This window comes from Pelophylax lessonae, assembly GCF_965119305.1.
Source record: "Pelophylax lessonae genome assembly, chromosome: 1".
Lineage (NCBI taxonomy): Eukaryota > Metazoa > Chordata > Amphibia > Anura > Ranidae > Pelophylax > Pelophylax lessonae.
The window spans coordinates 8512060-8584148 of NC_138768.1; the positions used below are offsets into that span (position 1 = coordinate 8512060).

The window sequence follows — 72089 nt, forward strand, 5'->3', positions numbered from 1 at the left end:
ATAACGTGTCACAGATCCCCCTATTTGAGTGTGATTTTTGTGAACAAGAAACCAGGAGGCTTGGTTTGGGAGCTGACAATCTAATGTCATTTCAAAACTGTAAAGATGACTGAAGTCAGTGGCAGTACTAGAAGATTACTGTGGTAGCATAAGGTATCCTACCTGTCAGAGGTGTTCACAGGGCGATGTCTATGCATGTATAACTGCAGTCCAGATCGCATTCCTCCAGCAAGGGCACAGAATGCATGCGGCCCGCCAGGGTCCGGTACCGCCGGCCAGGCTGATTACCATCCAGGGTGAAGTTTGGGGGGCCGATGCACTCCCGCAGGCCGCTAGGCCGAATACAGCATCCCGCAGGCCGCTGCTAAGCCGCCGCTATCCTAACAGGCCGCCGCCATTGTCTTGCAGAGCACACGAGGCCGCCATATTGGCGTAGCCTCGTGTCTCCAGCATGGGGTCGGCCATGTTTGAGGTGACCAAACACCTCGTGGAGCCAGGGGGAGGCGCCGGAAGGCGTGTTTAGGGGCGGAGCCGCCTCCTTTACCCAGGAAAAAGGGTCAAAGACTTCCTGTCTGTAACAGGACAGCACTGAGCAAGCTGATGAAAACTTCCGTGCATCAGGGATGAGTCTTGGGGTCTCTCTCTCTCTCTGTGGGGTCCAAAAAGGCAGGTAACACTGAGGGGCGCTGTTGCGACTGGGGGGATACAAAAAAAAAAAAAAGTTTTTTACTTTGTCATTTTTTGTCGCTGGTAAATGTCTTGTATAATCATTGACCCTGCCACATAGGTATCCCCACCTGATCCCCTCAAGGTGGCCGCAGGACCCTCCAGTACCCCACTTGTTTTTAATGCATTATCGGCAGTTTTTGGAGTCTTTGGTATCCTGGGTGGAGGTGGCCTGTCAGGGACGGGGGTCAAGAAGCGACCCCCGCCTACCCCTATTTTTTATCTGATACTTCAGATACGGATTCGGAGCTGGTCAATGCAGCTGCAGGTCCCTCTTATGGGGCTGTTGTCTCACGTAATGTCTCCTTGTGTCCGTCCGGGAAACCTTTAGTTTTGAGGTTACACCGGCAGAGGTAGCTGAGAATGAAATTCCTTTTTGGTACTTGTTAGCCTACCAAAAGGGCGAAGGATTTTCCTTTACCCAAATGGGGTCGTTTTGAAACTAACCCCTGTTATTTCCTAACGCATGGCTAGGCGCTATCTGTTTGAGGAATCCCTCTTTAAAGGATAGAAGGTACCACCTGCTGTCTTGCCACAGACTGTTAGGATAAAGAGGACCTCGTAACCAACGAGGACCTTCCCTCTCTTCTAATAAAGAGTTTGTTCGTTCCGCGAGGGCGGGCGATAAGGCGAAACCCTCCAAAGCCCCTTCAGAGGGTTTTTCAAGGGGCGCTGGTCGGCTAAACAAAAAGTCCGGCTCAGCCAAGCCTGAAGAATACAGCCTGATGCGCCCCTACCCATCTCTGGGGTGGGGGGATGTCTTCACCGGTTTCCGGATCCATGGCTTGCCAGAACCCCGGACTAAGGGGTTCGCGAGGTCATACGGTCAGTATACAGGATCGAGTTTTGATCACTTCCACCGGTACGATTCTTCCCTTCTAACATTGAAAGGTTTCAGGGGTTTTATTCGAACCTGTTCACAATGCCCAGGAAAGAGGGCAAGGTGCGTCCAATTCTGGACTTGGAATGTTGGATACATCCTGGGCAAGAAAGTTTCTCCTTGCGGAAAAACTCCAGAAGGTTCAGTCAACGATTCGGATGTTGCTGTCCGTCAATTGGCTGGGACTGATGGTGGTCTTCTTAGAGACAGTACCGTATACCCAGTCTCATACCCAAATTCTCCTGAAGGAGATTTTTTTTTTAATGGAATCAGAATTCCGATTTCCTGGACAATCGGATCCGGTTGAGCGAGCGGACCAGGAAGTTTCCGATGTTCAACCAGGGGAAGTCATTCCTTCCGATAGCATCCAGGTTACCAATAGGGTATCGGAACTAAGAGCGATCAGATTTTGTCTGATTTACTGGACCGAGCAGCTCTAGAGCAGCCCGATTCGGATCCAATCGCACTATGCCATGGTCGTGACTTATGTCAAGAAAGGGGCATTTAGAGTGTCCTGGTGGCCATCGAAACGGCTAGCATCTTTTCATTGGACGGAACGGGTTGTTCCGGATCTCCCCGCAGTGTTCACTCCGGGGGTGGGAAATCGGCAGGCAGATTATTTCAGCCATCAGATTCTGGATCAAGGGGTATGGCCTCTTCATCCAGAGGTTTTTTCACTAGCTGTCCCTTCATTGGGGCACCCCGGATGTGGATCTGTTGGCACCTTGGCTCAACAGGAAGGTGTGGAGGTTTGCAGCTCGCACCCGCGATCCTCTAGCGGACGCAGCAGAAACGCTGATCGCCCCGTGGGGGCAGTATCAGCTACGGCATGCCTTCCATCCTCTCAAGTTACTGCAGGAACTTCTTCGCAGGATAGAGGTGGAGGGAATTCTAGTTATTCTGGAAATTCCGGACTGACTTCGTCGAGCCTGGTACGCCGACTTGGTGAGGCTAGTCGAGGACGCTCCTTGGAGACTTCCTCTCAGGGAGGATTTGCAGTCTCAGGGACCGATCTTCCATCTTGTTTTACTATCGCTGGCTTAATGGCCTGGCCATTGAGACCCAGGTACTGAAGGACAAGGGAGTGTTAGCTTCAGTTATTCCTACCTCTAGTTAAAGCAAGGAAAGCGACTTCCAGCACATGGAAGTCTTATATTGTGTGGTGTGAATCTCTTGGATTTCCCCCACATACCTATTCGGTGACCCGAATCTTGGTCTGTCTGCAACAAGGATTTGAGCAGAAACTGTCCTTGAGCACATCAAGGGTCAGGTTTCAGCGTTAGCAATCTTCTTTCAGAAACTTTTGGCTAATCATTCCTTGGTGCGGAATTTCATCCAGGGGGTGCGACATCTGGCTCCACCAGTGCATGCACTCTTACCGCCTGGGATCTTAATTTAGTGTGGTCGGTTCTTCAGAAACTTCTCTTTGAAGATATTAGGGAGATTCCCTTGCTTACATTATCCCAGAAGGTGGCCTTCTTGGTGGCCATTACTTCTGCACGCAGGGTGTCAGAACTGGCCGCATTATCTTGTCGTTCCCCATATCTGGTGGTTCATAGGGATAAGGTGGTTCTTCTTCCGAATCCATCCTTCCTTTCCTAAAGTGGTTTTCAGAGTTTTCATCTGAATAAAGATATTGTGTTACCTTCCCCGTGTCCTAAGACTAGCCATCCTTGGGATTACACTCCTTGGATGGGGTTCAGACAATCAGGGTACACTTGACTACTACGAACTTGGTTCGTAAGACAAACTCATTTTTTGTGATCACGGATAGCCCTAGAAGGGGGTTGCCTGTGTCTGCCGCGACCATATCTAGATGGACCAGTCAGACGGTGGTACAGGCTTATTCTATTAAAGGTCGGAATCCTCCGTTCCCTGTTAAGGCGCACTCTACTCGGGCGCCTAGTGTTTCCTGGGTCTTCCGCCATCAGGCGTCAGCGATCCAGGTTTTCAAGGCGATGACTTGATCGTCGGTTCATACCTTTACATCTTTTTATAAAGTTGATGTGATGGCATCATCAGATGCCTCTTTTGGCCGCAAGGTTCTGCAGGCCGCAATCTGAGGAGACTGTTGGTCTATCTCAAGGGTTTGTTGGGTTTTTCACTTAGGTCTCATCTTTTGCTCGATGAGTCCTTGATGCTTCTGGTTGGCTCCGGTTGGGCCTTCTGGTTTTTTATTTCTGTTAGCCCACCCCTCATTTGTGGTACTGCTTTGGGACGTCCCGAGTTGTTATTAATCAACGAGGACTACGTCTGTCAATGAGCGATAGAGAAAAATGGATTTTTGTAAAAACTTACCGTAAAATCCTTTTCTCTTAAGCTCATTGACAGACGTAGTAGCCGCCCCTCTGTTTTGGAGTTGGGTTGGGTTAAATTCTCTAAACACTGCTTTGTGACATAACTGATTTGCTGTAGCAGGAAGTGAGAGGATATACCCTCTGGGACTGCCCCTAGGGTGTGGCCAGAACATTTTCTTTCCTGTCTAGTCCTACTCCTGTAGAGGGCAGCATAACCCGAGTTGTTATTAATCAACGAGGACTACGTCTGTCAATGAGCTTAAGAGAAAAGGATTTTACGGTAAGATTTTACAAAAATCAATTTTTTTACATTTTTTGGGGGGGAATTTCATATAAAAAAATGTGAAAAATATTGTTATTTTTGCAAAATTTACGCTCTTTTTTTGTTTATAGCGCATGATCAAAAAATCGCACAGGTGATCAAATACCACCAAAAGAAAGCTCTGTTTGTGGGAAAAAAAGGACGTCAGATTCGTTTAGGTACAGCGTCGCACGACCGCGCAATCGTCCGTTAAAGTCACGCAGTAAAAAATCGCAAAAAAAACCCTGGTCTTTTAGCAGCCAAATCCTCCGGGGCTTAAGTGGTTAAAAAGAAAAAAAAAAAACACCCCTCCCCCCCAAAAAAAAAAAAAAAAACATACAGTTCTACCATCAAGGAAAATATGCTCCTTATTATACAGTATAACATTGTGTATATTCCCTGACCTTGACTGCTTTAAGTCAGACCAAATGACAGCTAAGATATAACTGCCTGTTTTTATGCTGAATAATGTTGCTATTATGTGATGCTCCATATTTGTAATTTTATATGGTTATACATTGAATAATACATATAGTTTTGCTGTCCTTGGTTGGGCAATAAAGAGTAAGGGAGGAGGGTTTTTGGGGTTGATGAAGGTGTTTGCTTGTACATTAAATAACCAAAAATCTTCCAAAAAAAGATTTGACCAACAATCGTGTATCTAAAGACAAAAATGTTCTTAGTGGTTTTGGACAAAGTGGATTAGTACCCCTCTTAGTTTTTGTTGCTGTCTGGAGCCCTGGTAGAGAAATGTACTTTATCTGTTTATCTTGGTGATCTCTTTTACCGGGAATGGAGGGGAAATCTTCCAATAGGGACATCTAATGTGGAGGCAATTTTCTAAGAAGAGATTTCCCTTACTGTGGGAACAGGAGGTGAAGGGACAGTAAGGCCCCTTTCCCACTGTAGAGTCCGTCGGCGGACTCCGTTTTTCTCAGCGGGGGATCGATCCGGCTGATCCCCCATTGAGCAGGCGGATGGCAGCTCTGTCTCTGCGCAGTGTGCGGAGACAGAGCTCTCAGGTACCCGTCTGTTCGTTCTCATCCGATCCGATCCGCTGGACGGATGGAAAATAGGGTTTCCCTCCATCCAGATTTGATGGATCGGATCGGATGTCAGCGGACATGTCTCCGCTGACATCCGATGCCCCATAGAGATGAATGGGGCATCCGTTTAGATCCGCCAAAAAAAAGGACAGGCGGATCTGAATGGTCCGCCTGTGCGAAAGGGGCCTAAAGCCCCGTACACACGCTACGAATTTCCGCCGACCGCTCGTCCGTCTTTTGTGGCATGCTAGTCTGATGTGGAAAGTGAAGAGGTTATTTTCATACAAATTTTCCCATAGGACGGAATTCTACTCCAGAAGTGATGTCATGTGTTGGATTGGTTTGTATGTGTTCTTTTGTCTGAGCATGCCTAGTCTTGCTCATAAGATTTTTTCCCCGTCAAAATCTGTACTAATGAGCCGAAAATCAGACGTGTGTTGATAGAGGACAAAAATTTTATAGCCTGCACATCAGGATTTTGTCAGCCGAAAAGTCGGAGTCGGAGCACCAAACTAACAATACGAAAATCCACAGATCGGTCGTCGGACGAAATTTCCCTTCCGAATTTCTTATCGTGTGTACGGGCCTTAAGTGAAGAGAAATCTTACCCAATTGGACGAATAAAGGCAGGGTGTTTTTACCATTCCCTACTCTATCCAAAAACAAAAAATACATTGGGATTTAGATATACTTTAATTTAGAATGCTAAGAGTCACATAACAATGGGAAATGTGTACAGTATTGATATTGCAACTCTGACTGTGGTTTGTGTCATATGTACTTACTGTATGCATAAGGAGTATCATTTATTGTTGTAAGGTATTAAATACTTGTATATTGCTGTATATGAAATACGAGGTGTAAAAAAATAAAAACACGCAGTTAATATGAAATAAATTTAAAGTGAAGGAGAGATAGTAAGACTTGTATGGTGACAGTTTGTATTGGAAAGCAGATGGTGATCGGTAAATTCAGCGTCTGTTTCCTGGGGGAATCCGGCAGAAACTTTCATCCAATAAAATCTCTGGCTTGTTGTGACTTAGTTGTTGTTTTGTTGTATTGTGAATGGAGCGTTCCCACCACTGTAATCATGTGTGGGTCTTGTGGTGTCTCTAGTGAGCGCTCAGCTCAGGTGTCAGTAGTCCCGGGAGAACGGCACACAGAAGCTTTACAATGACTCTAAAAATGAAGAATGATGTCACCGGATTTACTATTCTCTGCAATCTGCTGCAATGTGTGAGATATTGTCATCATATGGTAACCCCGCCTCTAGAATATCACCTATCAGGGGAATCCAACACAACACCCACATTCAAGATTTTACTGTATAAGACACAAGAAATACAACATTCTAAATGTGACTTCAGTGATCGGGGGAAGAATTTTCCCAGGAGATTGTATAGAAACTTTCATCCAACGGAACATGTCTGAGTTCTTCTCTAATGCTGATGTTTGTAAATGTCTTAGTAAAGGACTGCTTTCCAGTATTAACAATGCTGGAAAAATAGATACAAAAAAAAAAAAAATATATATATATATATATATATAAATAAATATAATAATAATAACAATATTATTAATTATAATAATAATAATCATCATCATAATGCCGCATGTATACAACTATAGAGCAACAGCTCCAGGATGGATACCACTGCGACAGATGTGAGCTGGTTGCCCTTTTGGAAGCTCACATTAGAGATCTGGAGGAGCAAATTTCAACACTGGGCAGAACGGACAACCTTGAAAGGGGTCCTCTGCTTACTGAGCAGGTGGGTAGTAGGGTTAATGGGGATATGTCAGGATTATCATTTAGGAAGATGGGTTAATGTAGTTCGAGAGAGTGGTAGGGGCTCACAGAAAAAGAAGGCTGGGCCTGGGTTTGAGCACTCTAACAGATTTGTCAAGTTGGGTGAAGATGTTGAGGTTGAAAGTTTAGAGGTGGCAACCCTAGATGTCACTGCTACCCCTAACAGCTTGGAGAGCAGCCCATCTAAGAGGGGTGGTGAAGGTAGTGCAGGTAGGCTTAGACATTTGGTGGTAATAGGGGATTCTATAATCAGAAGGACTGATAAAATAATTTGATGCCAGGATCATCTCTAACCAAATGATTTTCTGTCTCCCTGGTGCCAGGGTTCGGCATGTGGTGGACTGGGTTGATAAATTACTGGGAGGGGCTGGGCATGACCCAGCTGTCTTGGTCCATATTGGAACCAATGACAGAATATATGGAAGGTGGAGACTCCAATAAGAACAAATTTAAAGAACTAGGCTGCAGGTTGAAGGGAAGGACCTTCAATGTGATATCCTCTGAAATATTGTCTGTGCCATGCGCAACATAGGAAAGACCTGGTATAAGAAGGAGGGATTTGGGTTCTTAGAGCACTGGGCTGACTTTTTTTGGGGTACAGCCTATATGCTAAAGAGGGTTTGCACCTAAAAGGAAGGGGGTCTGCTGTGCTGGGGGAGAGGTTTATGGGAAGGCTGGAGGAGTATTGAAGCTAGGATTGAGGGGGGAGGGTGAATTGGTTTATAATGGGGCAGACAGGTCAGACAGGGGTCAGCCACTATTGTTGGGTGGAATAGGGAAAGATAGGGAGAGGGCTTTGACAGGTGATATGAAGGTTCTCATGTTAAAAACAACCATTGGAAATCTATAAAGTACTAGGGATGGGCGAACAGTTCGGCCCGAGCATGAGTTAGGGCCGAACATTGGCTGTTTGCCCGTTCGATGAACACTGAATTTATCAGGGCGTTTGACCATTTGTTGGGCCTGCCAAATGACCACAATGCACTGCGTGGCTTCACAGGGCACTGGAAGCCCTGAATGGCTGAGCAATGAAAGCTTTGTCGAATCAGGGCACATAGCACTGTCAGATAGGGATCGACCGATTATCATCAAGGTTGATATATCGAGGGCCAATATGCACTTTCCCCCGATATATCAGAATCAGCCCCCGGAAGTTACCGATACAGTATTGCCGATATTTTCGTGACATCATTCTGCCTTCTTAGGTTGCCTCCCTCACCTTGGACAGCCTCGTCTGGAGTCGGGACTAGTCTCGTGGGAGTGTATCACTGCCATACACCCACCCACCGCAGCCCAGTGCCAGCCAGCCAACCACACCACAGGCCCTGTACCAGCCAGTCAGCCACAGGCACTGTACCAGCGAGCCAGTCAGCCAGCCAGCCACCCACAGGCCCTGTACCAGCCAACGAGCCACCCACAGGCCCTGTACCAGCCAGCCACAGGCACTGTACCAGCCAGCCAGCCACCCACAGGCCCTTTACCAGCTAGCCAACCACAGCCCCTGTGCCAGTCACCCACCCAAGGGTGCCAGACAGCCACCCACCACAGGGTGCCAGCCAGCCAGCCACACACAGGCCATGTACCAGCCAGCCAGCCACCCACAGGCCCTGTACCAGCTAGCCACAGGCACTGTACCAGCCAGCTGCCCGCAGGCCCTGTACCAACCAGCCACCCACAGCCCCTGTGCCAGCCACCCACCCACCACAGGGTGCTAGCCAGCCACCTACCACAGGGTGCCAGATAACCAGCCACCCATCCACCCACCCACCACAGGGTACCAGACAACCAGCCACCCACCACAGGGTGCCAGCAAGCAAGCCACCCACCACAGGGTGCCAGGCAGCCAGTCATCCACCACAGGGTGCCAGCCAGCCACCCACCACAGGGTGCCAGCCAGCTAGCCATCCACCACAGGGTGCCAGCAAGCCAGCCACCCACCACAGGGTGCCAGACAGCCATACACCCACCACAGGGTGCCAGACAGCCAGCCACCCAGCACAGGATGCCAGATAACCAGATAACCAGCCACCCAAATGGGTGCCACACAACCAGCCTCCCACCACAGGGTGCCAGCAAGCAAGCCACCCACTACAGGGTGCCAGGCAGCCAGTCACTCACCCCAGGGTGCCAGCCAGCTAGCCATCCACCACAGGGTGCCAGCCAGCCACCCACCCACCACAGGGTGCCAGCAAGCCAGCCATTAAACATTAAACAAAAATGAACATGTTCAGTACCAGATTTGTGTTGAAAATTGTCTTTATTTTTCAAAACTTTAAATGTAAAAAATATCGGCCCAGATCGGCCGATACCGATATGCGATGGTCAAAATATCGGTATTGGTATCGGCAACGAAAAAACGATATCAGTCGATCCTTACTGTCAGAACCATGATTGGACACTGTCATGATGACTCTATCCAATCATGGCTCATGGCACTAAGTCCCACCCCCCAATATGAAAGTATTATTTCAGTAGAGGCAATTTGCAATGTGATATTGGTGTGGAGAGAGATAGAACAGGGCTCTGTTCAGTGCTACTAGAGAGTTAATGTGCTATAGTGTGCTATTCTGATCCTTTTGTCAGTTCAGTATAAATCTAATGATAGTGCAGTCAGTGTGAGTGTAGTGACCATTCATTTTTACATTAGTGTCAGTTTATTTTGTTAGGGCAGGCTCACTGCAGTATAGTTCAGTGCAATACTGCACATTTAAAGCAATATATTTCAACGCAATATATTTCAGTGAATAACGTGCCGTTTAATGCAGTACCTTTCAGTGCATTAGTTCACGTTAGACGCAGTATATTTCACTGTATTACTGCACCTTTAATGCAGTATACTTTAGTGTGTTATTGCATGTTTAACGCAAAATATTTCTGTGCATTACTGCATGTTTAACGCAGTATATGTCTGTGTGTTACTGCACATTTAACGCAGTATATTACAGTGCGTTAGTGCACATTTAATGCAGTATATTTCAGTGTGTTGCTGCACGTTTAATGCAGTATATTTCTGTGCATTGCGTGCCATTTACCACAGTATATTTCAGTGCGTTCACTAGCTCCAATCCCAGAAGCCGACTCTTCAGTAGAAACGCGTCGGGGGGAGCCAGCCGTGCTGCTACAGGTCCTGGATCGCACTGCAGGCGACCACGACTTCTTCTGAGCATTTTGCTGTACACCTCAAAGGATGCTTGTAAGTGTTTTTACCATTTTTTATTCAATAAACCATGGGTAACGCACTATCAGTCCCTTCCTCTTCTTTATTGTGGCCCTCCTGCTGGCAATTCTACCTGTGGAAGCCTCCAGACCCATAAAAAGATACCGGGAAGCTCCGTCCATCCATCCATCCCTCTGGATATTTTATCAAGTGTGGCCGTATGACTGGATTCCTTGGTACCACAGTACATGCTCCATTCTCTCTCTATTGTGGTTAGAGTCCATTCACATCACTGGGTGTCATTTTAAGTTTGCAGTTTTTGCACCAAGTCACGTTTTACTGGATTATTGTTTTGGTAAGAGGCTAATTCACCTATCACCAATCAAGTTGGTCCGTTTTACATGCATCACCTTGGGAACACCCCCCTTCAGATGGAATTGACTCCTTATTGTTTTTTGGATTTTTTCACATATGCGGCATTGCGCATGCGCCGTTCCGAAGATTACCCGGGCTCGGGAAAGCCCATAGATGCTTTTTCATATTCAGCCATACAGCGCTTGCGCAGTTCCAGTGACGTAATGGTGCCGGGTGGCGCCATTTTTAAATGTATTTTCAGTCCTCTCAGTGATGGTGCACGCCGGCCAGCCGAGCAATAGGACTGTACCCCTCTAGCCTCTGCAGCCTCTGGTCAGTGATCACCTGTCCATTCTGTCCTCTACCATCCATTGCACAGCCTCTGACCACCTGTCATGTTTTGCTCTCCTCTCCCATCCAATGCACAGCCTCTGACCACCTGCCCTGTGTTGCTCTCCTGTTCTATCCAATATGCAGCCTCTGACCACATGTCCTGTGTTGCTATCCTGTACCAAACCCGCAAAGCGCCTGACATCTCCTAAATCATGCCTGCACAGTGCCTGACATCTCCTGTACCATGCTCGCACAGCACCTGACATCTCCTGTACCATGTCTGCACAGCCTCTGACATCTCCTGTACCATGTCCGCACAGCCTCTGACATCTCCTGTACCATGTCTGCACAGCCTCTGAAATCTCCTGTACCATGTCCCCACAGCCTCTGACATCTCCTGTACCCTGTCTGCACAGCCTCTGACATCACCTGTACCATGTCTGCACAACCTCTGACATCTCCGGTACCATGTCTGCACAGCCTCTGACATCTCCGGTACCATGTCCGCACAGCCTCTGACATCTCCTGTACCATGTCCGCACAGCCTCTGACATCTCCTGTACCATGTCTGCACAGCCTCTGACATCACCTGTACCATGTCCGCACAGCCCCTGACATCTCCTGTACCATATCCGCACAGCCTCTGACATCTCCTGCACCATGTCCCCACAGCCTCTGACATCACCTGTACCATGTCCGCACAACCTCTGACATATCCTGTACCATGTCCGCACAGCCTCTGACATCACCTGTACCATGTCTGCACAGCCTCTGACATCTCCTGTACCATGTCCGCACAGCCTCTGACATCTCCTGTACCATGTCTGCACAGCCTCTGACATCACCTGTACCATGTCCGCACAGCCCCTGACATCTCCTGTACCATGTCTGCACAGCCTCTGACATCTCCTGTACCATGTCCGCACAGCCTCTGACATCTCCTGTACCATGTCCGCACAGCCCCTGACATCTCCTGTACCATGTCCCCACAGCCTCTGACATCTCCTGTACCATGTCTGCACAGCCTCTGACATCACCTGTACCATGTCCGCAAAGCGCCTGACATCTCCTAAATCATGCCTGCACAGTGCCTGACATCTCCTGTACCATGCTCGCACAGCACCTGACATCTCCTGTACCATGTCTGCACAGCCTCTGACATCACCTGTACCATGTCCACAAAGCGCCTGACATCTCCTAAATCATGCCTGCACAGTGCCTGACATCTCCTGTACCATGCTCGCACAGCACCTGACATCTCCTGTACCATGTCTGCACAGCCTCTGACATCTCCTGTACCATGTCCGCACAGCCTCTGACATCTCCTGTACCATGTCTGCACAGCCTCTGAAATCTCCTGTACCATGTCCCCACAGCCTCTGACATCTCCTGTACCCTGTCCCCACAGCCTCTGACATCACCTGTACCATGTCTGCACAGCCTCTGACATCACCTGTACCATGTCCGCACAGCCCCTGACATCTCCTGTACCATGTCTGCACAGCCTCTGACATCTCCTGTACCATGTCCGCACAGCCTCTGACATCTCCTGTACCATGTCCGCACAGCCCCTGACATCTCCTGTACCATGTCCCCACAGCCTCTGACATCTCCTGTACCATGTCTGCACAGCCTCTGACATCACCTGTACCATGTCCACACAGCCCCTGACATCTCCTGTACCATGTCCGCACAGCCTCTGACATCTCCTGTACCATGTCTGCACAGCCTCTGACATCTCCTGTACCATGTCCGCACAGCCTCTGACATCTCCTGTACCATGTCTGCACAGCCTCTGAAATCTCCTGTACCATGTCCCCACAGCCTCTGACATCTCCTGTACCCTGTCCCCACAGCCTCTGACATCACCTGTACCATGTCTGCACAGCCTCTGACATCACCTGTACCATGTCCGCACAGCCCCTGACATCTCCTGTACCATGTCTGCACAGCCTCTGACATCTCCTGTACCATGTCCGCACAGCCTCTGACATCTCCTGTACCATGTCCGCACAGCCCCTGACATCTCCTGTACCATGTCCCCACAGCCTCTGACATCTCCTGTACCATGTCTGCACAGCCTCTGACATCACCTGTACCATGTCCACACAGCCCCTGACATCTCCTGTACCATGTCCGCACAGCCTCTGACATCTCCTGTACCATGTCTGCACAGCCTCTGAAATCTCCTGTACCATGTCCCCACAGCCTCTGACATCTCCTGTACCATATCCGCACAGCCTCTGAAATCTCCTGTACCATGTCTGCACAGCCTCTGACATCTCCGGTACCATGTCCGCACAGCCTCTGACATTTCCTGTACCATGTCCGCACAGCCTCTGAAATCTCCTGTACCATATCCGCACAGCCTCTGACATCTCCTGCACCATGTCCCCACAGCCTCTGACATCACCTGTACCATGTCCGCACAACCTCTGACATATCCTGTACCATGTCCGCACAGCCTCTGACATCACCTGTACCATGTCTGAAAAGCCTCTGACATCACCTGTACCATGTCCGCACAGCCTCTGACATCTCCTGTACCATGTCTGCACAGCCTCTGACATCACCTGTACCATGTCCGCACAGCCTCTGACATCACCTGTACCATGTCCCCACAGCCTCTGACATCTCCTGTACCATGTCCGCACAGCCTCTGACATCTCCTGTACCATGTCCGCACAGCCTCTGACATCTCCTGTACCATGTCCGCACAGCCTCTGACATCACCTGTACCATGTCCGCACAGCCTCTGACATCACCTGTACCATGTCCGCACAGCCTCTGACATCTCCTGTATCATGTCTGCACAGCCTCTGACATATCCTGTACCATGTCCGCAAAGCCTCTGACATCTCCTGTACCATGTCCGCACAGCCCCTGACATCTCCTGTATCATGTCTGCACAGCCTCTGACATATCCTGTACCATGTCCGCAAAGCCTCTGACATCTCCTGTACCATGTCCACACATCCTCTGACATGCGTGTGGTTATGAGTAAGCGACCTACAGTGTCGTGAAACGCGTTAACCTGGCACGTCTGTCTGTACACTGTCTGTCCATTTTATCTATGAAGAATAAAGGATATCTTTTGATTTCAACACATTCCTCGAGTGCGGTCTCACATTTTGGATTTCTACACACATCCTCTGACACATCCTGTACCATGTCCGCACAGCCTCTGAAATCTCCTGTACCATGCCCCCACAGCCTCTGACATCACCTGTACCATGTCTGCACAGCCTCTGACATCACCTGTACCTTGTCCGCACAGCCTCTGACATCTCCTGTACCATGTCCACACATCCTCTGACATCTCCTGTACCATGTCCGCACAGCCTCTGACATCTCCTGTACCATGTCCACACATCCTCTGACATGCGTGTGGTTATGAGTAAGCGACCTACAGTGTCGTGAAACGCGTTAACCTGGCACGTCTGTCTGTACACTGTCTGTCCATTTTATCTATGAAGAATAAAGGATATCTTTTGATTTCAACACATTCTTCGAGTGCGGTCTCACATTTTGGATTTCTACACACATCCTCTGACACATCCTGTACCATGTCCGCACAGCCTCTGAAATCTCCTGTACCATGCCCCCACAGCCTCTGACATCACCTGTACCATGTCTGCACAGCCTCTGACATCACCTGTACCTTGTCCGCACAGCCTCTGACATCTCCTGTACCATGTCCACACATCCTCTGACATCTCCTGTACCATGTCCCCATGGTACAGGCGTTTATAGGGCTTTTTTGAGGACATGTTTAGAGTCACGCATGACATCTGAACTTCTGTATAGGGGTATATATACACACACATTTTATGTATATATACACATACACATATATAGGTGTGAAAGTAGCAGAACACTATGCTTGCACTAATGAAATAATTAATAGGCATATGGCTCCGCTCCTATCACACCTATATGTGTGTATGTGTATAATACATATAAGTGTGTGTGTATATATACCCCTACACAGAAGTTCTGATGTTATGCCTGCCTCCAATAACCCCCAAAAAAATGCTTGCTACAAAACCGGCAAGGTGTGAAAATAGCGGAGCCATATCCCTGTTCTATATTAATTGTAATACAAACTATCTTTTTTTTTTCTGGTTCTGGACATGATACAGAGCTGAAACTTTACGAGTACACCTTTTAGACCCCCCAGACACTAAATCCAAAGAAATCTCATTTTTTGCAATAATTTTTTCAATAATTGGCTCTCTATCAAAAATGACAATTTTTAAGAACTTTTTTTTGTGTGATTAATAGTCTCTGGGGCATGACCCAGAACCCTAGGCACTTTTTAGGGGCATTTATGGGTTTTAGGGCTTCAAAATGGGGTTTTTTGATTACCGAAGTTCGGGTCCCATTGATTTCAATGGGGTTCTGAAATCCGGGCCGAACTTTCGGGAAGTTCGGGTGTTCTGGTCGAGCCGAACTTTTGAAAAGTTTGATCATCCCTAGTTTATTTGCTGTCAGTTCAAACCATGTGAGCTAATTTTTGCAGCCTATACAGGACGACACTTACTTCTGTATACTGTGTGAATGCCTAATGTACCTTCAGCCACAGAATACTACATTCTTAGCTGTCAGGTAAACCCATGTGGGCTAATTTTTGGGGTCTGGAATGGCCGACACTTACTTCTGTATCCTTTGAATGCCTAATTTTTCAGACTGGAAATGAAAAACAATGGGTCTGTAAAGGTTCCCCCAAATTGTGGGATGGATGTGGACCCATTTTACAGATGTGTGAATGGACCCTATATGTATTTGAAATGTATTTACCGGCTGCTGTCAGTTCTGGCTGATTTATGAAAAAAAAAATATTTTTTTTTTGCTATAAAAAAAAAAAAACATTTAGGGCAGCTTTTCCAATTGCAATACTTCTGTTATGACATTGTCCATGTGCTGGGACTATTTGAAAGTCAATGGGGCCCGCCACGAACTCGCGGTTCACGGACTTTTGAGAAAATTTGCGAACCGCCCCGGCCAATGTTCATCCATCACTACTCTTCATCAGGACATTGGAAGCAGTTTTTACTATCTGCATAGAAAAAAAATACAGTCAGGATTTTCTCCGGCATTTCCTAAATCACTTAGAGTCTTTATTGGATAGATATTCTCACCAGAAATCCCAAGCTCTCATGCACATCCCTAGATCAACATGGGGCTCAGGTGAGTATCAGGGGGGCAAGGAGGAAGGTGGTTTAGAGCACACAGAAGTTGTTTTTTACCTTCATGAACAGAATGCTTCAGCCTTTACAACCCCTCAAGTGTCTCTTCTCCGGGGAGAATATGTTTAATGTTTGTAGCCATTCCTCCAATTTCCCTGCCCTTCTCTAGACTCTCTTCAGCTCCAGCACATCCTTCCTGAGGACTGGTGCCTTTGTTTTGAATATATTGGGGCCTGCTTGATGGGACCATTAGGCCTCTTGTTTTGAATATATTGGGGCCTGCTTGATGAGACCATTAGGCCCTTTGTTTTGAATATATTGGGGCCTGCTTGATGAGACCATTAGGCCCTTTGTTTTAAATATATTGGGGCCTGCTTGATGAGACCATTAGGCCTTTGTTTTGAATATATTGGGGCCTGCTTGATGAGACCATTAGGCCTTTGTTTTGAATATATTGGGGCCTGCTTGATGAGACCATTAGGCCCCTTGTTTTGAATATATTGGGGCCTGCTTGATGAGACCATTAGGCCCTTTGTTTTGAATATATTGGGGCCTGCTTGATGAGACCATTAGGCCCTTTGTTTTAAATATATTGGGGCCTGCTTGATGAGACCATTAGGCCTTTGTTTTGAATATATTGGGGCCTGCTTGATGAGACCATTAGGCCCCTTGTTTTGAATATATTTGGGCCTGCTTGATGAGACCATTAGGCCCCTTGTTTTGAATATATTTGGGCCTGCTTGATGAGACCATTAGGCCCCTTGTTTTGAATATATTTGGGCCTGCTTGATGAGACCATTAGACCCTTTGTTTTGAATATATTGTGGCCTGCTTGATGAGACCATTAGGCCCCTTGTTTTAAATATATTGGGACCTGCTTGATGAGACCATTAGGCCTTTGTTTTGAATATATTGGGGCCTGCTTGATGAGACCATTAGGCCCTTTGTTTTGAATATATTGGGGCCTGCTTGATGAGACCATTAGGCCTTTGTTTTGAATATATTGGGGCCTGCTTGATGAGACCATTAGGCCTTTGTTTTGAATATATTTGGGCCTGCTTGATGAGACCATTCGGTCCTTTGTTTTGAATATATTGGGGCCTCAATTCAGCGCATGGCTGTACCCAGATAATATATCATACAAAAAGGCTCTCTTTCTAGGTGAGTTCTTTTGAGCCCACATCGGTATAGGAGCCTCTCTCTTCCATCAGAATCTACATAATTCACTGCTTTGGAAATCCGAATAAGTGGATAGCCAGATGTGAGAGTGGCCATTAGTTGGTTGTTCCCTATCTGAGGTCTCTCCTGTGGTCCCGGGGCCCACCCAGGGAGAGTTATGTGCATGTGGGACTGGCACCGGAGATGAGTACTATGTGATCATCACAGCCCTGATGAAGCATTCTACGAAACACGTTGGCATTGGAAGACTTCACATTCATAGTGCTCCACTATTGGTTTTATATCCGCATGTTAAACTCTATGGGGTTTTTTTTAAAAAATAGAGATGTTCCAATATTTAGTTTACATTTTTTTTTTAATCTGACGAAAAAAAAACCTTTACATTTTACCTAACTTTGTACGCTCCTCTCACTGGCCTGCACAGTCCGAAACCTTTTGCTTTTTTTCTCCTACCTGTATACAATACGGATGATGGCCATTATGTTATAGATATTTCTTTAAAGGAGCTATTTATACCAACCTCTTCATCATTTATAAATCAATTAAACAGAATTGGTTCCAGGACAGATCCTTGGGGTACCCCACTTACCACTCCAGACCAGTCTGAGTTCACGTTATTTATCACCACCCTTTAGATATGCCCATGTAACCAGGTTTCTATCCATGAACAAGTCCTATGGTCCATGCCTGCAGACCTCAGTTTGTAGATTTGGGCCAGTTTCCCACTAGCTGTGGCCGCAGCTCGCATCAGGGGGTCCGGTGTGTCCCTGTTCTCCATTTCAGGTGCGAATTAGGCCTGAATTTGTGCCTGAATTTGGACCTGAAATGGAGCCAAAGACACACAGAGCCCTTTTCTAGTGTGACCACGGCCATTCCGGAGTTGGCATTAAGAGACAGTCACAGTCTCCTGTCATGCACATTGGATGCAAGGAAACCCACATAAGTGTGAAGCCAGTCGTAGCCAAAGCATTTGTGGGGAACTACATTGAATGCTAATACAAAATCCAGCTATACCACATCCACAGGCCTACCTTTATCTATTCCTCATAGAATGTTAACAGATTGGTCTGGCAGGAACGACCCCTTGTGAACCCATGCTGATTACTGATAATGATACTGTTTCCATCAGCAAATTTATAGATATAGTCCCTTAACATCCCCTACAATAGTAGAGTCACCATGTCCATATTGTATTCTTCTCAACATGTATCCAACAAACTGTATTTTATTTCCAGTTCACTAATGAAGAAACCCATTTATAAAATGCTTTTTAGCGATTGAACGTCATTATCAATGGCCTCTTGATTAAACAGAGCTCACTAAATACATGCTAAGAGGATAAAATGAAGACATAGCATTGATTTACTAAAGCCAAATAGGCTGGTAACTTTGCTAAGAACGTTGACCTATACAAAGGGAATTTGCCCCCAGAGAAAAGTGAATGTGGTAAATGAATTTTGCTTTCACATAATTGGATGATGGAAGTCAGTAGAGCATCACCTCATTCACTGAGCTCAGGGGCGAATTCCCTTTGCTAAGCAAACAACCTATTTGCCTTTAGTAAATGAAAACCCATAGCGTCTAATCACCTTGCTGTAATTTTACATTGACTGCAATAAATTGGTTTGCTGATAAACAGCAAAACCCAATATTTCAATTACATTGACAAATTCATTTAGGTAAAAGTTAAAATATAAGTAGAAAAAATAATAATTTTATGCCCTTTGGTGTATTGCTTGGTTTACGATTTGACCAGCTAAATATCAGAAATTTTAATTCCCATTGAAGTTCTAGGCAAATCAAGTATGCTTAGTCCATCTAAGTTTCAATATCATGCTATTCCAGTCCACATATCTTCACTTTATATATTTATTAAACCAGTATACTAAGATTTCACTTTGTTCAACATATGTTTTTTGAAATTTCTCTCAGGTTTAATGATAATCATATAACATTTAGGGACAAATATGCAGCCTAACAATCCAGCACTGGAGGCCAATATGGCGAATACCTCCACGGCCACCATGTATTTCCCTCTGGTGCTCAGATAGGCTGGGATCATGGCAATCCAGACACTGCAGAACACCAGCATGCTGAAGGTGATGTACTTGGCCTCATTAAAATTGTCCGGTAATGTCCTCACCATGAAAGCCAGAACAAAACTCACAGCTGCCAGAAACCCCATATAACCCAACATAGAGTAGAACCCAATAACTGACCCTTCATTACACTGAATGAGGATCTTTCCAGGATAGGAGTGCATGTCATACTCTTGGTAGGGAGGAGACACTGACAGCCAAATAATACAGATCAGAACTTGGACAGAGGAACAGGTCAGAACTACAACATTAGCTGCTTTAACTCCCACCCACTTCCTCCATACACTGCCGGGTTTGGCGGCTTTGAAGGCAAAGTAGACCATGATAGTCTTGGCCAGAACAGAAGAGACAGCGATGGAGAAGAAGATTCCAAATGAAATTTGTCTTAACTTGCAGGTTATATCCATAGGGCGTCCGAGGAACAAGAAGACACAGAGGAAGCTCAGCAAGATGGAAGTCAAGAGAATAAAGCTCAAGGCCCGGTTGTTGGCTTTTACAATGGGTGTGTCCCGAAATAAAATAAATAATGTCAGTATATAGATAGTTACAGCTGAACATAATATAGAGATAAAATAAAAAGCTTGGCAGACTATGTCCATCTCATAGGAAAGATATTCATATGTTTTAGGAATGCATTTCACTTTGCTCTCATCCGGCCACTGGTCTTGAGGACATTTGAGGCAAACGTCACTGTCTGTGGGAGAAAAACTGTGAATTAGAAACTTTCCCAATTATGAAAATGACTAAAAACATCAATAACATAACACATATCAGGCACGAGTCCTTAACACCTTCCATCCCAGTCTATAGTAAAATGATGGCCCGGTGGGAGCACTGTTGTTCTGGCCACATGACGTCCTCCCGAGAACACAACTCTCACGCAGCCCTGGAGCCATTCAGCAGCGCGACTTGTCACCAGCTTTGTCCATGCCAGTGTCATGTGATGTTATAGCTGCAAAGGGTGGGCCAACCCAATATTGAACCCTACAGACTAAGACTGGGATGCCATTAAAGTTCATGTGTGTGTAAAGGCAGGCGTCCCAATACTTTTGGTAATATAGTGTGTTGTTCATAATTTAATTGCTCTGACCCTCCTTATTTATTACTCTTTTTACATATTGTGACAGGAAGTCAGGTAAATCTGGGGATGTAGTCACAGAGAGGAGACACATTCCCACCTGGTTTGGAAAGTTCACCAATTACTATAGGGTGTCGGCTGCCAAAGGCAGCAGGAAGGTGTAAAGAAGTTGAAAGGCCTTCAGCTGTTCGGAATGAGGAAATGAAGGCCTCTATAATTTGTCCAGAGGAAGTCTATGGATTGCTGCCTCCTGTCGCCGTGTGGGCTGGGAGAGGAGGACAGACAGACGTGTGCCTCCCGACGCCGTGTGGGCATGGGAGAAGGACTGCTGCCTCCAAAAGCTGTCTCCTGAAGCCATGTGGGCTGGGAGAAGGAGGACAGTCAGATGAGTGCCTCCCGACAAGCTGTGTGGGCATGGGAGAAGACCCCCTGAAGTGATGTGTGCTAAGGAGGGTAACCAAGTGTGAAGACGTCTCAAAGGTAAAAGACATCAGATATCCAGAGGGCTGGGTGCATGTATCGCAATTGCTTCTGTGGTCGGGCTGGCATGGTTATTGAAGTATTATAGAAGTTGCAGAAGATACACTTCCATGGCTGGGATGACTATGGAAAGACTATGCTTGTGTGAAGAGATTATAAATGGACTATTGAGTGTCCGCTGTAGGACAAGAAAGTCTGCCCAACAGTAGGTTGGAGACAGACTCTTAGGTAGGTTCCAGAGTGAGAAGGTAGCCGCCCACAGAGGCAAGGATTTATTTTCTGTTTTATTTTATTTTGGATGTTTTTGCTGCATGCAGTCTGGTGAAGAAAACACAATTAATAAACCAAACTGTTGTTTGCAAGCACTTGTCGGCCTTTTCTCTGGGAAAACGCACCCCCAAAGGGGTCATCCATGCCTACCACTGAGCTAATCCCTCACAATATATACAGTTTTCTTGTGAGTAGCAAACCTTTTCCATCCCCTTGTTTTTTGGTATATTCCATCTGTATCGGTCATCACCTGTGTCCAGATTCCAAATTCTGCTCCATAGCCTAAACTGACACCTCAAACCCTATAGGTATGTTATCAATTAATATATCTTATTTTTTTTGCCTGCTTTATTTCATAGGGACAGGGGATTACAAACTTATATGTATGATGGGATTTTTTTGCCTCCCTCTGGATCAACTGTGGGTTTAGGATTGTGTATATGGGATTGTATGGTTGGGTTTTCTTCACTGGTTTTTGTTTTTTATAGGTTGAGCCAATTGGACTTGTGTCTTTTTTCAACCTGCTTAACTATGTAACTATATGTATGTACAGTATATGAGATGTATTGATCCATTATGTCGATTTATTGTTGATACCAGGCATCTTGTCAGATGGAGAGACTTTGAAGCCCTGAGGAAGCATCTGTGACTGCGCAACGCGTAGGGTATTCTTCTACCCGTCTGACCATTGCCTCATCGATTTTGTGTATCACATGGTGGAATTAGATTTCCCAGTGTGTGTGTTTTAATCTTATTGTTTCGTAATAAAGAGATAAACCCTTTAGATTATATGTTATTTGTTGAATCAGATATACTAAGAGGCTATCCTTGAACAACCGCCTTTTTTCTATTTGCCCTATTTTGACTACATTATATTGGGTTGATGGCCTCTGAGTATTAAGCTGGATTGTAGTAACGAGAGTGCAAAGAAAATGGACTTTGGTGGCACAGCACGACCTCACAGGAGACTAAAAAACTGTATTTTATTACAACTTCATTAACCACTTGCCGACCAGTCACTGGGACTATACTGCGGCAAAGTGGCTCGATTCCGTCCAGCGACGTAGACCTACATCGCTGGACTCCTCCCCTTGTAGGCGGCGCTCGCGCGCCGCCGGAAGCTCGCTCCCGCTGTTTTCGGTCACAGCGGGAGTCGGGCCAGGGGAGGAGTGGTGGTGATCACCGCTGCTCTTCCCCGATCGTCGGGGAATCGATCCTGGAGATCCGCCCACTTGTGTAAACAAAGCGGGCGGATCTCCTAAGTGACAAACAGTGACAGATTGCAGGGTTCAGCATAGCTGAACATGCGATCTGTCCCTGTGTCACTCAGTCACCTCCCCCCACACACGTTAGTAAGCACCAGGCATACATTAACCCCTCCCTCTCCAATAAAATTAACCCCTTCCCTGCCAGTCTCATTTTTACAGTAACAGTGCATATTTATAGCACTGATTACTGCAGTAATGTCACTGGTACCGCCAAAAGTGTCAAAAATGTCAGTCAAGGGTCCGATCTGTCCGCCGCAATGTTGCAGTCCCGCAAAAAAAAAATCGCAGATCGCCGCCATTACTCGTTAAAAAAAAAAACACCAAAAATGACAGAAATCTTTCCCTTAGTTATTAAACGCAATAACTTTTGCGCAAACCAATCAAAATACGCTTATTGTGATTTTTTTTACCAAACATAGGTAGCAGAAAACAAATTGGCCAACAATTTTAAAAAATTTTGTTTTTTACATTTTTTGGGGGGAATTTCATATAAAAAAATTTGAAAAATATTGTTATTTTTCAAAATTTATGCGCTTTTTTTGTTTATAGCGCAAAAAGTAAAAATCGCACAGGTGATAAAATACCAACAAAAGAAAGCTCTGTTTGTGGGAAAAAAGGGACGTAAATTTCGTTTGGTTACGGCGTCACACGACCGCGCAATTGTCAGTTAAAGTCGCACAGCGCCGAATCGCAAAAAGTGGCCTGGACGTAAGACAGCAAAATCCTCCGGTGGTAAAGTGGTTAAAATATAACAATTCCAATAAAAGAAAAATAAATTTCAAAACATTTTTTCATATATATATATATGAAAAAAGTGTGTTTGTTTTATAAGGTTGTAAGTAAAGGGTACCACATCCCTAATCTGTATAGAATCTATGCTGGGAAAGGTATCCCAAAAGGGGAAACCCACAGCTAGAACCTGAGGTGCATAGGTAGGTGCTGGGGTAAGAAAGTAAGAGAAGGACAAAGGGGGGGGTTTTGGAAGAGGGAAAAGGGGAGATGAAGAGAAAAGGTCCTTCTCTTACTTTCTTACCCCAGCACCTACCTGTGCACCTCAGGTTCTAGCTGTGGGTTTCCCCTTTTGGGATACCTTTCCCAGCATAGATTCTATATATATATATATATATATATATATATATATATATATATATATATATATATATATATATATATATATCCAACCCTTCTGTGGACCCTCAGCCTCAATGTTGAATAACCCACCCATAAAAAACAACAATAATAGGACCTAACCAACAAAGATTGATGCATGTGGGTGAAGGTGGGCAGCCGCTGCAGTGGCGTCTGCTGGATGCTGTAGGGGCACATTTCGGGAGTTGAGACTTCACCTTCCATGGCAGGACTACACGTACCTTTCAGGGGAACCTGAGCCCTCATTGTGCACATTTTTACTTGCAGCTAATCTACTGCCAAGAACAAGCAGGATAAAAGTTGGCGCATAACACATACCTATATAGCATCAAGGGGTTTTGAGTTCATGCATAGTCATTAAATGGTGTAGGTTATAGCAGGGGAGGATGACACCCAGGGCCAGCTCAGCTGCAGAGAGAAGTCAACTCTGTAATATAGGAATAAAAGCATAAAGCGGAGCGCCTCTAGGTGTAATCAGTTCAATTAAAGGAAATCAGGCAGGTGCAAGAAAACTGCTCACATTTAGAACAATAAAATAGCTCATCTGTATAGTGGGCTGCAGGAACACTGGGGTCCATGTCCAGGTGTTATGGCTCCAAGGTGGTCATGCAGAAGATGGTGCAGGAGGGTGAAGCGTGGATAACCAAAGGTCCGTGTGGCTGAATGGCCGGGGGCTTTAGGGTACTTCTCCATTCCTCCATTGCTGCAAGTGCCACTGCACTTGAGAAAAGAGTGTGCACGCTCTGGGAGGCTCCTGTGCATGCTCTGAAACACGTCATACAATTGGCTGCTGGACCTGTTGACGTCACGCAAGGCTTCTCTGCTTGTCAGCGTCGGAGGAATGGAGGAACCGAGAAGTACCCTGAAGCCGCCGGCCATTCAGCCACACGGACCTTCCGTGCTGTAGGATGCTGTAGGGGCACGTTTCGGGAGTACTTGAGACTTCACCTTCCATGGCAGGACTACACATACCAGACCATCTGTATAGTAGTCTGCAGGAACACTGGGGTCCACGTCCAGGTGTTATTGCTCCAAGGTGGTCATGCAGGAGATGGTGCAGGAGGGGGAAGCGTGGAGAACCAAAGGTCTGTGTGGCTGAATGGCCGATGGCTTCAGGGTACTTCTCAGTTCCTCCATTCCTCCGATGCTGACAAGCAGAGAAGCCTTGCGTGACGTCAACAAGTCCAGCAGCCAATTTCACTACGCGTTTCAGAGCATGCAAAGGAGCCTCCCAGGGCGTGCGCGCTCTTTCCTCAAGTGCAGTGGCACTTGCAGCAATGGAGAAATGGAGGCATACCCTGAAGCCGCCGGCCATTCAGCCACACGGACCTTTGATTCTCCACGCTTCCCCCTCCTGCACCATCTCCTGCATGACCGCCTTGGAGCAATAACACCTGGACGTGGACCCCAGTGTTCCAGCAGACCAAAATACAGATGAGCTTTTTTTATTGTTCTAAATGTGAGTAGTTTTCTTGCACCTGCCTGATTCCTTTTAATTAAACTGATTACACTTAGGGGCGCTCTGCTTTCTGTTTTTAATCTACCGCCAAGGATTGTGCTAGCCTAAGATCAAATATCAGCTACAATACTTTAAGATTGGTGTGGTCTATTGATCGATCCATACCCCTATGTAAGGATATTACTAATCAAAATAAACTACAAGATAGAACCATGATGTGTTTAATGCTACCATAGGTGTGCCCCCATCCCCACAAGCAATGGGTGGAATGTTCTGAGCCCTCTTCACTGCATGTTACCACTTAACAGTTTCTCTATACCAGGGTTTCTCAACCAGGGTTTTGTGTAACCAGGGGAGGACTGGGCCAGGCGGTAGGGGGGCAATTGCCCCCTGGGCCGCTCTGATGTCCTGTAAAAAGGCTGCACCGCTCCTGCCACCGACATGCCTAAAGGATTCCTGGTGAAGAGAAGTGAAAAGACTCTGCCACTGACCTACTGAGGATGAAGACAAGGACAGAGCTCAATCCTTCCTCCCCAGCATGGATGGTCTAAACTGTGTCTGAGGCCAGTTCCATGCCCCACTTGAGACTCTCCTCTCCTGGCCAGCCCTAACCGAGCTGTCCCAGCTCCCTCCAACCACCCCTGCTGGCCAGGTTGGGAACCCGGATTTAGCCGATGATTAGAGTACCTGGAGGAGGGCTTCAGCCTGGAATGGGGGTCAGGAGGAGGACTGGAAGAGGAAGAGTGGGGGGGGGGCTGAGTCACTGCACCATGGGCCTCTGCTTTGTACTTGAAAGTAGCCAGTCTGTCCCTGTGTGGAACCCTAGGGTTCCTCCTGAGGTTGCTAGGGGTTCCTTGAGTAATGGGCAATTTCTCCCTCTCAGATAAGTTTCCAATGACACCATTGTTCCTTTTAGCTATCTGTAAATGGGTAATTGTTCCCAATGATGACAAGAGTAAGGAGCATTCTTCCCACTGACTGTCACACTAATGTGTCATGAGTTGTAGATTTTTAATTTTTAGTAGGGGTTCCCCGAGACCAGAAATTTATTTCAAGGTTTCCTCTGTGTTGAAAAGGTTGAGAAAGGTTGCTCTATACGATAACAAGCTCCTGAAGAAGCGCGGTCGGCGCGAAACACGTTGAGCTAAGTTACATACCAACCATTGGACGTGACACCCTGTTGCTGGCTGCCCACCTACAGCCACAAGCAGTATTCTTTGTTGGTTAGGTCCTATTATTGTTGTATTCTATGGGTGGGCTATCCAACATTGAGGTTGAGGGTCCATAGAAGGGTTATTTATTTATATATATATATATATATATATATATATATATATATATATATATATATATATATATATGAAAAAAATTTTTGATATTATTTATTTTTTATTGGAATTGTTATATTTTAATTAAATTGTAAAAAAAAAAAAAAGTAACATTTTTAAACAAATTTAGCCTCCTGTGAGGTCGTGTTGTGCCACCAATGTCCATTTTCTTTCCACTCTCGTTTTTACATACTATAGGATGAGGCATGGTTTAATATACTAGTGTCCACAGCGCCACTCTGTGGTGACACTGAACAATGTATTAGCTCCTATTGACTCAATGCCATAGCAGATCACATGATAATTATATACAATGGATGGCTTCCTTTCATACCATCCATTGTATACAATCGTGTTGCTAGCTGTGATTGGTCACAGTGATCACATGGTACAGACAGGCCATCACAGCCCATCTGTACCATGTGATTAGCTTTGCCCAATCACAGCTAATAACAACAAAAGACACTAAATTAACTAGTTTAATTCAGTAAAAATGCTTGCCGATACCAATGAAATTCATTAGTAAATGCTCTAACATAACAAAATGTGGAAAAAGTGAAGCGCTGTGAATACTTTCCGGATGCGTTGTTTAAACTATAGTTTGTGGACTCTACAACTTTCCTACAGACTGAATTCATTTACACTGATTTGGGTTATTTTCACTAAAGAAATGTAGCAGAATGCATTTGTCCTAAAATTTATGAAGAAACTTTTTTTATTTTTAAAATAACAGAAAACGAAGAAAAACACTTTTTTTTTTTTTTTTTTTAAATGTCCCATTGTTTTTTCCAGTGATTAATAAATACCACAAAAAAGAAAGCTCAATTTGTGAGAAAAAAAAAAAAAAATTATAACAAGTTCTCATGGGTACAGTGTTGCATGACCGGGCAATTGTCATTCAAATTGTGAGAGCGCTGAAAGCTGAAAATTGGCCTGGGCAGAAAGGGGGTGAAAGTGCTCGGTACTGAAGGGGTTAAATACCAATGGATTACTATTTATTACCTATTACATTGGAGATTTCCCCATCAGGACAAGGAATACAGCGATAGCAGCAGGCATGGATTCCTCCACTTGGACCTTTTCTATATCCCGGAGGACAGAGATCATTGCACCGAGCCTGGGGGGTCTGAAAGAAAGATATTTTTAGGCAAGATTTTCCGTTTTGGGTACTCATGTAAAGAAACAACTATGTGGCTAGATTTATACACAGCAAGCAGAAACATTTTTTTGTATTTTGACAGACAAATATATTTTACCCAGCAAACGTTTTGTTGACATAAAATACTTTTATTTTATAATTAGTATAAAAATTTAATGAAATTATTATTATAATACGTACTATAATAATTTTATAATTTTATAATGATTTAACAATATTTAGTACAGTAAATGCAAAAGTTTTTAACATTTTTTTTTTTAAGATAGTGGGGATAATCTCTTTAGAAAAAGATTCATAAATTACAAATTAATGAGGATTCTAGATTCCCCCTACTGTGCCAATGTTGGAGATTAGTCCACTTTCAGGAGTCATCCAATGTCATTGTTGCATGTTTTGTACTCATGTAAAGAAACAACTAAGAGGCTCGATTTATACACAGCAATCAGAACATTTTTTTGTATTTTGACAGAAAAAATAATTTACCTAGTAAACATTGTGTTGACATAAAATAAATAATAATAATAATAATAATAATTATTATTATTATTATTATAAATGCTGGAAAATAATGGTGGCCACACAAAACATTAACACTTTGGGCCCAATTTGGACATTGTCACTTAGGGGTGTACTCACTTTTGTTGCCAGCGATTTAGACATTAACCTCCTTGGCAGTATGATTATGTCAGGAATTCTGTGCCAAAAGCGGTACAATTTCTTGCATGGAAATTTGGCGTTATGTATTATAGGCCTACAATTCTTAGTAATTACTGACTTAAACCTGACCAAAACAAGAGTCTAGTAGACATCCCAGATGTTATAAATTTGAAACACAAACGCATGAATTATAATCTAATCAATAATATAATTTTATTATATAATATATAATATAATATATATATATATATATATATATATATATATATATATATATATATATATATATATATATATATATATATATATATATTGTGACAGGAAGTCAGGTAAATCTGGGAATGTAGTCACAGAGAGGAGACAGATTCCCACCTGCTTTGGAAAGTTCACTAATTACTATAGGGTGTCGGCTGCAAAGGTAGCCAGAACTGTCTAAGGAAGTTGAAAGGCCTTCAGCTGTTCAGAATGAGGAAATGAAGACCTCTATAATTTGTCCAAAGGAAGTCCTATTGATTGCTGCCTCCTGTCTCTGTGTGAGCTGGGAAGAGGAGGGCAGACATACGTGTGCCTCCCGACGCAGTGTGAGCATGGGAGAAGGACTGCTGCCTCGTGTGGGCTGGGAGAGGGGGACAGTCAGATGAGTGCCTCCCGACAAGCTGGTGAGCATGGGAGAAGACCCCCTGAAGTGATGTGCGCTAAGGAGGGTAACCAAGTGTGAAGACGTCTCAAAGGTGAGGACATGGACTGTTTTGCTATGTGGAAAGAAAACAAAGGGACATGTTCCATGTGAAGAGTGTGAAGAGTAAAGGGACCTGTTATAAATGAACATGTGCTGTGTGAAGAGATAAAACATGGACTGTTGCAGGGGCGTAACTACAGGGGTTGCAGGGGTTGCAATCGCTACCGGGCCCCATGCTCCAGGGGGCCCGGTAGCAAACCAGTGGGTGAACTTAAAGGATCGCAAAGGTCACACTTGCGACCGGGCCCTGGCTTTGCACCACTGTGGGGAGGCCCCAAGATTGCAGGAAGGGGGCCCACTGCAGAACTTGTGAAAGGATCCTGCTGCGGGACCGTAATAAAAGGCCATGCAACGAGTGTAAAGAGCCCCAGGATTAGTGGGAAGAGCCCTGGGCTTGAAGGGAAGGGCCCCGGCCAGGGGTCTGGGGGGCCCTTCATGGTTTCTTGCATCAGGGCCCTGAAGGTTCTAGTTACGCCTCTGGACTGTTGAGTATCCGCTGTAGGATAAGAAAGTCTGCCCAACAGTAGGTTGGAGACAGACTCTTAGGTAGGTTCCAGCGTGAGAAGGTAGCCGCCCACAGAGGCAAGGATTTATTTTGTCTATTATTTTATTTTGGCTGTTTTGACGCTTGCAATTGTGTGAAGTAAATTGTTTGCAACCTCTGCTCGGCTATCTCTCTGTGAAAACGCACCCCCAAAGGGGTCATCTACGCCTACCACTGAGCTAATCCCTCACAATATATATATATATATATATATATATATATATATATATATATATATATATATATATATATGTAAATGTTATGTGTTTGTGTTTTGTGCAACGTTCAACTTTTGAATTTCCCTCCCTAGTTCCGCTCCCATGCAGCATTGCTGCTGCAGGGAATGGAACTAGGAAGTCATCAGACCGACAGAGGACGGACGAGCGGCGGGGATCTCAGATGGCTGGTGATCACAGCAATGGGAGGTCATCGCTGGATCGCCAGGAGAAGGTAAGAGACACAGCTGCAGGCTCTGCACATCCACCCCGAGCGTGACTCTGGGATACCGATCCTAGCATAGAAAATCCACCCCGAGTCACTCTCGGGGTTAACGCTAGGCAGCTTAATGGCTGTGTGTTGAGTTATTTTGAGGGGACAGCAAATTTACACTGTTATACAAGCTGTACACTCACTACTTTACATTGTAGCAAAGTGTCATTTTTTCAGTGTTGTCACATGAAAAGATAGAATAAAATATTTACAGAAATGTGAGGGGTGTACTTACTTCTGTGAAATACTGTATATGCTGATATTGCACTTTCTTTGCTCTGCTTTAGTTCAACATCTATTCCAGGACTGGGGTCTGTAAGGCCCCTTTCACACTAGTGCGACTTGTCCCGCGATTTTGGACCGCAAAATCGCATGACAAGTAGTTTTCCATTATTTTCAATGAGCCCCATTCATATCAGTGCGTTTTGAAGTCGCACCGACTTCAAAGTAGTACCTGCACTACTTTGCCACAATTTGATTGCATTTTGAGCCATAGCCATTGCTTTCAAAATTGCGTCAAAATCGCGGCAAAGTCGCGTCAAAATCGCGCCGTAAAATCGCGTTGCATAAGTGTGAAAGGGGCCTAACTGTTGGTAATAGTCAAAAATTGATGCACGTTTTGTACTTATATAAAGAAACATTAATTTGGGTCGATTTATACACAGTAATCAGCTGTTTGTTTGTTTCAAATTGTTTCCTTGTGCTTCTGGATTCTGTGTGAAATACGACCTTTTTTTTTTTTTCTGTCGTTATTTATTTTTATCTGGAATGTGGATCCAAATTGCATCAAAGAGAACAAAAAAAATAACAGAAGGTTCTTACTTTTCCATGCTTCCAGTGGAGCTCTACTTTAATATCTTCTGGGTTGTTGACTTTTCCTAGACTTTGGCTGGTTGTAAAAGATTGGACCTTGACGTTAAATTGTTGCGGCGTTGTGTAATCATAGATCATGATTGCCAACAGCATCTCAGAGGGTAATTCTCCTCTTTCATCAAAGAAGATCTCCTCCCCGGTGGGGCTGGTGTAGTGAACTGTCCGCATGTATCTGTGCAGCTTTCAAAGGTTTAAAAAAAAAATGTTATAATATATTTCTTCCCAATTCACCATCTCACTGTATAGAAGAGCCCTGGGGCCATCAGAAATAACATTTCCAAATTTTTTTTTTTTTTTTTACAGAATTCAGAGTTTCAACGTCAGAATTCTGAGAATACAAATTTAAACCATGCTAAAATTTATTAAACACAATTCTGAGATTAAAAGTCAGAATTCTGGCAAAAGGGCCGAGATATATCCCGGGTAACTATAGGCCGGTCAGCCTAACATCATTAGTCAGCAAGATTTTGGAGGGGATGTTAAGGGACCACATACAAGACTTTAGTAATGAAAACGGTATTATTAGTAGTAATCAGCATGGATTTGTGAAAAATCATTCTTGCCAAACCAATCTATTAACCTTCTACGATGAAGTGAGCTGCCACCTAGATAAAGGTAAGCCTGTGGATGTGGTGTATCTGGACTTTGCAAAGGCCTTTGACACCGTTCCCCACAAACGCTTACTGTACAAACTAAGGAAGGTAGGTATGGACCATAAGGTGAGTACCTGGATAGAGAACTGGCTCCAGGGGAGAGTTCAGAGGGTGATGATTAATGGGGAGAACTCGGATTGGGTGGGTGTGGAAAGCGGGGTCCCCCAGGGTTCTGTCCTGGGACCAATCCTGTTTAATTTATTCATAAATGATCTAGAGGAGGGGATATCTAGTACAATCTCAGTATTTGCAGATGATACTAAACTAAGCTTGCCAATATCTTCTATGCAGGATGTGGAAACCTTACAAGCAGACCTGAAAAAAATAACGGGGTGGGCAACTACATGGCAGATGAGGTTTAATGTTGAAAAATGTAAAGTAATGCACTTGGGTGCCAGAAACCAGAAAGCAAGCTACTCACCTCTGGGTGAGCCTAGGATGGAAAAGGACCTGGGGGTACTGGTAGACAACAGGCTTGGCAGTGGCATGCAATGCCAAGCCGCTGCAAGCAAAGCCAACAGAATACTGGGATGTATAAAAAAGGGGATTCACTCCAGAAATAAAGAGATTATTCTCCCGCTCTACAAGACTCTGGTCTGGCCACATCTGGAGTATGCTGTCCAGTTCTGGGCACCGGTCCTCAGGAAGGATGTGCTGGAACTGGAGAGAGTCCAGAGAAGGGCAACAAAAATAATTATGGGAATGGAGGACATCAGCTATGAGGAAAGACTACAAGCACTGAACTTATTCTCTCTGGAGAAGAGACGATTGAGGGGGGATATGATATCAATGTACAAATACTGTACTGGCGACCCTAGCATAGGGAACAAACTATTCAGAGAAAGGGAATACAATAAGACACGTGGCCACTCACTAAAACTAGAGGAAAGGCGGTTTAACCTTGAAATACGTAAAGGGTTCTTCACTGTCAGAGCAGTAAGGATGTGGAATTCTCTTCCACAAGCAGTGGTATCAGCAGGGAGCATTGATAGTTTCAAAAAACTATTAGATGGGCACCTTAAAGACCACAACATACAGAGGTATACAATGTACAACATACAGGGGTATACAATGTACAACATACAGGGGTATACAATGTACAACATACAGGGGATATACAATGTACAACATACAGGGGTATACAATGTACAACATACAGGGGTATACAATGTACAACATACAGGGGTATACAATGTACAACATACAGGGGTATACAATGTACAACATACAGGGGTATACAATGTACAACATACAGGCAGAGATGTATAGTAACTAAGTAGAACTACTGTACTTAAGTACGGAAAGGCGGTATCTGTACTTTCCTAGAGTAGAATTTTTTTCTCCTACTTCCACTTTTACTTCACTACATTTTTTCGATGATTTCAATACTTCTACTCCTATAATTTTTTTTTTGTGCTGCATAGTTACTTGTTACAATTATAAACATTACCACTGCCAGAACAGTAGATGGCAGGTTTCATGAAGCTCAAAAAAATGTGTATAATGTCATGTGTACTTTTGACTTTGACTTCTTTCTTTAATAACTTTAATAAACTTTGACTTCTTTCTTTAAAAACTACATAACACAGTACTTGTACTTTTACTCAAGTATGGGTTTCAAGTACTTTATACAACTCTGCATACAGGGGTATACAATGTACAACATACAGGGGTATACAATGTACAACATACAGGGATATACAATGTACAACATACAGGGATATACAATGTACAACATAAAGGGGTATACAATGTACACCATACAAGGGGTATACAATGTACAACATACAGGGGTATACAATGTACAACATACAGGGGTATACAATTTACAACATACAGGGGTATACAATGTACAACATACAGGGGTATACAATGTACAACATACAGGGGGTATACAATGTACGGTTAACAGCAAACTCACACACACATCATAGGTTGAACTGGATGGACTGAGGTCTTTTTTCAACCTCACAAACTATGTAACTATGAGTGACATGTTTGGTATCTATTTACTTGGCGTAACATCATCTTTTATATCTTACCAAAAAATTGGGTTATCTAATGTGTTTTCTTGCATTCAAATTCATTAAAGTAAATTTTTACCAAAATTTAAAAAATTGTTGCGCAAAATACCGCATGACTTAAAAAATTGCAACAACTGCCATTTTATTCCCTAAGGTCTCTGGTAAAAATTTGGGGTTCTGAGTAATTTTTTAGCAAAAAAAAAAAATGATGATTTTTCTATGTAGTAGAGAAATGCCAGAATTGGCTTGGGCTGGAAGTGGTTAATCTGATCATGAAGCCAAACTGGTCAGGAATGCATCCCCACCTCTAGAACCCTATCAGTCTGACATGCCCTCCACAATGGAGGGGGGGGGGGGGGTGTGACCTTGTCAGGGTGGACCTCTGAGACCGCCCAGACCATTGCTTGCCTTTTTGTCGAATGGCAGGGTGTGTGGATGATAGCAGTTTGCTGGGAGCCGTACATCATACAGTATCTCACAAAAGTAAGTACACCCTCACATTCTATCTTTTCATGTGACAACACTGAAGAAATGACACTTTGCTACAATGTAAAGTAGTACAGCTTGTATAACAGTGTAAATTTGCTGTCCCCTCAAAATAACTCAACACACATTAATGTCTAAACCACTGGCAACAAAAGTGAGTACACCCCCAAGTAAAATTGTCCAAATTGGACCCAATGATGTAATTATATTGCAAATGTATGAGCTGCTGCTGAAATGGAGGGGATTGACCCTTAAAGAATGAACTGAATGTGTGTCATCACTGCCCAAACTAATTGCTATGCTAAATAAAGTGCCAGATATTGTGTGCAAAGTAGCTGTGCAAAATTACAATATAAACCAAGTAAAATGATAATGCAATTTGCAATCATAAGCTGCTGCAGAAAAAAGGTGAAATTCCTTTAAAATCAAATCAGTGCTGCTATAAATCTATGATTCCAAGAGACAAAATTAATTCATGATATCAATAATTAAAAATTTCATTTTTTTTCAATTATTGATATCATGAATTACCGTATATACTCGAGTATAAGCCGACTTTTTCAGCATGTTTTTTTATGCTGTTAAAGCCTCCCTCGACTTATACTCGAGTCACGATCTCACTTACCTTTTAAAAATGGTGCCGCCCGGTGCCAACACGTTATCGCGCATGCGCCGTCTGCCCGGGAATAGCCGAATGTGTACGGGCTTTCCCGAGCATCGGCGGCGCATGCGCAGTGACGTGTTGGCGCCTGGGAGGAGCCATTTTTAAATGTAAGGCACCTCAATGACAGGTAAGTAAGACTGATCCGCAGCCCCTGCATTTCCTCATGCAGTGCTGCGGGCATGGTACAGGAAATGCTCTGTACCATGCCCGCAGCACTGCATCTCCTGTACCATGCCTGTACCATCACCTGTGCCATGCCGCCCTGTACCAGCCCCTGTGCCATGCCTGTACCATCACCTGTGCCATGCTGCCCTGTACCATCTCCTGTGCCATGCCGCCCTGTACCATCTCCTGTGCCATGCCTGTACCATCTGTGCCATGCCTGTACCATCTGTGCCATGCCTGTACCATCTCCTGTGGCATGCCTTTACCATCTGTGCCATGCATGTACTATCACCTGTGCCATGCCTGTACCATTTTCTGTGCCATGCCTGTACCATTTTCTGTGCCATGCCTGTACCATCTCCTGCACCAGACCTGAACCATCTCCTGTACCATGCCTGTACCATCTCCTGTACCATCTCTTGTGCCATGCCTGTACCATCTCTTGTGCCATGCCTGTACCATCTCCTGTGCCATGCCTGTACCATCTCCTGTGCCATGCCTGTACCATCTCCTGTGCCATGCCTGTACCATCTCCTGTGCCATGCCTGAACCATCTCCTATGCCATGCCTGTATCATCTCCTGAACCATTTTCTGTACCATGCCTGAACCATCTCCTGTACCATCTCCTGTACCATGCCTGAACCATCTCCTGTACCATCTCCTGTACCATGCATGAATCATCTCCTGTACCATGCATGAACCATCTCCTGTACCATCTCCTGTACCATGCCTGAACCATCTCCTGTACCATCTCCTGTACCATGCCTGAACCATCTCCTGTACCATGCCCACACCCCTGCATCTCCTGAACCATATCCACAGCCCCTATTTTGGGTCTCGTGGTGGTCCAGTAGCAGCTGCATTTCCCACCCTAGGCTTATACTCGAGTCAATAAGCTTTCCCACTTTTTTGTGGTAAAACTAGGTGCCTCGGCTTATATTTGGGTCGGTTATACTCGAGTATATACGGTAATTTTGTCACTTGGATTAATAGATTTATAGCAGCAATGATTTATATATTGTTTGATTTTGTTTGATTTTTAAGGAATTTCACTTTTTTGCTGCAGCAGCTTATGATTGCAAATTGCATTATCATTCCACTTGGTTTATATTGTAATTTTGCGCAGCTACTTTGCACACAATATCTGGCACTTTATTTAGCATAGCAATTAGTTTGGGCAGCGCTGACACACATTCAATTCACACACAGGCATTATTTTTACAATTTTATTTATTTATTTATTTTTTTCAAGTGTTAGTAGCTCCTTTTGGGGGCTTTGGTAAAATACTAGGGGTCTTAACAGACCCCTGATGTCTCACATTTGAGACAGAGAAAGTGACTGAGGACAGAGATTCCCCTGGCCCTTTCTCTGCAGCCTCAGCTGCACTGGTGAATAAATGGGAGGTGTTCTGTACTGGGCAGCTTCATCTTCATTCAGTTTCCTGTTCAGTATAGTTTACTATGCTTCGGTTGTGAATTGACAGGTAGAACCCAATTGACGTGTTGCCGACCACCTTGTGCGCACACTTATGGCCCCATCATGGATATTAGTGGGAGGAACAATGCCCCATCACTAATGTCAGTGGCAGGATTTATGCCACACTGTTGGTGTCAGTAGGAGGAATAGTGCCTCATATCACTCAAAGCAGGGGCATAACTACAGGGGTTGCAATTGCAACCGGGCCCCATGCTCCAGGTGGCTTGTGCAGTTCCCTTGTACACCTGGATAGGAGGGGCGGCGGGGGCACCATGTAGAGAAATCACTGTCCTCCTTTTTCCTGTAGATGTAGGAGGAAAATGGAGGCGATCGGTTCCTCTGTATGCTGCCCCCGCCGCCCCTCCTATCCAGTTCACTTGTGTTCCGCTGTCTCTGGGCCCCTGTGTGCTACCCTGGTCCCCCCTAATGTGCTGCCCCCCCCCCCCCCCCTGCTGGCTTCTTCCCTCCCCTCTCCTGCCGGCTGCTGCAGGGGATGTGTCACAATAGAGAACCAGGAAGGGTCAGTGAATATGTATTTTACCAGCTCCTCCCTTTTCTGATTGGACAGAGTCATAGTCAGTGACATTGTAAAAAAATAAAATAAAATGATAAAAAATAATACAATTAAAATACCAAAAAATAAAAACTACTGACACCAGTGGGTGAACTTCCAGGATCACAAAGGTCACACTTGCGACCGGGCCCTGGCATTCCACCACTGTGGGGAAGCCTTAAGATGGCAGGAAGGGGGTCCACTGCAGAACTTGTAAAAGTGTCCCGCTGTGGGACCGTAATAAAGGGCCCCGCAACAAGACTAATGGGCCCCAGGATCAGTAGGAAGAGCTCCAGGCTTGAAGGGAAGGGCCAGGGGTCTGGGGGGCCCTTCATGGCTTCTTGTACCAGGGCCCTGAAGGTTCTAGTTACGCCTCTGTGTAGCACCTTCTGGTGTGTTAGGTGTAAATAGGTAAGTTATTAGTGTAGAAAGATTCTAGTTTGGCTGAGAGTCAAGCTTGGGTTGTTAATCTGGGTCAGGGTTTAATGACTCAGGGGCTGGATGACTCACCTGGCAGCTCTCTCTAGCACTTCCCCCAGGTCTGGAAGTTTGTAGAAACTTCCAGAGCTGGAGGGTGGGAGTAAAGAGGGGGATGCCATGCATATTTATGAAGCCTCAGGGTGAAAGGGTCCCGCTGTGGGACCGTAATAAAGGGACCCGCAATGAGAGTAAAGGGCCCCAGGATCAGTGGGAAGAGCTCCAGGCTTGAAGGTAAGGGCCCTTCATGGTTTCTTGCACCGGGGCCCTGAAGGTTCTAGTTATGCCTCTAACTCAAAGGGTCGGATAAGGGCTAGCAAAGGGCCACATGTGGCTCTCTGAGGCCGCAGTTTGGAGACCACTGCTCTAGAAAATAGAAACTGAAATTGTAAATTGTTTTTCTGAAGAAAAAGAAGATTTAGATATTAGAAGAAGGTAAAACTTTTGTGTAGACTTCTTCTGTACCCCTAAAAGTCCCAGTATAACCACTTAAGCCCCGGAGGATTTGGCTGCTCAAAGACCAGGCCCTATTTTGCGATTCGGCACTGCGTGATTTTAACTAACAATTGCACGGTCGTGCGACGCTGTACCCAAATGAAATTGACGTCCTTTTTTCCCACAAACAGAGCTTTCTTTTGGTGGTATTTGATCACCTGTGCAATTTTTACTTTTTGCGCTATAAACAAAAAAAGAGCGACAATTTTGAAAAAATATTTTTCACATTTTTTTATATGAAATTCCCAAAAAAAAATTTAAAAATCAAAATGTTTTAACATTTTAGGCCAATTTGTTTTCTGCTACATATGTTTGGTAAAAAAAATCACAATAAGCGTATTTTGATTGGTTTGCGCAAAAGTTATTGCATTTACTAACTAAGGGAAAGATTTATGTCATTTTTATTGTTTTTTTTTTTTAACGAGCAATGGCGGCGATCTGCAATTTTTTTGCGGGACTGCGACATTGCGGCAGACAGATCAGACCCTTGACTGACATTTTTGACACTTTTGGGGGGACCAGTGACATTACTACAGTAATCAGTGCTATATATATGCACTGTTACTGTAAAAATGACACTGGCAGGGAAGGGGTTAACTTTATTGCAGATACAGGGGTTAAATGTATCCCTAGGGGCGTGCTTCTAACTTTAAAGGGGTGTGGCTTTTTATGTAACCACAGAGACATACGATCCTACATAGCAGGATCGTATGATCTCTGCAGTTACACCAGGGAGAATGACAGGCGGCTTTGTTTACATCAGCCGCCTGCCTTTCTCCCTCTCCAGCGGGAGATCACGGGTGGCCGGCGGACATCCGAGCCACCGGTCACTCGCGCGGGGATAACAGTGAACGAGCGGGGGCGGGAGCGCGCCTCCAGCGGCGCGCGCTTGCCCCCTATTGGCTCGCAGGCGAGTGACATATACATACGTCACTTTGCCCAGGAGGGGCTGACCGCCGCAGTATATGTACTTGCGGCAGTCGGCAAGTGGATAAATTGCGGCACTGTCCAATGACATTTGAAAGGATGTGGATATCATGTAAACACCATACACAGTATAATTCTCCTCCAGACATTACATTTTTTCTATATATTAATGGTAGGAAATAATCTTACTTTTTGTCTTAATCCAAACTTTCCAAAATTTCCACTTAGCCTCATATTGTACAAAGCATGAGCCAGCGCATAGACCGCCGTGTAGATGAAGAAGAAGTTTGAGTTCGGCTTATTACTGAAGTGATTATCCATCATTTCTCTTCCGGTACAGGTGATGTTAGGGACAAGGCCTAATAACTGAAATATCTGATTTTTTATTGGGTTAGAAGAAAGACAATGAAACTTCCTGAGCCAAATATCCTCCAGCAACGGATCAGTTGGACGTTTGGATGGATGGACGTTTTCCAAATAAACATCGAATTCAGGAATGTAGCGAAGAAGATTGAGCGGAATTAAGCTGCCGTTAAATGTTTTCTTGAAGCTCATCTCTGGATAGGACACGACGTTCCATGACTCATTGAGGATGAATGTGATATTTTCTCTAAAAGCATTTAATTCCTTAAAAAAAATGATATATGTGAAAATAAAATGGCCACATACGACGATGATATCAGTGGTTGACTTTTCGATGGCCGTCATTCTCTGTCTGTTAATGTCCACATGGTTGGTCAGGTAAAGGACGAATTCTGTACAGATCCCGTGTCTGGTCATTTCTTTTCTCAGCTGACGTAGTTCGGTTTCTCCAGTGCCGTCGCTCGATGTGATGATTCCAACCCAATTCCATCGAAAAACTTTCAGGATCTTTATGACCATCTCATACCAAACCCAACTGCTCTGAACGGTGCGGTAAAAGTGTGGGAATTTTCCTCTGTCACTCAGGAGAGGGTCAGCAACTCTATGGCTGATCTAAAGAAACACAACATAAGCGACTTATAAGGGGTTCAGTGGTTAGCGCTGCTTCCTTGCTGCACCGGGGTCTCAGATTTACATCCCAGACAAGACACATTATCTAAGTAGAGGCTTCAGGTATTCCCAGTGCTGAGGGCAAATTGGGTGGAGGGTAGATCCCTGTCAATAAAATCCTGGCACTGTCCCCAAGAAATTAAAAAATGTGCAATTTAACCCAGGTCTGGCGGGGAATGCCAGTGGATCCTAAAAATTGGGATTTGAATGTGCCCAAATAACCCAATAACATCAATTGACCACTTTAAGACCGGAAGGATTTGCCCCCTTAACCACTTTACCACCGGAGGATTTTTCTGCTTTACGTCCAGGCCACTTTTTGCAACTTGGCACTGTGCGACTTTAACTGACAATTGTGCGGTCATGCAACCCCGTACCCAAACAAAATTTACGTCCTTTTTTCCCCACAAACAGAGCTTTCTTTTGGTGGTATTTGATCACCTCTGCGCTTTTCATTTTTTGCGATGGTAATAAAAAAAGAGCGAAAAGTTTGCGAAAAAATTGACATTTTCTACTTTGACAGTTAAAAAATATCCAATATATTCGATTTTTGTCCTATATTTAGGCCAAAATGTATTTATCTACATGTCTTTGACAAAAAAATCCTCAATGAGCGTATTTTTAACCGCTTTAAGACCGGAAGATTTTACCCCATTCCTGACCAGGCCATATTTTGCATTTCGGCACTGCGTTATTTTAACGGACAATTGCGCGGTCGAAGGACACTGTACCCAAATTAAATTGTCCTTTTTTTCCCCACAAACAGAGTTTTCTTTTGGTGGTATTTGATCACCTGTGCGATTTTTTTTTTTTTTTTTTTTTTTTTTTTAATTTTTGAAAAAAAAAAACAATATATTTTTTACATTCTGATATATAACATTCCCAAAAAAAAATGTAAAAATCAAAATTTTTTAAATTTAAGGCCAATTTATATTCTGCTACATATTTGTGGTAAAAAAAAAAAAAAATCGCAATAAGCGTATTTTGATTGGTTTGCACAAATGTTATCGCATCTACTAACGACAGGAAAGATTTATGTCGTTTTTTATTTATTTTTCTTTTTTTTACTAGAAATGGCGGCGATCTGCGATTTTTTTTTAGCGGGACTGCGACATTGTGGCGGACAGATCGGACCCCTAACGGACATTTTTTACACTTTTTGAGGGACCAATGATATTACTACAGTAATCAGTGCTAAAAATATGCACTGTCACTGTACTAATGACACTGGCAGGGAAGGGGTTAACACTGTGGGTGATCAATGGGTTACATGTGAGCCTAGGGGAGTGATTCTAACTTTGGGGGGGGGGGCGGGGCTTGTAAAATGACCATATACACATGTGATCCTATATAAAAGGATCACAGGGGCTCTATGATCATTGCAGGGAGAAGAATAGTCAGATGTGTTCACAACAGCCGACCATCCTTCTCTCTTAGTGGGGAACGATAGCGGGTGTCAGGCGGCAATCGGAGCTGCCTGCCCCATGCATCGGCTTCTCTGCTGCGGAGTGGGGGCGGGAGCGCGCCTCCAGCGGCGCAAGCTCACCCCCCAACTTCCCGCGCGCGTCCGTTTGAGCAGGAGAGCCACCCTGCCACAGTAAAAAGGCAGCGGGTGGTCGGGGAGGTGTTAAAAAATATACAGATTTTATTTATAAACACAAAAGGATAAAATGACAGTCAATATTAACATGTCAACATTAATGCATCACATCTATTTGGTGGATCGACGCGTTTCGCTCAAAACCGCTGAGCTTCCTCAGGATCCAATTGTGTATGCACACAGTAAAGCCTTGTAATAAAACAGTATATAGTAAATAACAAACTTGTGTGCTGGTGTGGGTTTCCTCCGGCAATGAAAAACACTCTTAGGGCTCTTTCACATGGGCGGTCCGATCAGATCCGCCTGTCAGTTTTTTAGGCGGATCTGATCGGATCCTCCATGCAGCTCTATGGGGCAGCGGGTGTCAGCGGAGACACCTCCGCTGACACCCGCTGCCATCCGTATCCGATCCTGTCCGTGAAATCTGGACGGATGGAAACCCTATTTTTCCATCCGTTCAGTAATAGGATCGGATGAGAGTGGACAGGCGGTCCGCTCTCATTCGATCCCCCATAGAGGGCAGCGGGGGCTGAGACACCTCCCTCTCCGCTGAGCAACACGGATCCGCCTACGGAGGCGGACCGTGTGAAAGAGGCCTTAATTGGCTCCTCTCTAAACTGATCCTACCCTAGTACAGTATGTGTTTGATTGTAGATAGGGACCTTAGATTGTAAGCTCCTTCAGGACACTGTGATTAAATAGGGTGTAGGCACAGGGATTTCAGGAGTCTAAAGCCCAATATTTATGGCATATTAAACCCCGCCATTCCTTTTTCCCAACCCTTAACTACAAACCCTCCAAATGCATAAATTCAAGGAAAAAAAAAATCTCAGGAATGGCCTCCTATATTGCAGCTACTCCTATTTCCCTCACACCGTCCATAGAAATTACACTATATTACCAAAAGTATTGGGACACCTGCCTGTGTCCATGGCAATGTTTTGACCATTCTTTCAGAAGTGTATTTGTGAGGTCAGGCACTGACGTTGGAGAGAAGTCCCGGCTCGCAGTCTCCACTCTAATTCATCCCAAAGGTGCTCTTTGGGGTTGAGGTCAGGATTCAGTCAAGTTCCTCCACCCCAAACTCGCTCATCCATGTCTGTTTTTGGACCTTGCTTTGTGCACTGAGAAATTGGTATGGAGGTTGGGTTCAAAACAGGAAAGTAATGAGTTAGAAAACCCTCATCCCTCTACTGAATAGTAAACATTAAAGAGGAAGGGGATCCCCCTAAATAGGACTGTAATGGGTAATAACTCATAAATGTGTCAAAGTATAAATTTATTAATACAAAATGGAAAGTATGTACAATTTACAAATATATGTTCAAATACAGAAAATGGCTTTAAAATCTCAGAAATGGCGACTAAACAGAGCTTTGTTGTGACGAACGTGACATGGAGGAACCTGGGGTTTGGTCCTGGAGACCCTACGCGTTTCAAAAAGTCTCTTCCTTAGGGGTCTTAGACCATAGTTCCATTACAGATATTCTATGATAGAAAAACAAATTTGTTCAAGATAAAACAATAATCAGAATTATCTTTTATATGGGTTGCCAAGAATTTGATATATATATTTTTTGAAACATATATATCTATAAATCTACATACCATGTACATACAGTGGGTACGGAAAGTATTCAGACCCCCTTACATTTTTCACTCTTTGTTATATTGCAGCCATTTGCTAAAATCATTTAAGTTCATTCTTCTTCCTCATGAATGTACACATAGCACCCCATACTGACAGAAAAACACAGAATTGTTGACATTGTTGCAGATTTATTAAAAAAGAAAAACTGAAATATCACATGGTCCTAAGTATTCAGACCCTTTGCTCAGTATTTAGTAGAAGCCCCCTTTTGATCTAATACAGCCAGGAGTCTTTTTGGGAAAGATGCAACAAGTCTTTCACACCTGGATTTGGGGATCCTCTGCCATTCCTCCTTGCAGATCCTCTCCAGTTCTGTCAGTTTGGATGGTAAACGTTGGTGGACAGCCATTTTTAGGTCTCTCCAGAGATGCTCAATTGGGTTTAAGTCAGGGCTCTGGCTGGGCCATTCAAGAACAGTCACGGAGTTGTTGTGAAGCCACTCCTTCGTTATTTTAGCTGTGTGCTTAGGGTCATTGTCTTGTTGGAAGGTAAACCTTCGGCCCAGTCTGAGGTCCAGAGCACTCTGGAGAAGGTTTTTGTCCAGGATATCCCTGTACTTGGCCGCATTCATCTTTCCCTCGATTGCAACCAGTCGTCCTGTCCCTGCAGCTGAAAAACACCCCCACAGCATGATGCTGCCACCACCATGCTTCACTGTTGGGACTGTATTGGACAGGTGATGAGCAGTGCCTGGTTTTCTCCACACATACCGCTTAGAATTAAGGCCAAAAAGTTCTATTTTGGTCTCATCAGACCAGAGAATCTTATTTCTCACCATCTTGGAGTCCTTCAGGTGTTTTTTTAGCAAACTCCATGCGGGCTTTTATGTGTCTTACACTGAGGAGAGGCTTCCGTCGGGCCACTCTGCCATAAAGCCCCGACTGGTGGAGGGCTGCAGTGATGGTTGACTTTCTACAACTTTCTCCCATCTCCTGACTGCATCTCTGGATCTCAGCCACAGTGATCTTTGGGTTCTTCTTTACCTCTCTCACCAAGGCTCTTCTCCCCCGATAGCTCAGTTTGGCCGGACGGCCAGCTCTAGGAAGAGTTCTGGTCGTCCCAAACGTCTTCCATTTGAGGATTATGGAGGCCACTGTGCTCTTAGGAACCTTAAGTGCAGCAGAAATATTTTTGTAACCTTGGCCAGATCTGTGCCTTGCCACAATTCTGTCTCTGAGCTCTTCAGGCAGTTCCTTTGACCTCATGATTCTCATTTGCTCTGACATGCATTGTGATCTGGAAGGTCTTATATAGACAGGTGTGTGGCTTTCCTAATCAAGTCCAATCAGTATAATCAAACACAGCTGGACTCAAATGAAGGTGTAGAACCATCTCAAGGATGATCAGAAGAAATGGAAAGCACCTGAGTTAAATATATGAGTGTCACAGCAAAGGGTTTGAATACTTAGGACCATGTGATATTTCAGTTTTTCTTTTTTAATAAATCTGCAACAATGTCAACAATTCTGTGTTTTTCTGTCAGTATGGGGTGCTATGTGTACATTCATGAGGAAGAAGAATGAACTTAAATGATTTTAGCAAATGGCTGCAATATAACAAAGAGTGAAAAATTTAAGGGGGTCTGAATACTTTCCGTACCCACTGTATGTCTGTAATGGAACTATGGTCTAAGACCCCTGAGTAAGAGACTTTTTGAAACGCGTAGGGTCTCCAGGACCAAACCCCAGGTTCCTCCATGTCACGTTCGTCATAACAAAGCTCTGTTTAGTCGCCATTTCTGAGATTTTAAAGCCATTTTCTGTATTTGAACATATATTTGTAAATTGTACATACTTTCCATTTTGTATTAATAAATTTATACCTTTTTGACACATTTATGAGTTATTATCCGTTGCTTTGTGCACTGGTGTGCAGTCATGCGAGAACAGGAAGGGGCCATCCCCAAACTCCTCCCACAAAGTTGGGAGCATAAAATTGTCCAAAATGTCTTGGCATGCCGGCGCCTTAAGAGTTCCCTTCACTGGAACTAAGGGGCCAAGCCCAACCCCTGAAAAACAACCCCACACCATAATCCCCCCTTCACTAAATGGTTTGGACCAGTGCACAAAGCAAGGAGTTATATGGGTTTAAGGTCAGGACTCTGTGCAGGCCAGTCAAGTTACTCCACCCCAGGCTCGCTCATCCATGTCTTTATGGACCTTGCTTTGTGCACTGGTGTGCAGTCATGCGAGAACAGGAAGGGGCCATCCCCAAACTCCTCCCACAAAGTTGGGAGCATGAAATTGTCCAAAATGTCTTGGCATGCCGGCGCCTTAAGAGTTCCCTTCACTGGAACTAAGGGGCCAAGCCCAACCCCTGAAAAACAACTCCACACCATAATCCCTCCCTCCACCAAATGGTTTGTACCGTTGCATAAATCAAGATCCATAAAGACATGGATGAGGGAGTTTGGGGTGGAGGAACTTGACTGGCCTGCACAGAGTCCTGACCTCAACCCGATAGAACTCCTTTGGGATGAATTAGAGTGCAAACCGTGAGCCAGGCCTTTCTTATCCAATATCACAAATACGCTTCTGGAAGAATGGTCAAACATTCCCATAGACACTCCTAAACCTTGTGGACAGCCTTCCCAGAAGAGTTGAAGCTGTTATAGCTGTAAAGGGTGGGCCAACTCAATATTGAACCCTACGGACTAAGACTGGGATGCCATTAAAGTTCATGTGCGTGTAAAGGCGTCCCAATACTTTTGACAATATAGTGTAAATTGTGCTCAAGACATTATAAGAAGAGAGAATTTACCTGTGGGTAGTGGTAAATATTTAGGAGTTCAGCCACAGCAAGCGTTGGTGGGAAAGTGGAATCACCAACAAAACCAACGACTTCAGGGATTTCCATACAGGAGTAGTTTGGAGCTCTCTGCTTATATCCAGCGAGGATCTTCAGAGTGGAATCGATCGCTTTCATGTTATACCCACACGTGTCAAACAAGTGATAGCCCAGAGTGATGTTGGGAAGGAGATTGGGATCCTTGTTAATCTCATCAATCGCAAAGAAAAATGCCATCAAGATTTGATATTCTACGATATCCAAACTGTAGAAAATATACCGTTACATTTCATATACTTGTATGCACACATTTAACCACTTAAGCCCCGGAAGATTTTACCCCCTTCCTGACCAGGGGGTATTTTGCGATTCGGCACTGCGTGACTTTAACGGACAATTGCACGGTCGTGCGACGCTGTATCTAAACAAATTTGGCGTCCTTTTTTCCCCACAAACAGAGCTTTCTTTTGGTGGTATTTGATCACCTGTGCGATTTTTTGATCATGCGCTATAAACAAAAAAAGTGCGTAAATTTTGCAAAAATAGCAATATTTTTCATATTTTTTTATATGAAATTCCCCCCCCCAAAAAAAATTTAAAAATCAAAATTTTTTAACATTTTCGGCCAATTTGTTTTATGCTACCTATGTTTGGTAAAAAAAATCGCAAAAAGCGTATTTTGATTGGTTTGCGCAAAAGTTATCGCGTTTACTAACAAAGGGAAAGATTTTTGTCATTTTTGTTGTTTTATTTTTTAACGCGTAATGGCGGCGATCTGCGATTTTTTTTGCGGTACTGCGACATTGCGGCGGACAGATCGGACCCTTGACTGACATTTTTGACACTTTTGGGGTTACCAGTGACATTTCTACATTAATCAGTGCTATACATATGCACTGTTACTGTAAAAATACACTGGCAGTGAAGGGGTTAACTTTTTTTGAAAGGGCGGGGCTAGGTGTGTCCCTAGGGGCGTGCTTTATACTGTGATTGGCTGTGGCTTCATATGTATGAACAGTGATCAACGGTTCTACATAGTAGAACCGTATGATCATCCTTCATACACAGGGGAGAATGACAGGCGGCTTGTTTACACAAGCCGCCTGCCTTTCTCCCTCTCCCCCGATGATCGCCGAGTGACCGGCGGACATCGGGTCCGCCGGTCACACGCGCGGGGGGGTTCGTGACCGCGCGGGAGCGCGCCTCCGGCGGCGCACGCTCGCTCCCTAAACCCTCACAAGCGAGCGACGTAGACCTACGTCACTTTGCCTGTGAGGGGCTGACTGCCGACGTAGATCGGCGTTAGGCAGTCGGCAAGTGGTTAATAAATGCTTCTTGTACAAATAGTAATTGTCTCTAAGCATTTTACTAATTACTTTCCAATGTAGCTAAACTTCCCTTATTTGCAAAATAATTTTACTGAAAATGATCTGAATTAGCTGAGAAAATGTACAGACATATCAGTAGAGCAAACATTAAAGTGATACTAAAGTCTCATTTTTTCTCCTTAAAAATAACAAACATATTATACTTACCTGTATAACATGGTAATGGTTATGCAGCAGCCCCGATCCTCCTCTTCTCGGGTCCCTTGCCGGTGCTTCTGGTCCCTCCCTCCTATTGAGTGCCCCCCACACCAAGCAACTTGCTTTGGGGGTGCCTGAGCCGCTGCTCTGTGTTTCCATTCTGACACGGAGCCGCGGCCTGACTCCACCCCCTTTTCTCTCCTCATTGGCTCACCGACTTTGATTGACAGCAGCGAGAGCCAATGGCGCCAGCTGCCGTCTTAGCTAGAGCTGTCTTTGACACAGGGCAAAGGGGCAGCTGCCCCGGGGCCAAATTATTCTTGTGGGGCCCAAAGCAGCTGCCCCTTGAGCCTGCACTGCCCACAAACAAGTGATAAGTGGATTTGGAAATGTTTGCCCAGGGTCCAATCAATATTAAAGATGGCCCTAGCCTTAGCCAGTGAGGAGGGGAGTCCCGGACAGCCGAGTCTCTCGTGCAATAATATTGGATCTTGGTGGGGCTCAAGTAAGTTATAGGCAGGCTGAGGGGGTGCTGCACACAGAAGGCTTTTTATCTTAATGCTTAGAATGCATTAAGATAAAAAAACCTTCTGCCTTTAGAACTACTTTAAAGAGGGGCTCTGCATGTCTCCTTACATCAGGGGTGTCAAACTCATTATCATTGCAGGCCGCATCAGCATTGTGGTTGCCCTTAAAGGGCCGGTTGTATCTATAAGACTATATAAATGGATTTACTCTTTATCATCTTAATTAATTGCCTCTGTATTGGATTATTACTGGTTTCATTAATAACTAAAACCTAAAGCTCTGAAGGACAGGTGCATACTGGCATGGAGCGCACTCCTTGGGAGGAGGGGGGGGGGGGGCAGAAACAAGCATCTCCATGGCTGCACAGAGAAATGTAGGATCTGTAGGAGGAGCTTTGTGCTCCTCTATGTGGGACTGCTGGGACAAGGTGGGGGTGGAGATGAGAGGGGGGGGGAGCGCTGTAGTTGCAGGAGAGGTGTGAGGGCCACATCAAAACTGGCCTGGAGGGCCGCATTCGGCCCTTGGGCCTTGTGCTTGACACATGTGCCTTACATACAGCTCTTGACCACTTGCCGACCGCTCATATGAAGTGTACTGCGGCAAAGTGGCTCGTTATCGGCCAGCAACGTAGACCTACGCCGCTGGACTCCTCCCCTCGCGGGCGGGTATTCAGACACAGCGGGAGTCGGGCCAGGGGAGGAGAGGCAGTGATCACCGCCGCTCTTCCCCGATCGTCGGGGATCGAGTGTGGAGTTCCGCCCACTTTTGTAAACAAAGCGGGCGGATCTCCTCTGTGACAGACAGTGACAGATTACAGGATTCAGCATAGCTGAACCTGCGATCTGTGCCTGTGTCACACAATCCCCTCCCCCCACATACGTCAGTAAGCACCAGGCATACATTTAACCCCTTGATCACCAATAAAGTTAACCCCTTCCCTGCCAGTGTCATTATTACAGTAACAGTGCATATTTATAGCACTGATTACTGTAGTAATGTCACTGGTCCCCCCAAAAGTGTAAAAAATGTCAGTCAGGGGTCCGATCTGTCCGCCGCAATGTCGCAGTCCCGCAAAAAATAAAAAAACGCAGATCGCCGCCATTACTAGTTTAAAAAAAAAACAATAAAAATGACAGAAATTTCCCGTATTTAGTAGCTGCGATAACTTTTGAGCAAACCAATCAAAATACGCCTATTGTGATTTTTTTTTACCAAACATATGTAGCAGAAAACAAATTGGCCTAAAATGTTAAAAAATTTTGATTTTTACTTTTTTTGAGGGGGAATTTCATATAAAAAAATGTGAAAAATATTGTTATTTTTTCAAAATTGTCGCTCTTTTTTTGTTTATAGCGCAAAAAGTAAAAATCGCACAGGTGATCAAATACCACCAAAAGAAAGCTCTGTTTGTGGGAAAAAAAGGACATAAATTTAATTTGGGTGCAGCGTCGCACGACCGTGCAATTGTCCATTAAAGTAACGCAGTGCTGAATCACAAAATATGGCCTGGTCAGGAATGGGGTAAAATCTTCCGGTCTTAAAGCGGTTAAAAATACGCTCATTGAGAATTTTATTGTCAAAGACATGTAGATAAATACATTTTGGCCTAAATATATGACAAAAATTGAATATATTGGATATTTTGTAACTGTCAAAGTAGAAAATGTAGATTTGTTTGCAAAATTTTCACTCTTTTTTTATTAATATCGCAAAAAATAAAAAGCTCAGAGGTGATCAAATACCACCAAAAGAAAGTTCTGTTTGTGGGGAAAAAAAGGACATAAATTTCGTTTGGGTACAGCGTTTCACGACCGCGCAATTGTCAGTTAAATTCGCACAGTGCTAAGTTGCAAAAAGTGGACTAGATGTAAAGCAGGAAAATCCTCCGGTGGTAAAGTGGTTAATATTGCTTAACATTTATATCTCCATTGCGGGAACATTCTATGAGCTTTAGGTTATCTACAAAAGTCTAGAAATTAGTAAACTGATGTTGGCAAAATTGATTTTGCACCAAAATTTACATATCTGTCTTTACCAATATTTCATCATAGGAAGTGTAGGGCACCTCCTAAGGAGCCGCATGCAAACTGTGATCCCCCACCCTGCACAGCCAGGCACACCGCATCTTCACAGGCACACTTCAGTCAGAGAACAGTCCGTATTTCCAAAACAAATGACTCACCAGATAGCAGCAATCTGGGTCATTACATATATCACCTGAAGGTGCCCCTATCCTACATTAAATCATTGGATATGGAAAGGTTGGGAGACAAGGATTTCGGGCACTAAAATTTAGTGCCCGAAATCCTTGTCTCCCAACCTTTCCATATCCAGAGAACAGTCCGTGACTTTGGTTTTTTTTTTTTTGTTGTTTTATTGAGGGTAATAACTTGGATAGGGATGGGGGGACATGGGATGCCTACTTGACTTCAGAACAAACTTCAGGGACCCTTCCTATATACAGTCTCTATATGCAGTCTTCTCCAGCACTTCTTCCACCAGCACTTCTTCCTCCAGCACTTCTTCCACCAGCACTTCTTCCACCAGCACTTCTTCCACCAGCACTTCTTCCTCCAGCACTTCTTCCTCCAGCACTTCTTCCACCAGCACTTCTTCCACCAGCACTTCTTCCTCCAGCACTTCTCCGGACACAGCAAATTACTAATCACTCCACCGAATCGCTGCCAGTACCATGTGATCACTGTGACCAATCACAGCACATCACATGACAATTGTACACAGTGAATGGCTTTTATTTATGCCATTCATTGTGTACTTATGTGTTGATCTCTGTGATTGGTCACATGACTGTCCGCCGCCACAGTGATTACATAGTACAGACAGTGACAATCACAGCCCATTTGTACCATGTGATTAGCTGTGGCCAATCGCAGCTAATCACAATAGTAAACATTGAATGAAAAGAATTCAGAAAAATTCCATAACTAAGGCCCTGAGGAACAATAAAATTATATACAAGTGGAAATACCCCGCCAAGTTGTGCGTGACCCACATGGGGTCCACCTCCCAAATCACATCTATGGAGCATGGCATCCGTCTCCTCAAGCAGTGGCACATCCTCCCAGACGCCACCGACCAGCGACCTGGACCTCCAGACCCTCCACTACCACATATGCAACCTGAATGGCACACGGTGTCTAGGCCTTCCAGATCCAGGTCCTCTCACCGCTCAAAATGAGGCTGACATTTCTATCCGAGGCTGGGCACACTGGCCCTCCTGCCCTCTGTAGCACCTGCTAACGTGCTAGCAATCCCACCGACCGCGCAGCAACTGCTGCTCTTACGATCCACCAAGACCGTACTCTTTTTATCTTTATTGTTTTTTCTTGTTTTATGCAAATCTTTTTCAGAACGGGACTCAATGTAGCAACATCCATGGAAAGTTGTTCCAGACCCCTACATTGTGTTCCAGACTCCCATCTTATCTTCTTGTATGCCGCCCGACGATCTCCATACGAACAATTCCAGAATGATCTCCACTCTCCGTCTCGTAGATGCTTCTGTGACCTCCTACCAGGTAACTCTCTGTATTTTCCCGCACCGTGTACTATTGGCCTGTTCATGCCCATACACCACGGTCCCATTACGGAAATTTTGAACTTCCGCAAACCCAGTCATGTCTCTGCAGCTGTTATCGCTGAATGTTAAGGGGCTAAACCACCCCGTGAAACGCTTCTCAATGTGGAAGGAGGCAAAATCCCAATAGGCGGATGTCCTAGCTATTCAAGAAACCCATTTCTAAGCAAGGCTCCGTACCTCGTTGCTCCCACCCGGACTACCCCCATGTCTTTTTGGCAACCTCCCCTGAAAAGAAACATGGAACACTGCTGGCTATTAGCAACTCTGTGACCTTCACCTACTCTAGGGTGGTGGAGGACACAGACGGGAGATTCATTATCTTGAACTGCACTATTGACAAATGTGAATATACTATTGTAAATGTGTATGCCCCCAACCGCCACCAGCTCAAATTCCTGAGAAAACTATTCACTAAAATTCGCAAACTCACAGTAGGCAAACTGATCGTGTGTGGGGATTTTAACACTGTAGCAGACCCTGCCATGGACTCGACCTCCGGAGGCAAAGCCTTGTCCGCATCCATGGCAGCTCTCCTACATGCGGAAAATCTACATGACATTTGGAGATACCAACATGCGGAGGAGAGGGATTATACCTTCTTCTCGGCTAGCCACCTCACTTATTCCAGAATCGACATGTTTTTGATAGATTCGACGATCTTGCCCTTGGTGCTGCACACGTCCATCTCCCCCATCACGTGGTCGGACCACGCTGAGATACTGTAATGTTCCGGTACCTTTGGTACCCTAAATTACTCTTTTCACAAGTGTATGCGCCCCACCATTAGTGATGTCGCGAACCTAAAATTCGCGGTTCGCGAACGGCGAACGCGAACATCGGCAAATGTTCGCGAACCGGCGAACCGGGCGAACCGCCATAGACTTCAATAGGCAGGCGAATTTTAAAACACACAGGGACTCTTTCTGGCCACAATAGTGATGGAAAAGTTGTTTCAAGGGGACTAACACCTGGACTGTGGCATGCCGGAGAGGGATCACGCAAAAAAAAGTTCTTAAAAATTATAATTTTTTGATAGAGAGCCAATTATTGGAAAAATTAAAAAAAAATAAAAATAAAAAATTTCTTTGGATTTAGCATCTGGGGGGTCTAAAAAGTGTACCTGTGAAGTTTCAGCTCTGTAGCATGTCCAGAACCCCTAAAAAACAGCATTTTTCTTATATTTTCAGGAATATGGCTTCTCTGCGGCTGGCTTTTTCTCTTGCAGGCATTTATCGGGCATTTTTTTAGGCAGGCATGTCATTTTTTGTATTTAGTGTCTGGGGGGTCACAAAAGTGTACCTGTCAAGTTTCAGCTCTGTAGCATGTCCAGAACCCCTAAAAAACAGCATTTTTCTTATATTTTCAGGAATACGGCTTCTCTGCGGCTGGCTTTTTCTCTTGCAGGCATTTATCGGGCATTTTTTTAGGCAGGCATGTCATTTTTTGTATTTAGTGTCTGGGGGGTCACAAAAGTGTACCTGTCAAGTTTCAGCTCTGTAGCATGTCCAGAACCCCTAAAAAACAGCATTTTTCTTATATTTTCAGGAATACGGCTTCTCTGCGGCTGGCTTTTTCTCTTGCAGGCATTTATCGGGCATTTTTATAGGCAGGCATGTCATTTTTTGTATTTAGTGTCTGGGGGGTCACAAAAGTGTACCTGTCAAGTTTCAGCTCTGTAGCATGTCCAGAACCCCTAAAAAACAGCATTTTTCTTATATTTTCAGGAATACGGCTTCTCTGCGGCTGGCTTTTTCTCTTGCAGGCATTTATCGGGCATTTTTTTAGGCAGGCATGTCATTTTTTGTATTTAGTGTCTGGGGGGTCACAAAAGTGTACCTGTCAAGTTTCAGCTCTGTAGCATGTCCAGAACCCCTAAAAAACAGCATTTTTCTTATATTTTCAGGAATACGGCTTCTCTGCGGCTGGCTTTTTCTCTTGCAGGCATTTATCGGGCATTTTTTTAGGCAGGCATGTCATTTTTTGTATTTAGTGTCTGGGGGGTCACAAAAGTGTACCTGTCAAGTTTCAGCTCTGTAGCATGTCCAGAACCCCTAAAAAACAGCATTTTTCTTATATTTTCAGGAATACGGCTTCTCTGCGGCTGTCTTTTTCTCTTGCAGGCATTTATCGGGCATTTTTTTAGGCAGGCATGTCATTTTTTGTATTTAGTGTCTGGGGGGTCACAAAAGTGTACCTGTCAAGTTTCAGATCTGTAGCATGTCCAGAACCCCTAAAAAAGAGCATTTTTCTTATATTTTCAGGAATACGGCTTCTCTGCGGCTGTCTTTTTCTCTTGCAGGCATTTATCGGGCATTTTTTTAGGCAGGCATGTCATTTTTTGTATTTAGTGTCTGGGGGGTCACAAAAGTGTACCTGTCAAGTTTCAGCTCTGTAGCATGTCCAGAACCCCTAAAAAACAGCATTTTTCTTATATTTTCAGGAATACGGCTTCTCTGCGGCTGTCTTTTTCTCTTGCAGGCATTTATCGGGCATTTTTTTAGGCAGGCATGTCATTTTTTGTATTTAGTGTCTGGGGGGTCACAAAAGTGTACCTGTCAAGTTTCAGATCTGTAGCATGTCCAGAACCCCTAAAAAACAGCATTTTTCTTATATTTTCAGGAATACGGCTTCTCTGCGGCTGTCTTTTTCTCTTGCAGGCATTTATCGGGCATTTTTTTAGGCAGGCATGTCATTTTTTGTATTTAGTGTCTGGGGGTCACAAAAGTGTACCTGTCAAGTTTCAGATCTGTAGCATGTCCAGAACCCCTAAAAAACAGCATTTTCTTATATTTTCAGGAATACGGCTTCTCTGCGGCTGTCTTTTTCTCTTGCAGGCATTTATCGGGCATTTTTTTAGGCAGGCATGTCATTTTTTGTATTTAGTGTCTGGGGGGTCACAAAAGTGTACCTGTCAAGTTTCAGATCTGTAGCATGTCCAGAACCCCTAAAAAACAGCATTTTTCTTATATTTTCAGGAATACGGCTTCTCTGCGGCTGTCTTTTTCTCTTGCAGGCATTTATCGGGCATTTTTTTAGGCAGGCATGTCATTTTTTGTATTTAGTGTCTGGGGGGTCTAAAAAGTGTACCTGTCAAGTTTCAGCTCTGTAGTATGTCCACAACCCAAAAAAAACAGCATTTTTCTTATGATTTTTAGTAGAAAACTAATGCAGTGTCTTTCCAGCTGTCTTTTTTTCTTTCTGGCAAGCTGAAATATGATATGCCAAGGCAAACATGCCTATCAGTTGAGCTATGACACAGACAACACTGCACACATGGGGAAATATGTAAAACAAAAAACAGGAAAAGGAAATTAGGTGACGGTAACAAAACATGATATTGTGATTGGCCAAATAAAAAGTCACCTCGCGATGAGGTCGCGCCAAAGTCGCGCTAAGTCGCGCCAAAGTCGCACTGGAAGCGACGCTACTTTAGTGGTAGCGGCAGTATAAACCAGCACTAAAACATCCAGTGTGTGAATACGATCAGGTATGATGTTTTATCGGTCAAGTAGTGTAAGGGTTACGCCCGTTGCCCGCTTCACAGTGACAGACCAAACTCTGACAGACCAAACTCCCCGTTTAACAGTCAGTCAGTCCATTTGCACAACCGCAAACTCCCAATTTGCACAAGGTTGGATACCAAGCTAGCCATGTCCCGTTCCTTGTCCTCACTGACATCATTGAAGGTCTCTTCCTCCACCCAGCCACATACAACACCAAGGGTCCCCGAAAGGTGAGAACAAGCCCCCTGGGATGCCTGCTGTGGCTGGTATTCCACCTCCTCAAAGCCACCTTCCTCCTCTGACTTCTCTTCTTCAGACTCCTCTCTCTGCGTTGCCACAGGTCCAGCAATTGACAACGACAAGGCTGCTTCTGGTGGTGATGAGGACCACAACTCTTCCTCTTCATGCTCATCTACAGCCTGATCCAGTACTCTTCGCAGGGCACGCTCCAGAAAAAACGCATATGGGATGAGGTCGATGATGTTGCCTTGGGTTCGACTGACCACCAGGGTTGTCATCTCCGCAAAAGGACGCATGAGCCTACAGCCATTGTTCATGAGCATTCAGTAACGCGGCCAAAAAATACCCAGCTCCGCAGAAAGAATGAAAGAAAATGAATGTTTTTTTTTATGAAAAATTATCCTGCGGATCGCTTTTGGTCTGTACACAATGAAGCAACGACCTTATCATCTGGGGTGTGCCAACACAATCCTAGAGGTGATCGCTTCATTGTGATACGCAAGCCCCTTCACCACGACAAGGTAACGATCACGAAGGGGAATTGACACATGTATGTGCCTTTTTTTTTGTTTTTTGTTTTTTTGCAGCCACAGTGTAGCACCAGAGGCCAGAAAAATTAGGCATGTACACATGCATGAAAAAGTAGGTATTGTTGCAGCCGCTGCTGTAGCAGCGGCCTGAAAAATTGAGGTTTTAAGGCAGAAAGTGCACTAAAACATTGCTGCTTGAACCGTAGTTGGTGGCGGAGACGTCACGTAAGTCATCCGGCATGCAGAGAATGATTATATACAGCAGCGTGTGGACCATTTTTAGGCCAAGGCATCTCAGTCATCACCAGGCCTTTTTTAGTCAAATGCATCCCCCACTGTCAGTCCCTTCGGGATCCATGCCTCATTCATCTTAATAAACGTGAGGTAATCAAGACTTTTTTGACCTAGGCGACTTCTCTTCTCAGTGACAATACCTCCTGCTGCGCTGAAGGTCCTTTCTGACAGCACACTTGAAGCGGGGCAGGCCAGAAGTTCAATGGCAAACTGGGATAGCTCAGGCCACAGGTCAAGCCTGCACACCCAGTAGTCAAGGGGTTCATCGCTCCTCAGAGTGTCGATATCTGCAGTTAAGGCAAGGTAGTCTGCTACCTGTCGGTCGAGTCGTTCTCTGAGGGTGGACCCCGAAGGGCTGTGGCGATGCATAGGACTAAAAAAGCTCCGCATGTCCTCCATCAACAAGACGTCTGTAAAGCGTCCTGTCCTTGCCGGCGTGGTTGTGGTGGTAGGAGGAGGATTACTTTCACCTCTTCCCCTGTTGGATTCCCGTTGTGCTGTGACATCACCCTTATACGCTGTGTAGAGCATAGTTTTTAACTTATTTTGTAGCTGCTGCATCCTTTGCGACTGCCGGTAATTGGGTAACATGTCACAGACTTTCTGCTTATACCGGGGGTCTAGTAGCGTGGCCACCCAGTACAGGTCGTTCTCCTTCAGCCTTTTTATACGAGGGTCTCTCAACAGGCATGACAGCATGAAAGACCCCATTTGGACAAGGTTGGATGCCGAGCTACTCATGTCCAATTCCTCGTCCTCACTGATGTCATTGAAGGTGTGTTCTTCCCCCCAGCCACGTACAACACCACGGGTACCAGATAGGTGACAACGAGCACCCTGGGATGCCTGCTGTGGTTGGTGTTCCTCCTCCTCAAAGCCACATTCCTCCTCTGACTCCTCTTCCTCACACTCCTCTTCCAGTGTTGCCGCAGGTCCAGCAATCGATGGTAAGGCTGTTTCTGGTGGTGGTGATGGTGACCACAACTCTTCCTCTTCCTCTTCACGCTCATCTACGGCCTGATCCAGCACTCTTCGCAGGGCACGCTCCAGGAAAAAAACATATGGGATGATGTCGCTGATGGTGCCTTCAGTGCGACTCACTAGGTTTGTCACCTCCTCAAAAGGACGCATGAGCCTACAGGCATTGCGCATGAGCGTCCAGTAGCGTGGCAAAAAAATACCCAGCTCCGCAGAGGCTGTCCTAGCACCCCGGTCATACAAATACTCGTTGACCGCTTTTTCTTGTTGGAGCAGGCGGTCGAACATTAGCAGTGTTGAATTCCAACGTGTCGGGCTGTCGCAAATCAAGCGCCTCACTGGCATGTTGTTTCGCCGCTGAATATCTGCAAAGTGCGCCATGGCCGTGTAGGAACGCCTGAAATGGCCACACACCTTCCTGGCCTGCTTGAGGACGTCCTGTAAGCCTGGGTACTTCTGCACAAAACGTTGCACAATCAGATTCAACACATGTGCCATGCACGGCACATGTGTCAACTTGCCCAAATTCAATGCCGCCAACAAATTGCTCCCGTTGTCACACACCACTTTGCCGATCTCCAGTTGGTGCGGGGTCAGCCACTGATCCACCTGTGCATTCAGGGCGGACAGTAGTGCTGGTCCGGTGTGACTCTCTGCTTTCAGGCAAGTCAACCCCAAGACAGCGTGACACTGTCGTATCCGGCATGTGGAATAGCCCCTGGGGAGCTGGGGGGGTGCAGTTGGTGTGGAGCAAGACGCAACAGCAGAAGAGGACTCAGCCGAGGAGGTTAGCATAGAGGATGGAGTAGGAGGAGTAGAGGAGGTGGCAGCAGGCCTGCCTGCAAGTCGTGGCGGTGTCACCAACTCCTCTGCAGCAGAGCCACGCATTCCATGCTTGGCAGCCGCCAGCAGGTTTACCCAATGCGCAGTGTACGTTATATACCTGCCCTGACCGTGCTTTGCAGACCAGCTATCAGTGGTCAGATGGACCCTTGCCCCAACACTGTGTGCCAGACGTGACATGATTTCTTTTTCCACAATAGAGTACAGGTTGGGGATTGCCTTTTGTGAAAAATAATTTCGGCCGGGTACCTTCCACTGCGGTGTCCCAATAGCGACAAATTTTTTGAAGGCCTCAGACTCCACCAGCTTGTATGGTAAAAGCTGGCGGGCTAAGAGTTCCGACAAGCCAGCTGTCAGACGCCGGGCAAGGGGGTGACTCTGCGAGATTGGCTTTTTGCGCTCAAACATTTCCTTCACAGACACCTGACTGTGGGCAGGTGACGAGCAGGAACTGCTGAAGGTGAGAGGCGGAGGGGCGGGTTGTTGATAGGGGGCATGGAGGACAGCAGTGGTTGACGTGGCTGAAGATGCTGGACCAGGAGGAGGATGGTGGCTTTCAGTTTGTGTGCTGCTTTTACTCATGTGTTGATCCCATAGGCGTTTGTGATGTGAGATCATGTGCCTTCGCAAAGCAGTTGTACCTAGGTGGGTGTTGGACTTCCCACGACTCAGTTTCTTTTGGCACAGGTTACAAATGGCATCGCTGATATCAGAGGCAGACACACAAAAAAAATGCCACACTGCTGAGCTTTGCAAGGACGGCATTCTGGTGGTGGCAACAGCTTGCGTTGATTGGCGTGCTGTCTGGCTGACCCCGGGTGCCGAATCTACATGCTGTCTGACTGCGCCACTAGCTCCTTGCGATGACCTCCTCCCCCTGCTTCCAACTCGTCTCCTCCTCCTCTCTGTCTCCCCATCTGAACTTTCCCCCTCTTCTTCTGCTCTTCGAGCAGGCACCCAGGTGACATCCACAGACACATCGTCATCATCAGCCGCTTCACTTGACAACTCAGCAAAGGCAGCAGCAGCAGGTACAACATCATCATCATCATCACAATGTACGTCCATGTGTATAATGCTGCCTGACTGAGACATATCCCCGTTATCTACATCCTCTGGCACTAATAGTTGCGCATCACTTATTTCTTCAAACTGATGTGAAAATAACTCCTCTGACGGATCAAGTGAAGCGGCTGTGGTGCTAGTGTTGGTGGTGGTGCCGGCGGGCTGGCGAGTGGTAAATTGAGAGGTGCCCGAAGCTGAGCTGGAGGAGGATGGTGCATTAAGGTTCCGAGCGGAAGCTGTAGACGATTGGGTGTCCTGTGTAAGCCAGTCAACTATGGCCTCAGAATTTTTTGAGTTCAGGGGCTGTGGTGGCCTCTGAACACTGGGCATTATTCTAGAGCCTAAGGAAATCACAGCACCACGACCACGACGGCCCTTGCGGGGTGGCCTGCCTCTGCCTGTCATTTTTTTTTTAATGTGTTGTTACTGTTGTACTATGAGTGCAAGCTGCTGTGCCACCTTATATATCAGTGGTGGGTGGGCAGTGGCACAGTACACTCTCTGTGGACCTGACAGCAGTCACTGGCACCCAGGCAACTGCAATTTAAAAAATATATATATTTTTTTTTACTTTGCAAGCTGCTGTGCCACCTTATATATCAGTGGTGGGTGGGCAGTGGCACAGTACACTCTCTGTGGACCTGACAGCAGTCACTGGCACCCAGACAACTGCAATTTAAAAAATATATATATATTTTTTTACTTTGCAAGCTGCTGTGCCACCTTATATATCAGTGGTGGGTGGGCAGTGGCACAGTACACTCTCTGTGGACCTGACAGCAGTCACTGGCACCCAGGCAACTGCAATTTAAAAATATATATATATATTTTTTACTTTGCAAGCTGCTGTGCCACCTTATATATCAGTGGTGGGTGGGTGGGCAGTGGCACAGTACACTCTCTGTGGACCTGACAGCAGTCACTGGCACCCAGGCAACTGCAATTTAAAAAAATATATATATTTTTTTTACTTTGCAAGCTGCTGTGCCACCTTATATATCAGTGGTGGGTGGGCAGTGGCACAGTACACTCTCTGTGGACCTGACAGCAGTCACTGGCACCCAGGCAACTGCAATTTAAAAAAATATATATTTTTTTTTTACTTTGCAAGCTGCTGTGCCACCTTATATATCAGTGGTGGGTGGGCACACAGTGGCACTGCAGTGGGCACAGTACACTCTGTGGACCTGACAGTCACTGGCAGCCCAGGCAACTGCAATAATAAAAAATATTTTTTTTTTCAATTTATTGCAACAAGATGCTGTGCCAACGTATATATATATCAGTGGTGGGCAGTGCACTGCAGTGGGTACAGTGCACTCTGTGGACCTGACACAGCACTCACTGCAATTATGACAGAGAAAAAAAAAATATTTTTTAAAATGCCAGGTACTGTGCCTGTGCCACCCGAAATGAGTGTGGTGTGCACACAGTACAGTCTGTGGTAGGTCTGTGGCCTCTCACACACAGCGGGCAGGCAACTGCAGTGTACAATAGATATATATATATATATATATATAAAGAAAAAAATCTATTACCTTACCAGCCCTTGAAAGGGCTTTTGGGGACACTATATATATATATATATGTATATATATAAAAATAAAAAAATCCTCAATTACCAGCCCTTAAAAGGGCTTTTGGGGACACTAGATAGATATAGATATATATATATATGAAGAAACAACTCAATTACCAGCCCTTAAAAGGGCTTTTGGGGACGCTAGGTATATATATATATATATATATATATAAAAAAAAAAAACCACAAATACCAGCCCTTAGAAGGGCTTTTTGGGGTGCTGATATTACAGCAGTAGTGGACCAAGAACACTGCAAGACCAGGAACACTGACTAACTGTCCCTAGCTTAACAGCAGCAGCAGCAGCAGCAGCTCTCTCCCTATTCTCACTACACACACTGCTTCAGAATGATCTAAGATGGATGCTGCCCTTGCTTATTTATAGGAGGTGGGAGGGTGTGGGAGGGAGGTACGCTGATTGGCTGGAAATGTGTCTGCTGACTGTAAAGTTCAGGGTCAAAGTTTGCCTCAATGATGTCTTATGGGGGGCGGACCGAACATCGCATATGTTCGCCGGCAGCGGCGAACGCGAACATGCTAAGTTCGCCGGGAACTGTTCGCCGGCGAACAGTTCTATACATCTCTACCCACCATTCTCTTTTGGAAAGGTGCGCATACACCTTTAAGACTGAAGCTGTCATCACTCAGCGCCGGACTAGATGGCTATTTAAAGCGCCGGTTCTCACTCACATGTGTTCGTTCAAACACCCTTACCTGGATGCTAACTTGGCTTGAAGCTTTCGTGCTTGCAAGCATACCTCGCTGACGGAACCTCGCTGCGCTGATCCCTGCATCCCGCTTCCGGATCATCCGCTCCTCCTGAACCAACCTTCGGCTGTATTGCTATTAGTGCTAAGTACCCCGCAGGGGAACCCTCTATAAACTTATACTAAGCTTACACTATCTAGCTCTGCATAGTAAAGACTATTTATCACATCTGCATATCTAGATTGCTAGCTCTTAAGACTACTGCTACTTATTCCTGCACTGGGTTGATCACTCTTGTATGTCCACCTGCTACTCTGTCATCTGCTACCATACATGATTGCTAAACCTACCTGCATCCATCTGCTACTGTCTTACCTTCAAGTGTCTGTCACCTACCACCTCCACTCAACCTGTCTCTTAAATCTTCATCACTGTGTTACTACATACATAAAGTCACTCTAGGAACCAGCTTGTTGAGTGTGTGTATTTACTAGCTGAATTAAGACCTTCCACACATGATGAGTCATTGAGGTTGGGAATGGTATCTCAGCATCTCTCTTACATGACTACTGAAGTGGAATATTTCTGCAGCTGAAAATCCACACCATACATGAAACGCAGGAGCGTTACAGATACATATGTCCATTTCTACCTCGGCTTCCCAGCCGTCGTCCTACATATGGAGATGCAACAACTCCATCCTATCAGACCCTGACTCCCTCAAACACCTCCAAACCCAACTCAGGGATTTCTTCACGCACAACGCCATCCCAGACACAGACCCGTTCACGCTTTGGAATACCCATAAGGCATATGTGAGAGGAATTCTCATACGATTAGCGTCCAGGTTAAAAAAAAAATATCAGAAATCGCTTAGAGACACCCTCGAGGACATCAAATCCCTGGAAGAGGCCAATAAACAAAGTCCCTCCCAAGCACTAGCATCCAAATTATCTACCCTTAGGACTGAACTTCGCAGGCTCCTGCTTGTCAACCATGACAAAATGCTGGCAAAGCTCCGTCTCCAATATTACTCGGCCCACAACAAGGCAGGAAAGTTTCTGGCCTCCAGACTTAAAGCCAGGAGGATCAAATCTAAGATAGCGTTCATAACCCACCCCCATACAGGTAGAAAACACACCCACCCTCAGCAAATTGCGGACGCTTTCGCCGATTATTACGGATCCCTGTATAACCTTCGCGAAGACACGGCCACACACAACCCGTCGCCGTCTGACATCCACACCTTCCTGAGCCGCATGAAACTGCCCACTCTCACGCCTGACGACCTAGCATCCCTCAATGCCCCCTTTACGCCTAAAGAACTCCCTCAAACAATTAAATGTATGCCTTTGAACAAATCCCCGGGCCCGGACGGATTGACCAATGAGTACTATAGATCATTGCATGACATTCTCTCACCCCACATGCTGTCAGCTTTCTCCTCCGCTATTGCCTCGGGCACCTTCCCTGCGGAGATGCTCCAGGTGAACATCATAACCCTCCCTAAACCAGGTAAACCCCCTACCGTCCCAGCGAACTTTAGACCCATATCCCTGCTAAATAATGACGTCAAACTATATGCTAAACTCCTCGCCAACCGTCTAGCACGGCTTTTGCCAACATTGTTAGGGGGTGACCAAATGGGCTTCGTCCGGGGACGGCAAGCCCCTGACGCGACCAGAAGGGTGATAAACCTAATGCACCATGCGGAGAGCTCCAGAACGCCTTCTCTGCTTCTCTCCATAGACGCAGAGAAGGCATTCGACCGTATCCACTGGGGTTACATGGAATTGGTTCTACGCAAGTTTGGGTTCTCAGGTCCGATCCTGTCAGCCATAGTAGCTTTGTATTCCTCCCCATCCGCCAAGGTACTCTCCGCTGGCATGCTTTCTAAACCCTTCAATATCACCAATGGCACGCGGCAGGGATGCCCCTTGTCGCCCCTCATCTTTAATCTATTAATAGAACCACTGGCAGAACTGCTCCGCACCTCCCCCATGGTGTCAGGCTTCAAATTTGGCCCCTCCAAACACGTCATCACCCTATTTGCTGACGACATCATCTTGAGTCTAACGCACCCTATAGTGTCCCTCCCAGCAGCTCATAAAATTCTTCAGGACTTTAGTAAGGTGTCCTTTTATAAAGTAAATTTTGGAAAATCCGAAATCTTGGGTATGAATATACTTGAGAATACTCGCACACACCTCCAAACACAACTACCGTACACATGGATGTCTGAAACGCTAAAATATCTAGGAATCCGGCTAGTTTTCCCCATATCCAATTTGCTTCCCTCCAACATGAAATCCCTACTCTCCACTTTAACAGCAGATACCACTGGTATCAAGTCTTTCGAAATCTCCTGGGCGGGACGAATAGCAGCATTCAAAATGCTTTGCCTACCAAAAATGTTATATATATTTTGCACCCTCCCGGTACACATCACCTGCACATACCTTACTTCCATATCCAAAATCCTTCGTACATTCATATGGCAAAGGAAGAGGGCCAGGTGCTCTTACTCACATATGGTACGTCACAAAAAGGCAGGAGGGCTGGGGCTACCGGACATAACAGACTACTACCACGCTACGAGACTAACCCTCCTACCACACGCAGCCTCCCCTGGTTACCAATAGAAGCGGCGTTGACGCGAGCGCCGGATCTTAGCTCACTGCTTCTTGCAGATGCATGGAAACCTCTGAATCTGAGGACATTGCCAATCACATCTCAAGCGTCGCTGCGCTCCTGGCGTGTCCTTATCACGAGGAAGTCCACACATCCGACGGACATGGTGGTTCCTATACCTTTAACTGTACTTAATGTTCTTCTCCCATATACGGCAACCACCATGCTCACGGCCGCAGGCGTACGGACAGTCTCCCAACTGTACCAGAATGACACACTTAAATCCTTCCATGACCTTCAAATAGAATTCAATCTCCCCCATAAAGCTATGTTCTCGTATAACGCTATAGTCAGTTTCTTACGCAAAAATCCCCTGCCCCAATTACGGATGCCTTCCCCTCTGTGGCAATTCCTTATGAATGTGGAGACCCCAGTAAAGGGCATCTCCCTCTTTTACAATTTTATGGGACGCAAGAATACATTTCGTAAAACGTCACACATGGTCAAGTGGGAGGGAGAGCTTCAGGCACCCTATTCCGAATCCCAGTGGAAAACTGCGATCCAAACCTCCTACGCTGCTTCCCGATGCATAAACCATTGGGAACAAATGCAAAAACTTCTGACCAGGTGGTACCTTACTCCGTATCGCCTGTCTAAATTCTTTAGCTCCCAGAGCCCGCTTTGCTGGCGAAATTGTGACCAAATAGGCACTATCTCCCATATCTTCTGGCAGTGTAGGAGTTTAACCAGCTTTTGGAGGAGGGTGTTTGAGGTTCTTTCGGTCACCACGGGTATACTCACTAAACCCACCATGGCCATGGCCCTACTAAACTTGGGAATACACAACATACCCTTAAACATGAGAACGGTATGCTTCCACATCCTGGTGGCTGCCAGGACATTAGTTGCTAAACACTGGAAGCAGGCCACATCCCCTTCCCACCTGGAAGTAATTAGAATGGTTAACTTCCAATATTCCATGGAGAAGGCATATGCCTACTCGATCCACAACGGAACTACATTCCACTCTGCTTGGTACGTTTGGACCACCAGCAAATATTTCACCCCCACCCCCTGAGTGGGGATGGGCCAGCCATGACATTAGCTCAATCACTAGTGGAACGACCTAAAACAGTTATGTTTGTTTGTTAACGTTTACTTTTGAGATGATAAACTTTCTTGAAGACTGAGTTCTGAACTCTACCTTTTATGTTATGTTCGAAAACATTGTAATTGTGCATATGATTACCTTCATTATTCTGTTGTATTGTTTTGGAAACTTAATAAAAAACTATTGAAAGTAAAAAAAATTATAATAATAATAATAATAATAATTTAAAAAAATAAATTTAAATTTCTTAATTTTCCAAAAAATTAAAATTTCAAAAAACTTTATTTGCAAAATGTCATAAAAGAAACAAAGAAAATAAATTTTTTTTTTTGTAATTTTTGGTCTTTTTAAATTTATTTTGCAAAAAAATTAAAAACCCAGTGGTGATTGAATACCACCAAACGAAAGTTCTATTTGTGTGAAAACAATGATAATAATTCCATATGGGTACAAAGTTCTAGTGAGTTAAAATGTTAAATCACTTTATATTCATTTTTTGGTGTAACTGTATTCTATTTTGAAGGCATGTTTAAATACAATTACATTAAAATTATTAAATCAAAACAATCTCAAATATAAACAATTAACGCCCCCCCCCCCCCCCTCAGTGGGCTGCGGTAAAATTATCAAACTGCTGTACTGTACTGGTAACAGTATGTAAAAAAAATAATGTGAAAAAAAAAATAATAAAATTTCTTAATTTTCCAAAAAATTAAAACTTCAAAAAACTTTATTTGCAAAATGTCATAACAGAAACAAACAAAATGCATTTTTTTAAAAAAAAGTTTTTGGTCTTTTTACATTTTTTTTGCAAAAAAATTAAAAACCCAGTGGTGATTGAATACCACCAAAAGAAAGTTCTATTTGTGTGAAAACAATGATAATAATTCTATATGGGTAAAAAGTTTCCTGAGCGCGCAATTGTCATTCAAAATGTGACAGCGCTGAAAGCTGAAAATTGGCTCAGGGGAGGGGGTGAAAGTGCCCGGCAAAGAAATGGTTAAGCAAGCTGCTAGCAGACTTTCAACAAGCTTCAAGAAGTGCTGAAGCCTGCTAGCAGCTTGTTGAAAGTGGCAATCAACCCTCCCATTAGGATCTGTGTTCAACATTTACACACTGCAGGTGAATGGTACTTTAACCACCGCGGCAGGCAGCCCCTCCTGTGCAATCCGACGTAGGTATACGCCGGTCACGCGCCTGCTGCCGGCACGCTCCCGCCCCCACTTGGCAGCGGGGACTCACATGCACAGGGCAGGCCGCCTGACACCCGCGATCGCTCCCCGCTGAGAGAGAAGGACGGTCGGATGTTGTAAACACAGCTGACCGTTCTTCTTCCTGGAATGATCACAGAGCGCTTGTGATCCTTTTATATAGGAACACAGGTCTCTATGATCATTTCACAAGCCACGCCCCCCCCACAGTTAGAATCACTCCCCTAGGCTCACTTTTAACCCCTTGATCACCCACAGTGTTAACCCCTTCCCTGCCAAGGAGAATTGGCCAAATATTACTAGAGAAAAAGAGTACAAGCAGCCGATGCTTTACTACAAAAATGAAGAGATTGCAGATGACACAACAGTGTAAACTTATGGGCCATACACACTATAAGATTTTCTGAAGACTTTTTCCTTTAGACTTACCAAAACCAGATAATATGAGGTCAAACCTAAACACTTTCAATTTGTATGCAATCTGGCCGGCCCTTGCACTACATAGAAAAGGTAAATCTGAAGGAAATCTAACCACAAAAGTTGGATAGTGTGTATCCAGCTTTAGTCTGTAGCAGGACAATTTTATTGAGCAAAGCTAGGCCCGAATATACTGGAGACAAAAAGCTCAGGCTGGGGCTCTGATACAAGACTTAAGCCTCGTACACACGCAACGAATTTTCGCCGACCGGTCGTCCGTCTTTTGTCCTGAGTGGTGTCTGTTGGTTGGAATGTGCTCTAGACTGCACACAAATTTTCCTGTACGACAGAATTCTACTTCAGAAGTGATGTCATGTGTTGGTTTGCTTTCTTTGTGTTCTTTCCTCTCTGAGCATGCCTAGTCTTGCTCATAAGATTTTTCCCCATCGAAATCTGTACTAATGAGCCGAAATCCGGACGTGTTTTGACGGTCAACAAAAATTTTATAGCCTGCACACCATGATTTTTTCGGCCGAAAAGTCGGAGTTGGTTGTCGGAAGCGCCATACTAACAAGCCAAAAATCGGCAGATTGGTCGTCGTGTGTACGGGGCTTTAGGATAATGCAGAGTTGTGTTATATTATAGAGGGGATACAATTATTAATGGGGGGATTATTGTGCTATATTATAGAGGGGATACAATTATTAATGGGGGGATTATTGTGCTATATTATAGAGGGGATACAATTATTAATGGGGGGATTATTGTGTTATATTATAGAGGTGTTTTCTTTGCTTGTATTACTTTGCAAAGGCCTTTGACACCGTTCCCCACAAACGCTTACTGTTCAAACTAAGGAAGGTAGGTATGGACCATAAGGTGAGTACCTGGATAGAGAACTGGCTCCAGGGGAGAGTCCAGAGGGTGGTGATTAATGGGGAGTACTCGGATTGGGCGGGTGTGGAAAGTGGGGTCCCCCAGGGTTCGGTCCTGGGACCAATCCTGTTTAATTTATTCATAAATGATCTAGAGGAGGGGATATCGAGTACAATCTCAGTATTTGCGGATGATACTAAACTAAGCATGCCAATATCTTCTATGCAGGATGTGGAAACCTTACAAGCGGACCTGAACAAAATAACGGGGTGGGCAACTACATGGCAGATGAGATTTAATGTTGAAAAATGTAAAGTAATGCACTTGGGGGCCAGAAACCAGAAAGCAAACTACTCACTAGGGGGGGAACCTCTGGGTGAGTCTAGAATGGAAAAGGACCCTGGGGGTACTGGTAGACAACAGGCTTGGCAGTGGCATGCAATGCCAAGCCGCTGCAAGCAAAGCCAACAGAATACTGGGATGTATAAAAAAGGGGATTCACTCCAGAAATAAAGAAATTATTCTCCCGCTCTACAAAACTCTGGTCCAGCCACATCTGGAGTATTCTGTCCAGTTCTGGGCACCGGTCCTCAGGAAGGATGTGCTGGAACTGGAGAAAGTCCAGAGAAGGGCAACAAAAATAATTAGGGGAATGAAGGGCTTCAGCTATGAGGAAAGGCTACAAGTACTGAACCTATTCTTTCTGGAGAAGAGACGATTGAGGGGGGATATGATATCAATGTACAAATACTGTACTGGCGACCCTAGCATAAGGAACAAACTTTTCAGAGAAAGGGAATACAATAAGACACGTGGCCACTCACTAAAACTAGAGGAAAAACTGTTTAACCTTAAAATACGTAGGGGGTTCTTCACTGTCAGAGCAGTAAGGATGTGGAATTCTCTTCCACAAGCAGTCGTATCAGCAGGGAGCATCGATAGTTTCAAAAAACTATTAGATGGGCACCTTAAAGACCACAACATACAGGGGTATACAATGTACAACATACAGGGGGTATACAATGTACAACATACAGGGGGTATACAATGTACAACATACAGGGGGTATACAATGTACAACATACAGGGGGTATACAATGTACAACATACAGGGGTATACAATGTACAACATACAGGGGGTATACAATGTACAACATACAGGGGGTATACAATGTACAACATACAGGGGTATACAATGTACAACATACAGGGGGTATACAATGTACAACATACAGGGGGTATACAATGTACAACATACAGGGGGTATACAATGTACAACATACAGGGGTATACAATGTACAACATACAGGGGTATACAATGTACGGTTAACAGCAAACACACACACACATCATAGGTTGAACTGGATGGACTGATATCTTTTTTCAACCTCACAAACTATGTAACTTTGCAATTTCTTGAAAATAATAAAAAAATAAAAATTAAAAATAAAAAAAAAATTTAGCACCCTAACCTCCTCTCTGACCGGTCAGCTCTTTGTGTATCTCTGGGGCAGTCAGCATGCGCCGCACATCATACACCTGAATGAAGACTGCAGATATGATGTGATGTACATGTGGTCATACTGTCAGCTCATCCCAGCCCCCACCAATCCTTAGTTCATACTACAGTACATACATGTACAGAGAGAGAAATATTCATAAAGTATATAATGTATTTATTAGGATAATTTCTTAATGAAAACAAGAATGCAATGACCATATACTTACATCTCACAGTAATAGAGAAAATCATATACACCATTTCTTCCTGGTATCCTCTGTATGGAGTTGTGTACAGAGAAGAGTCCTCCAATGGTCACATCTCCTGGCCGGTAATATTCGTATTCAAACAATGGCAGCATTGGGGAGAGGTGACACGCGGGTTCATGGAAATCAGTTGTAGAGACAATGAAATGATCTGCCTGTACGATGGAGACAAACCAAGAGAGGACAATAAGGATCAGAAATGTATCCATGACAGAAGACAATCTCCGACAGACAGAAGACAATCTCCGACAGACAGATGACGATCTCCGACAGACAGAAGACAATCTCTGACAGACAGAAGACAATCTCTGACAGACAGAAGACAATCTCCGACAGACAGAAGACAATCTCTGACAGCTGTGTGCTTCCTCTGCTTGATAAGAGATCATCTCCAACACTTTATATACAATATGGGAGATTTATTTAGACTGGAAAATAAATGTCTGAGGAAAACTATGTTAGTAGTAAAAATACCAACATCCAATATAACATCTTTATTTACCTGAATATTATTATCACTCCTCTGGATGCTTCAAGATGAAGGTTTAACCAGTTATTGGCATACAATATTGTTATATATCTCTGTGATTGGTATTAGGGTCAGCTTGGAGCGTCTCTGCCCAGGGGAGGGGGGAGATATTGGGATCAGATAAGAGGAATTTTGACTTATCTGTAAATTCCATATCTTGGAGTAAAGCACAGGACACAGGCCACCTATTCATACACCATGGATTATAGACTTGCACCTTCAGGTGATTGGACACTGGCAAGCTTTTCGAGGACACCCCGACCAGGCATACCTCCCCTATAACCCTACCCCACTCTGTGAGTCCTTAAGCAATGCAGAGTAGCAAGAAGAGTTTGGGGGTGGCCTGTGTCATGTACTGTACTCCAAGATTTGGAATTTACACGTGTAACGGATCTTTGTACCCCAGGTGGGCACATCCGCCGGACCTGTGTCTCCTGTCCTCAAAACGCACCCACAGCCTGCGGAGAAGCCATATCCAGCCCGTAACCCCTCAATCATGAGACAATCCACACAGGTGTTGAGGGTTAACCATGCAGAGCTTAAACTGGTTTATTAAATTCCAAGACATACAGTTTTACACACAGTTAAGGAAACTCCCATTAGCCTTGCCACAGAAGGGGGTAGGGGACAAAGACCAGCCAATGGGAACGGAACATTTGTACATTGAAACAGGCAGTCTTAATACACACCCCCTGCGGAGAGATGTCTCCAGCCCAGACCAGACCATTGTCTGTGTCATGATTCCACACAATTAGACACAGAAACAGGAGGGGGGGATGGGGAGAAGGGCTGTAGCATTACATTCCAAACAGGGTTCTTAAAACTTATACACATGCAATAAACATAATGCATACATGAAGGACAATATACAGTGGCTGTGTTTGCCACAACACGTAAGTCAAAATTTCCACTATGTTAATTGTACCGTTCAGGCAACTTATTCATACACCATGGGAAGTCCCCAAGCAATGAATACAAAAGGTGGGCAACAAGTAAGCAAACGGAATTCTGCCAACACACCCAAAACACAACAGGGATTAAAGACTCTAGTTCTGAGTGATGAAAGGACCTTGCAGCACATAGCTGCATCCACAGAAGATTGGAAATCCACCTGGTGAAAAAGTATGAACAGAGGACCAGGTGGCAGCCTTACACAGTAGGGCATGAGAGAATTGGTGCCAAAAGCCCCTGGATACTCTAACAGATCTGGTGGAACAGGCACATAAAAGCACAGGAGGATAGCTTTTTAAGAGCATAGGCTCTTCTAATTATGGATTTTGAAGTAAGAGTTTCCATTGCGAGGTCCTGAGGAAAAAAAAAACAGGAGATCCTAATGTCTAATTGAGGTACACTCGAACACCCCTGACTATGTTCAGGAAATGTAGAGAGACTCCCTTTGGATTCTTTAGGATGCTTAGGAGCAGGGCACAAGAATAGTAGAACTATATCCTCATTGAGATGGAACACTGATTCATCTATGGAAGAAAGGATGGTCTTGGGCAATAAAACAAGTACAAGAAAAGTCTTTTATCAGGAAATGGTGGCCAATTCAATGTCTGAAAGAATATCCCTCAAAAAAAACACCTTCAATAAAGTTTTCGTTACAAGGGAGTGTGAAGCCAAAGGCCTTTGAAAAATGATTTATTACATAGTTACATAGTTACATAGTTAGTGAGGTTGAAAAAAGACATCAGTCCATCCAGTTCAACCTATGATGTGTGTGTGTGTTTGCTTTTAACCGTACATTGTATACCCCTGTATGTTGTGGTCTTTAAGGTGTCCATCTAATAGTTTTTTGAAACTATCAATGCTCCCTGCTGATACCACTGCTTGTGGAAGAGAATTCCACATCCTTACCGCTCTTACAGTGAAGAACCCCTTACGCACTTTAAGGTTAAACCGCCTTTCCTCTAGTTTTAGTGAGTGTCCACGTGTCTTATTGTATCTCCTTTCACTGAATAGTTTGTTCCTTATGCTCGGGTCACCAGTACAGTATTTGTACATTGATATCATATCCCCCCTCAATCGTCTTTTCTCCAGAGAGAATAAGTTCAGTGCTTGTAGTCTTTCCTCATAGCTGATGCCCTCCATTCCCCTAATTATTTTTGTTGCCCTTCTCTGGACTTTCTCCAGTTCCAGCACATCCTTCCTGAGGACCGGTGCCCAGAACTGGACAACATACTCCAGATGTGGCCGGACCAGAGTCTTGTAGAGTGGGAGAATAATCTCTTTATTTCTGGAGTGAATCCCCTTTTTTATACATCCCAGTATTCTGTTGGCTTTGCTTGCAGCGG

At 44.8% G+C, this 72089-nt stretch overlaps 1 protein-coding gene across 1 annotated transcript; it reads right to left on the reverse strand.

The window, feature by feature from the left end:
* Positions 1–19157: 19157 nt before the first annotated feature.
* LOC309552130 (vomeronasal type-2 receptor 26-like) lies at positions 19158–50115 on the reverse strand (the record flags this gene model as incomplete). Its single annotated transcript, XM_082252939.1, has 6 exons — positions 19158–20065; positions 27406–27529; positions 30814–31044; positions 38976–39761; positions 45830–46121; positions 50093–50115. 6 exons carry the CDS (start codon positions 50113–50115, stop codon positions 19158–19160), a joined length of 2364 nt encoding a protein of 787 aa, XP_082109065.1.
* Between the last annotated feature and the right edge of the window lie 21974 nt (positions 50116–72089).